The sequence below is a fragment of the Arvicola amphibius genome, chromosome 2, assembly GCF_903992535.2.
Source record: "Arvicola amphibius chromosome 2, mArvAmp1.2, whole genome shotgun sequence".
NCBI classification, from domain to species: Eukaryota; Metazoa; Chordata; class Mammalia; order Rodentia; family Cricetidae; genus Arvicola; species Arvicola amphibius.
The window spans coordinates 17631343-17703431 of NC_052048.2; the positions used below are offsets into that span (position 1 = coordinate 17631343).

Sequence of the window (72089 nt, forward strand, 5' to 3'; positions counted from 1 at the left end):
ATTCTGTACTGCAGTGGGTGAGGTTCAGGTCAGACAAGAGACCTCCATATTCCTAGACCACTCAAGACATTAGTTCATATATTCTATAAGAAATCAGTTTATGCAAAAGGTTTGGTTTGTGTATATAGCTTTTATATAAAACTTTATAAAATTTGACCAGTGTGCTCCAAAAATCACTGTTCAAACCAAAGAGCTTTGTAGTATATGTCAGGTGTTCATCTTAGTATAGTTTGATATGGAAGAATATTGACAAAGCATGATTGAGCATAAAAAATCTTTATAGTAAATATATTATGAAGTTTTGATTAGTTTTTTAAAATTTCACATAAATAAGTCTATGATATCATATATAATTTATATTTATAATATGCATGTGATTTAAGTACATTAAAAAAGAGGGTTTTATTTTGTTGGTCCTACAATTCTTCCTCAAGGCATTCTGTTTTCTCTAGCCCTCTCAGTTTTTTAAAAGAGGACCATTACTCAAAGATGTTGTACTAAAGTCTCAAAGGTTTGATATCAAATACAGGAAATGGTGTCATGGACACAGATGATCCACAAAATCTCATACAAATTGTTGAAGAACCAAGACCTACTAAACAAGTGTCTGGACTCTAACATACACTTGTGTATCTTTAAACCAAAATTGGATGCACTTGAGGAAAAATATACAAGCTAAATCAGAAACCCAAGTACTGTGATAATATAAAGAAACTCTCATGACTGCTTCTTATGCTTTACACACACACACACACACACACACACACGCACACACACACACACACATGCACACACACACAAACAATTAAAAGGAGTTGATTTTCACTTTTTCCTATGCAATTGCTACTGCTATTACTGTTGTTTAAAGTTTGGATAGATTTTGTACCTTACTGAAACATAGAGAGATAATGTCAGATCTGGTGATGCTGACTGCATGGGCAACTATGAGTTTATAACATTAATCTTGGGAATTGCAAGATGTATTATACAGACTTTATAAATAAAACTACTTTATACATATGAAAATTGAAGCTGATCTTTTAAAGTATTTGCTTTAATTAGTGTGTTTTTATTGATTTTTATTTTGATAATGCATTAGAAACTTATTGTCATAAAAATTTTCAATTAGTTAAATTGTTTTAGGTTTATCTACCACCAACTTCTTGCTTTCAAATTTATGATTTCATACTTTATTAATTATTGTTATATACATGCATATATGTACATATTTCTAAATATACACATACAACCTTCTCAGCTTCTGGATTCAACTCCTGTTCCCTGTTCATGAAAAAGACTATAATCTGTGAGTCTACCCCTAAATAAAGAACTCTTTATTATACTAAAGAAACAAAAGTTAAAAATAAAAAAGTAGAGTTTAAAATAAAGTCTGTTAAGGTGAAAAATACACAGAGAATCTGGATACTGTATGATATTGTGTTGTCTTTATATTGTTTTATGGCTAAGGAAGGAACAACAGCTGCTAAAAGACATTTGATAATAAATGCTGCTGGATTAATTGAACAAACATAATTTGAAAATGCCATGATTTCAAAATTTAAGTCAAAAGATATGTTACTTTGGAGAAGATGTTTTGCTTTTGTTTCCACAGGAAATGAGAGGCTGTAGAATCATTCTGGGTTAAGAAAAATCAGGTTTGATAAAAGAAGACCCCCCCCCCCTGGAAAAAATCTATGATAGGAACAGATTACCCAGATAATCTGAAATTTCAGAGGACTTCTATTGAAATTTCCTCTGAATTCTATCTATATCTATAACAGCCTCAAGACTAATGATTGAGATGATCAAGCCAAAATGAATATTACAGTCAGAACTTAACCATAATTCTAAATTTTCTTTACGTCTCGTAAAATTATCAGCATCCCCAGTCAGCAGGAAGTAGCCTAGAAAACTACAACCCATTCTCAAAAATATATTATGAATGTTTCTCTTTGTTTAAAATGTTGGTTACAAGATGCTATGGATAATGTTCAGGAAAAAACCTAAACAAATGAGATTAGATTCATAATTCTTCTTTGGTAAAGAAAAAAAGGAATGTGTTGTGGAACAATGATCTTATATCCTGTAAAGATTTGTCACTTGTATTGGTCAGTCTGCAGTCATCACCCAGACACAAAGGAAGCAAGATGAGAATGCCTCACTGATAAAAAGGAACCAAGCCACATGGCAAACACAGACAAGAATTATGGATTAATTTGAGATATAAGAGTTAGCTAAAAATATAATTAAGCTATTGGTCAACCAATTTATAATTAGTATAACCCCCTGTGTGCTTCTTTGGATTTGAACAGCTGTGGGACCAGGTGGGACAGAAAGCTCTGTCAAAAGCTCCCCCACCCCTGTATTTTGGCAATGATTCATTTACTTTTCTGATTACTACAGTTATTCCAGGATATGTACATCAGAAAAGCTGAAGCTAGGAGCCTTAGATGAGAAAGAAATGTGACATTTGTCTTTGTGAGTCTTAGCTACGTCAGTCAATGAGATACTTTCTAGTTCCATCCATTCACCTCTAAAGTTCTTTATTTCATTTTTATTTACAGATGAATAGCATTCCATTGAGTATGTACCATATTTTCCTTATCCACTTATCTGTTGGACATTTAGGTTGTTTCCATTTCCTAGACATTTAAATAGTAGAAGCAAACACAACTGTAGAAATATCTATAGAGTAGGATTTCAAGTCCTTTGTGCATATGCTGAGGAGTAGTAAAGATGTATGAAGCTTTTCCAAAATTATGTGTATGGGGGTGCAATTGCCTGGAGGTCCTATAGATACCAGAGGCATGGAATCCTGTGGAACTTCAGTTACAGTTAGTTGTGACTTACCCTACCTAGGTACAGGGTACAGAACTCAGGTCCTCTTTAAGAGTGCTATACTATGAACTGTTGGACCATTTTCCAGCCCTATACTCTTAATAAAGTTAATTTTTTATTAGTTTATAAAATAATGGGTTTTCATAATGTTTATTTACTCATTCTTAGCTTGGTTAAACCATTAGCTATGCTCTTTATCCACAATACCCTCTTAAATCTTTATTTCTTGGTACCCTTACTCCATTCTTTCTTAATTGTTGTGTTCAAGTATTCATTCCTATTAAATAATATAGGTTTATATGCATCAGTATTTTTCATATGTAGTTCATTTTCATTATCCCTTTCATTATTCTGTGGTTTCTGATCATTGTACTACATGTTTAAACTTCTTTACACTAGTATTTTCTCTCTGTGTTTTCATTTTACCTATATTGTATTACACCCCTTAATGCATTTCCCTCCCTTATGATGACCCATTTCATGCTCATTTGATTCCATACACCTGGTAGACACACAAAAATGTAATTGAAGCTAGGACACATAAATGAGGAACATGCAAAGTTTGTTTGGGAATGGGAGGAGCTTAAGTGAACTCAGTATACTTTTTCTAGTACCATCCATTTACCAGAACATTTCATGATTTCAATTTTCTTTGCAGATGTGCAATGAAATATTTGGTATATTAATCACATTTTCAGTATCCATTATTGATTCTTTTCTCCAAACATTGTGAATTGAGAATCTGTGAGCCAGGATTACAAGTGTCTCTGTGTAAGATGTAAGGCTCTTGCATATATATTCAGGAGTTGTTTATCTGTGTCATAACACAGTTCTATTTCTAGGGTTTCTTTTTAAAAGAAAAATTAAGATTGATTTCAAAATGGCAAAATCAGCTTGCATTCCCATCAACAATATATAAATGTTTCCCTTTTCCTGTATTCATATTTGTTGTCATCTGCACTCCTGACCATGGGCATTCTGACTAGGGTAAAAGTTAATCTAGAAGCATTTGTGAAAGCTAATCTTGGTTATTTATTTGACTATATCTGGAATAAACTAAACTTAAGACCCTCAGCACACCTTGAAGAATTTTTCTGGATTGGATCATTTGAAGTAGGAAGACCTGTCCTAAATTTGGGTCATCTGAGCTTGGAAGACCAATCCCAAACATGGACCACATTCTTGAGTCAGTCTACTTAAAAATTGATTATAAATGCTGCTGGGTTGACCTAACATATATATTTTAAACATGTTATGACTTCATATTTTAAGTCTAAAGATACGCTATTTTGGAGAAGAAATGAGAGGATGTGGATTCATTCTGGGTTAAGTAAGAAAAATAAGGTTTGATCAAGGAAAATCCCCTGAAAAATCTCTGATAGGACTGGGTAGCACAGGTGTCTGAATTCTACATCCAAAACCGCCTCAAGACTGCTGTCTGAGATGATCAAGCCTCACAAAATACTCCAGTCAGGACTTGACCATAATTCTCATTTTTCTTTAGGTATCCATAAGCAATCAGAAGAAAGTAACAGAAAACTATGCCCACTTTTCCCGCAGAAAGAATTACGATGGTTTTCTTTGTTCATATTGTTGGTTAGAGGTTGTTATGGATAATGGTCGGGAAAAAAAGCTAAACACAAAAGATTAGATTCCGAATTCTTGTTTTAAAACAAAAAAGGAAAAGTTCTGTGGGCCAATGTTCTTGTACCCTGTACCCAAGATTTGTTACTTGTACTTTAATAAAATGCTGATCAGCCATAGCCAGGCAGGAATTATAGGTGGGGTGACCATAACAGAAGAATTCTGGGAAGAGAAAAGTTTCAGTCTGCAGTCAAAACCCACACACAGGGGAAGCAAGCTGAGGCTGCCTCACTAATAAAAGGAACAAAGCCATATGGCTAACACAGAGAAAAATAACAGGTTAATTTGAGATGTAAGAATTAGTTGATAAGAAGCCTGAGCTATAGGCCAACCACTTTATGATTAATGAACACTTCTGTGTGATTTTGGGGGAATGACCAGCTGCAGGATAAGGCATGAGAGAAACCTCTGTAAACAGAACATGTTGGTTTGGAGGGTGCTTCTTGATGTGAGTGGTCTGACTCCTCCTCTAAGGGGCCTCATGAATATATGGTGTCAAAGTAGTAGAGAGGTTAACACTGGACTATTTCTGAGAATGCTTATTGTGGGTAGCTATTACTACCTCTGGAGAGGAGTTTTTATGACTGGCTAGTAGAATGGGGATGAGAGAAACAGAGGGAGTCACTCTTGGGCTGACCTCATGCTTTTGATCAAGAAAGTACATGCCCATCAGGCTCCCACATGTTTTCAAGAGAAATCCAGGTGGCCAACACCACAACATCATTCCAAAAAATCCTCCAAAATTCTATTCTTAACCTTAAGTCCACTGTTGACCAATATTAATTTCAATGCCCTCACCTGATGTTTCTTTCAGTGGGAGGGTAAGTTACCCATTCTCTTAATTGCAGTAGACACAGAGAAGGCAAGAACAGAGTCTAAATAGACAAATCAAGGCATAAATAAAACAGGAAATATGTTGAATGCAAGTGTCTTACACTTAGACCATAGATGCATGCCTATACAATGTTTCTGGATGAGAGCGGAAGGTTGTAGAGCACCATGGGGTTCTATCTCCAGGGGGTTATTCCTTATATGAATCCACCTGGTGAACCAAGAGCAGTAGTGGATGTCCCTTCCTAGTGCACAATGGGTAGCACACACACATGAGAGAGAGAGAGAGACAGAGAGTAGAGATAGAGATAGAGATAGAGATAGAGAGAGAAGAGCATCCCATGCTCACCTTTATGAGGACCAAGGATATAAAATATGGATGGGCCAACTCACCTGAAAAGCCAACAAGAAGAGTAAATTGTAATGCACTGCAGTCATGAAGAGAAGTCTAAAATCACAATGATAAAAAAGTAAATGTATACCAACCTAGGATCATTTGACATACTGCTAGCAACACAAAACAAGGATTCTGACACAAAATAGCCATGGCAATCCAAAAGATATTCTCTGATTCAAGTGGGGTCAAGATCAATGCCAACACAAAATCCATAAACCCCATATTGGGCACCAGATGTTGCACATGACCCTGCGTGGACAAATATTTAGGGAGGGAGGAAAAAAGTGCAGAGTCAATGACATAGATATTGGGAGTTGACTGAATCGTGAATCATGTAGCCATAGACACATTTATTGCATAAATCATGCTTCCCTATACCCCCCCATACACACACTGTGTCCCATGGTCTTCAGTCTGTGGAACTGGCCACCTTCTTTTGGTTCCATTTAACAGGCAACCCCACATCAGTAATCTTCAAGCATAATGAAGAACTCAAGGTTGGCCCTAGTGAAAGTTATTAGTGTGCATGCTCATGAAGGACAGTCTATGCAAAAGCAGCCATAACCCAGGCAGACTATTTTCCTTCTACAATGGAGCATGGATACAACTCAAGCAGAAACCAAGAGACTGATGATTATTTGATGCAAGTTGACTCTGGGGATGGAAACTTGAAGAGCCTTTGGAGAGACCACAGTAACTGTATTTATAGGATTCCTCCACTGTGTAAGCACAAGACATTAGGCATTTCTACGGTTATTTTTGGCTCTGGGGAGTAGAGGCAAAGAGCATCATGACATGAGCTAAGCTGCACTGGCATTTAGGTTTTGATCATGTGCAAAATGTTTACAGATCCAGGAGAAAAAGTCTCTAAACAGGTCACAATGTGTCTAATATGTACATAGGCTTAAGAAAAAAATGAAGGAGTTATGATAGACTAGCAGATAGAGTATCACTCCAGGGTGACAATTTGCACACTATCCAAATAATACCCAAAGATGAGTTGTTATCTTTAAAGGAGAAACTTCAGACCTTGGAATCACATGTGCAGAATGAGTACCAGAGTCTAGGTGCCTCAATGAAATCACTAGAAATATATACAGGCCAGGAGATTCAGACTTTACAAAATACAATAGTAAAAAAAATTAAATGATTGAGGAAATTATTGGAGCTGAAGAAAAGGGAAAGAAGGCACAAGGACAAGATTCAACATCACCAGTAGTTTTCAGAGATGATTTATCCAGGAGATTATTTTCCTACCTTATCTACTCTGACAAAGCATCAAGATCAAAAGGCTCAAAAGTATAGAAAGAAGGTAGATGGACAACTATAGGAATGAATGATCTAAGTGAAATTAGGAAGCTGTTATAATTTATATCTTGTACTCCCTGTTTTTTTAGAAAGATGATAAAGACATAGGATTCTAGCATCAAGGCAGAACCACATGACTGGCTTCTGATAGTTTCAGCAGTCTTGGATGATGGGCCATAGTTGATGTTTAGAAATTATTTCAAGGAAGAAGCTAAAATTCTAGAACCACAGAGAAAAGCAAAAGGACTTGAAATTTCCCAAGATCAAATTCTTGCTGAGAGCACTTATGCTGACCCACAAGTTCAAGTTGTTTATGATGACCAAATATTGTCCCTATGCCACAAAGCAGTCTTAAATGCTTGGTACAGGATTCAAGAACAAGGAAAACAAATTGAATCAGGGTTAAACAGGACCAGAGGGAACCCTTTAGTGACTTTTTACAAAGAATAACTAAGGCTGAACAAATAGGATTAACATACCCAGATGCTAGACTAGTACTTATTGAATCTTTGGCTTTTGAAAATTCCAACTTAGAATGCAATAAGAAACTTGGGCCTTAAAAGGTTAGATCAGCACCTATGGACCCTGCTTACAATGAACATTGACACATTTGATTATAACTCTGAATCTTGTATAGGAGAAGCAATTTCCAAAGGAATGAGGACACATCAAAATGTCAAATGTTGCCGGGCGATGGTGGCTCACGCCTTTAATCCCAGCACTCGGGAGGCAGAGGCAGGCGGATCTCTGAGTTCGAGACCAGCCTGGTCTACAGAACTAGTTCCAGGACAGGCTCCAAAGCCACAGAGAAACCCTGTCTCGAAAAACCAAAAAAAAAAAAAAAAGGTCAAATGTTTTAATTGTGGTAAAATAGGACACCTGAGAAGAGGTTGTAGGCAAGGAATTCCTAAGAATAATATCTCCTCTGTGAACTGCAGGAATAAAAGGACTCAGCCTTCAAGTATATGTAAAAGGTGTGTTAAAGCCCAACATTGGACCAATGAATGCAGATCAACAAAAGACAGACAAGGCAACTGGATATTATTGGGAAATTACTTGAAGGACTTTTCTCAGGCCTCCAAGCCAAAAATAGCCCAATCATTCCCACTTAATGTGGAAGACAAGTTCCTCCAGGAAAATTAAAAATCCAGAGACTTCTGTAAAACACCATATTGTTCTATATGATGACATAAACATGGAGGATAAATAAAAAATTCCAATAGGAAACAGAAAACAGACTTCTATAAATGATCAAAGACAAAATCTAAGAGTGTGTATAAATTACATTGTAATTATTGGTTTGAAAGACACAGGTGCAGATGTAAGTATCATTACTGCAGAATCAGTATCAAAATTGGTCTCTTCAAAAGGTAGATGTTTAAATGCTAGGAACTGGAACCATATCTCAAGCTAAACAAAACATGATATTGGTTGACTACATTTGGGACAGAGGTCAAAGAGGGAATCTGAGGCCATATGTGACTAATATTGCAGTAAATTATGAGGTCATGACCTGCTGCAGCAATGGAATATCCAAATTAACATTCCTGTAGTCATAGGAACTCATAATTCTGGAAAGTACATCGTAAGGTACTATACACAAAGGTCACCAGCCATTCAGGCTGTATGAAAACATAAAGAACTTAGCAAACCTGTATAAGTTCCAACAGTTAAAATGGTTAACTGAGAAACCAAGATGGGTTAAGTAGTGGGCTCTAGATGAAGAAAAGTTGCAAGTTTTAGAACAGCTGATACTAGAGCAAGTAGATGCTCAGCATATTGAAGAGTCAACCAGGACTTGGAATTCTCCTGTATTTGTTGCAATAAAAAAATCTGGTAAATGGAGAATGGTGACAAATCTAAGAACTGTCAATAATGTAATTCAACCTATGGGCCCTCTATAATCTGGAATTTCTCTGCCTTCTCTATTACCAAAAAATGGCCTCTTATAGTTATTGTTTTGAAAGATAGTTTCCTCACTATACTTTTACAAGGAAAGGATAGAGAAAAATTTGTCTTCACAGTGCTTACTTATAATAATTCTCAGCCTACTAGGAGATATCAATGGACTATCCTCCCACAAGGAATGCTCAATAGCCCCACTCTGCACCAATACTTTGTAATTCAGCCATTGGAAATAATACATAAGCCATTTCCTAAGTCTATAATTTAACATTGCATGGATGACTTTTTGCTGATTTTAACATAGATATTTTAAAAAGAATATTTGAAGAAATAAAAAAGGTTTTGCCAAAATGGGGATTCCAAATTGCTCCTAAAAATACAGAGAGGAGATTCTGTCAATTACTTAGGTTATTAAATATGTTTACAAAAACTTAGTACACAAAAGGCACAAAGTAGGACTCATTGTGGGCTCTTAATGACTTTCAAAGATTGTTAGGAGATATTTCAAGTCTATAACAAACTTTTGGGATAACACCTGATCTAATAATTCATTTAAACAAAACCTTAGATAGTGATAAAGGCTTGAATAGTCCCAGAGAATTAACAGCTGAAGCAGAAAAGGGATTAACAATAGTTCAGGAGAAATTACAGGAGGACATGTGGATAGGATGAATCCAAATCTTAATTATATTCTAGTCATATTGCCTTCCAGAATTTCTTCTATGGGAATTTTAATGCAGAGGGATGATATTAATTTATAATGAATCTTATTACCACATAAACCAACTAAAAATTTAAAAACTTATGTGGGAAAAGTCTCTGAATTAATAATAAGGGTAAATTGAGACTTCATCAACTATAGACCCAGCAGAGATTATAGTACCTTTCTTTTACTACTGATGAAATAGAAATGTTATGGAAAGACAATAAACAATGGTAAGGAGCTTGTGATAATATTTTGTGAGAAATTAATAGCAATTATTCCAAAAGCAATATACTTAACCTTATACAAGGAACTTCTTGGATTCTTCCTTGAATTGTATATGATACTCCAATAACTGTAGCCCGTACATTTTATACTGATGCAAATAAATCAGGGAAGGCAGGTTACAAATCAGAAGAATTAAGTAAGTTGGAAAAAAGCCCTTATACTTCTGTGCAGAAGGCAGAATTATATGCTATTTTCATGCTGCTAAAGTATATTAAAAAACATCGTAATATAATTACTGATTCACAATATTCAGAAAGAGTTGTCTTACATATTGAAACTGCTGAAATTATACCAGAGGATACAGAATTGAATTCATTATTTTTTTCAGATGCAAGACATAATCAGGAATCTACTTTGTTCCACATACATAACACACATCTGATCCCATATGGGTCTGCCACATCCTCTAGCACAAGGTGATACAGAAACTGATCAATTATTGATTGGAAGCATGTTGCACACCTCAGAATTTTATAAAAAAATCATGCCAATAGCAAAAGTTTAATGAAAGAGTTTTCTATTACATAGCAACAAGCTAAAGAGATGATAAAGAGATGTCCTACTTGCTTTTTCTATAACCAAACAGCACTACCTGCAGAGACTAACTTAAAGGAAACTCAAAGGAATTAAGTCAGGCAGATTTATGTGTTCTACTTTGCAGAATTTGGAAAATTAAAATATGTACACCACATCATTGATACTTATTCAGGTTTTCATTGAGCAACTGCTTAAAGCTCAGAAAAGCCTTATTCAGTGATTGAAAACAACCCTAAGACAACAGACTAGGATCAGGCTACAAGTTAGTATACAAATGTAATATGATTACAATTTGCAGTTGATAGCTAATTGCTTAATTTTATTGTGTAATCATAACCTCTCATTGATTACTGACAGTAACTGAAAACATTTCCTAAAAGTGAGAAGTGGCAGTGGTGTCACACATCTTTAATACCCAGCAGTCAGGAGGCAGAAGCTGGCAGATCTCTGTGAGTTCAAAGACAGCCTGATGTGGGATTCTCCTCTGTATGCTGTGATTACCATTAATGAATAAAGCAAGGTGTCTTGAGCCTATAGCAGGGCAAACACAACTAGGCAGGGAAAACAAAGCTAAATACTGGAAGAAAGGAGGCAGAGTAAGAGATAAGCCATGTAGCCCCACCAGAAACAGATGCTGGATTTTTACCCAGTAAGCTACAGCCAGATGGCAATACACAGATTAATAGAAATGGGTTAAATTAAGATATATGAGTTAGCTAGAAATATGCTGGGTTTTTAGGATTCCTCCACTCTGTAGACATAGGACACTTGGAGTTTTTATGGTTTTTTGTCCCTATGGCAGGACACATCCTTATTCAGTAAAAGCAATCTTTTGGCTCAAGGAATCAGAGTCTCTGATGGCAGTGGACAAAGTCATCTGGGACCCGTGTTAGGATGCTGCTATTAGCATGGGATGAGGGGCTGAGGATAAGGCTTGACTCATATTCCTATAAGGACATCACATACAGAAATGATGTAAAAAAGTGTACTTGCTTACAAAATTGTCAAAAACAAAAAATTAACAAAATAAATGAGAACATATGGACCCACAGGGAAAGACTATGCAGGACATATAGAAAGAAAGTATTCATCTTGACTAAACAGTGAAAGACATGGAGAAAAGACTGATGGAGCTTTTACAACTTGTCAGCATTGTAGTCTCCAAAACTTCTGTATCTACTGGCCTGGACTGTAAATTATTTTAGAAGTCATACTGAACTAATATTAGGACCAGGTTTTTCATTGTATATAAATTAAGAACTATTTGTATGTTTGTTATTGAATTTATAAGACCAGTGAATACTTAAAGGATTCCTCACACATCATTTACCTTGGAGCTTGTTGCAGTCCCACTCAAGACTGCACAGAGTCTCTTTTTAGTGATATTGTTTGCTCTGAGGTCTTCCAAATCCTCTGTTCATAGGTGATACTTTTCTTTAGTGATGCATTAATCTCTTCACACTTTGCCTACAGTAAAGAAGGTCAGGGAAATGGCACCAATTGTATGATGTGTAGTGGAATTAGTATAGGTCAAAGATGACTTTTCCCTGTATGTCACTCTCATACCAACTCATAGGAGAGCATGGCCTTCTTCTGCTCCTCTTATCTTACATGAAGGTTAACTATAATTAAGGATGTTGGTAACTCATATCATGGTATTCTGCCTATACAGGGTCTGCAGAATTAGGTAGTTATGGTAATTACCTGAGGGATCTTCCAGGACAAAACAACCATACCAAACAGCCAATCAAGCCAAAGGACATAAGCATATCAGATTTCCATATAGCTAGGGAGAGTTGTCACTCTGTCTGTAAAAACATATACTGAGAAAATCTTCCTGAATTCTTGGGAAAGGACAAATTACAAATAATGTAATGTATAATACAGGAAACAGTGATCTGCACTCAAGAAGGAGCTTGGCTTTGAATTTCCAACCCCTGGTCCAATTCCACTACTTATCTCAGCAAAATAATTCACAAAATTTAAAGTAATTTTGTACTATAATGAACACTAAAAAAGGGTTCATAGGAATGCAAGGTGAAAATAACAGTTGCATATGCTAATAAACATCTGTCTTAGGTAAGTTAGATTAACTTCCTATTGTCAGATAGGATGGAAAACATACACAGTTAAAAAGGAAAAAGCAAAGACAGCTGAATGGAAATGTGATGACATTTTGCTAACAAATTTTAAATACAAAATTGAGCAACATAATGAAGATAGAATTGATAATGATATGGAGTGTTTTATACCTTATCCTGTGAGGTTTGATAAAAATAATCTAGTTATACCATAAGAAAAGACACGGGGAAAATTGTTCTACAACCTTCTAATGGCAGAAGTTTGGATAAAGACAGGTTGGATACAAAATTTAATCAGCATGCTACAAAGAAAATAACTCTGTGGTAAAGATCACTTTAAGAAAACAAAATAGAATCTGACTATAAGTGAGAACAATAAACAACATATATTTACAGATGATAGCAAATTACTTAATTCTATTGTGTAATTATGGCCATTCATTGATTACTAACAGTGATTATAAACATTTCCTAAAAGTGAGAAGATATAAGCCCAGGTTCATGGAACATGCGGGAAGGGTACTTGACTGTGGAAATCTCAGAAACATGAAGCAGCATGTGCTTGTCAAAGAATTTGTATTTGTGTTAAAATTGTAGAAATTCATGGCACTTTTTGTAGATCTTTTGGTAACAGGGATAGAATATTTTAGAACAGGGCAGATGACTCATCTGCTAAAGGGCTTTCCTCCAGAGCTTGAGAAACAAAGTTGTGACCATCCTGAATCCAAGTATAAAGCCAAGTGAGAGGACATGTTTTTAAAATCCCAGAAATAAATGATCTGGAAGATGGAGATACCTTTATCTCTGGAGTTGCAAGCCAACTATCTTCTAAACATGATAGCTTCAGATGAATGAGATACCCCATTGTAAATACAAGGGGGAAAGAGACATTTGACTACCAACTGTCCATGATTTACCATGCATGTAACAAATGCAAACAATCACACAAAAACCACATCGTCACACATTCATTCAATACTTTGTATGTCATAAACATTCAATAAATATTCCTGTACTTAAAAAAGAAAAATACAGAATAATTTTGATGTTTAGAAACATATATTATCAACATTTCCAAAATAATCAATTTCATTTTCTTGGATTATTGATGTGTTTTCCCACATTAAGTTCCTTTAATATATTACACATCAGCACTTCATGCTCATATAATATTCACTTCCAAAGTTTAGGCAGGATATTTTAATGATTTTATTGAGATGTACATTTTTCTCTGTTCCCCTCTCTACTTCTCTCCTCTGTTTTTACCATCTCCCATGGTCCCCATGCTCACAATTTATTCAGGAGATCTTGTCTTTTTCTACTTCCCATGTAGATTAGATCCATGTATGTCTTTCTTAAGGTGTTCATTGTTGTCTGGGTTCTCTGCAATTGTGAATTGTAGGCTTTATGTTGAGGTCTTTCATCCATTTGGACTTGAGTTTTGAGTATGGTGATAGGTATGGATTTATTTTAATTCTTCTACATGTTGATATCCAGTTTTGTCAGCACCATCTGTTGCATATCCTTTCTTTTTTCATTTTATATTTTTTGCTTCTTTGTCAAAATTTAGGTGTTTGTAGTGTGTGAATTGATATCTGGGTCTTTGATTCAGTTCTATTGGTTCTCCTGTCTGTTTTTATACCAATAGTGGGCTGTTTTCAGTTCTGTAACTCTATAGTAGAGTTTGAAGTTAGAGATTGTGATGCCTTCAGAAGTTCTGTTATTGTCCATATTGTCCAGGATTGTTTTGGCTATCCTGTTTTGTTTTGTTTTTTTTTTTTTGCTTTTCCATATGAATTTGAGTACTGTTCTTTTGAGATCTGTAAAGAATGTTAAATTTTTTTTTTGTTTTTTTGGGATAGGGTTTTTCTATAGCTTTGGAGCCTGTCCTAGAAATAGCTCTTGTAGACCAGGCTGGCTTCCAACTCACAGAGATCCTCCTGCCTCTGCCTCCTGAGTGCTGGGATTATAGGCATGTGCCACCACTGTCTTGCAATTTTAAAAATTTTAATGGGCAATGTATTGAATCTGTAGATTGCTTTTGGTAAGATTGCCATTTTACTATGTTAATTCTACCTACCAAACAGAATGGGAAATCTCTCCATTTTCTGGCATTTTCAAGTTTTTATTCAAAGAGGAGAAGTTTTGTCATACAGGTCTTCCACTTGTTTAATTTGAGTTACTCCAAGTTATTCTACTTCTGGCTATTGTGAATGGTGATGTTTCTCTGATATCTTTTTCAGCCCATTTACCATTTGTGTAAAGGAGAACTCCGGATTTTTTTTTTAATTAACTTTGTAGTCTGCTACATTACTGAAAGTGTTTATGAAATGTAGAAGTTTCTTGATAGAATTTTGGAGATCACTTATGTAAACTACGTATGTTCAGCAAACAGAGAGAGTTGGACTTCTTTTCTGATTTTTATCCTCTTGGTCTCCTTTTGTTGTATTATTGCTGTAGTTAGAACCTTAAGAACTCTATTGAATAGATATGGAGAGAACCTTGTCTTGTTCCTGATTTCAGTGGGATTGCTGTGAGATTTTTTCCATTTTGTTTGATGTTGGCTATTGGCTTGCTGTATCTTGCTTTTATCTTTGTATCCCTGCTTTCTCTAAGACCTTTATCATGAACAGATGTTGTATGTTGTAGAAGGCTTTATCTCCATCTAATGAGATGATCACGTGGTTTTTATTTTTCAGTTTGTTCATATGGTTGATTACTTTTACAAATTTTTGTATGTTGAACCATCCCTGAATCTCTGGGATGAAGCCAACTTCATCATGGAAGATGATTTTCCTGATGTGTTCTTGGATTTGATTTTGTGGCATCATTTTTTATTTAAGCCTACATATATTCCATAGAGTAGATAACATGTTAGATGTTAGAGGATAGAATATTTTAAAGCTTATGATTTTTTTTCTGTCTAGGGCTCCCATTATAATTGAAAGTAAATACATGTGACTATATTTTAATGTGGCAAACCAGGTTCTTAGGAATCATTTAATTTCTGGAAAAGCCATTATTGCCTAATGGCAATATTATATTATATTGCCCTAACCCAGAGATGGTTAAACTGCATTTTCTTTTATTCCAACAAGTATGTAAGAACATGTGAGATAATTAGTTTAACACAGAGACAGACAGAAAAATAGGTAGATATATTAGATAGATAAATCACACACACACATACACACACACACACACACACACACACACACACACACACACCTCTCTTTAACACAGAGAGAAATTCCTGTGATATTCCAAGAGGCTTAGAGCATTTCTTTATACTATCTTGAATACAATAAAAACTAGAACTTCATTTAGAAAGATGTCAGATCTATCAGAATTTTAAAACATGTTGAATTATGGTTTTGAAGATGATTAAGCACAGTTGCTGCTATTGTAGAAGATACAGATTTTGTTCCTAGCACCCACACAGCAGTGCACAACTGCCTGTAACTCCAATTTCAGGGAACCTTTTGCATTCTTACGGCCTGTCCAGGCACTGAGTTCATGTGGTGCTCTTGTATATTCAGGCAAACACTTCCATGCATAAAACAACATAATCAGATATTTAACAAACATATGAGTTACAGAAATCATAACTCACCAAAAAGTAATACTCAAGTTATAAAATATTAAGGGGAAACAAATGAAGTTATAAAATGTTAAAATCTCCAGTTATATAAATTTTGAGAAGTCTAACTTTTGTACTTAAGGATTTAATGTAGAAAAATTTAAAGTATAAGACATTGTGTATATTAAATACACAATAAGCATCTTGGTTTTCAGTTCTGTAGTATTTTTCTTTTAATATAGACATATTTTGATTTTTTAGTTATTATGTATAATTTGTTCTGCCTAAATGTATGCCTGCATGTCAGAAGAGAGCACCAGATATCATTATAGATGGTTTTGAGCCACCATGTGCTTGCTGGGAATTGAACTCAGGACCTTTGGAAGAACAGCAATTACTCCTAGCCTCTAAGACATTTCTCTAGCCCAATAACATTCTTCCAAGAAAATATCACTATTTTAGCCAATATCTTCTTACATACAATATTTTCTGATGTTAAGAATCATCATTGTAACTGATGAATAAATCAACAAAAAATCTTATGAAGATAAATCACAAATGTAATTTCTCTGTCATAATCCCTCACTTATCTCATCATAGTAGCATATTTCTACAGTCTCACCACTACTAAGGTGGAAATAAACAGATGAGGGTTAAAAACATATGTGCCTTCCTAGAAACACCCTGTCATTAAAAAAGAGCAAAGGGAAATCTCCTTTATAAAAGTGTCTAGTGTTCTTATATCTATTTAGTTTCTTTCTTCTATTTTCCTCCTTCAAATAGTGGATCATTTATCTATTTAGCAGATATCCTATATTATTTTTCTTAAAATTAAATATTTCATAGCTTACATTCTCAAAAAGATAATTGATCTTTTTCTCATATACAGATTTTTCTTACTGTTTTTACTTTTAGTTTCTGTCTTAGTTTATTAACTGTATTTTGTGCAGAATGTGCTGACACATAAAATAAAATGTCAATGTGGCACAGGATTTTTTTGGTGTGCTGAAAAGACTCTGTGTTCTGTAGTAGTTTAAATACCAAAGGTGCTCAAAGGCTTATATATTTAAATGCTCAGTCGTTAGAGAATAATGGTACTTGAGTGGGATTAGGAGGTGTGGTCTTGTTGGAGTAGATGTGGACTTGTTGGAAGAAGTTTGTCACTGGTGATGGGGGTTTCAGAAGTTCAACCCAAGCTAAGCGGTTCTGTCTATTGCTGTTGATGCTGATTTGAATGTAGAACTCTCAGCTACCATTTCCTGATTCCAGATGGAAGACTTCCCATCCTTTTTTATTAAATTATATAATTTATGAAATTTTCACCTCCTCCCCCTCCCATTTTCTCCCCCTCCCACATACTCCCTCTCTCTTCCCCTCCCTCTCCAGGCCAAGGAGCAGTCAGGGTTCCCTGCCCTGTGGGAAGTCCAAGTTCCTCTTCCATCCATCTAGGAAGGTGAGGATCCAAACAGACCAGGTTCCCACAAAGCCAGTACATAGAGTAGAACCAACACCCAGTGCCATTGTCCTTGGCTTCTCAGTCAGCCCTCCTCGTCAGCCATGTGCAGAGAGTCCGGTTTGATGACATGCTCCATCAGTCCCAGTCCAGTTGGCCTGGGTGAGCTCCCATTAGATCAGTCCCATTGTCTCGGTGAACGGTTCTTCGAACAAGCACAAATAATTTGGAAAAATTCATGAGGATTAGATTTTGTTTCTGAAAAACAGGTTTTCTTTTTCATTCTAGCTTGTTCCAGGATGGTCTCATGATGGAAAGACACAATGCAGCATCATTCTCTAAAATGCCTTGGTGATTTCCCTGAGGTAGGCTGTCAGAAAACTGGAGCACATTGCAGTAACACAGCCACCTTGAAGAGTTCTCTTTGTATCAGGGGATCAATCTCTCAGGTGGAGACAGCAGTCCTCACTGCAAAATAGCCTCCCAGTGAACGCAAGTCATGTGACTCTTGAACATCTTAGCCAGTACACAATTTGTCTATCTTTCTTTTAATGGGAGGGTATAAATTTGAAATGTATGAAATTATTCACACCCTAGTCAATACTGGGTTGTGGGCACTTCTTCTCCAAGGAACCTTCAAGGACAGGTTGTTTTCTTGGTAAATCAGACTTTCTTAAGACCTCAAATTTATAAAAAATGTTTGCCTTTTTAATTGTTTTTCTTTTTATTATTTTTATTGTGCTATACATATTTCTCTGCGCCCCTCTCTTCCTCCCTTCTCCCTTGCACCCTCTTCCCTGATCTCCATGCTTCCAGTTTGCACAGGAGGTCTTGCCTGTATTTTCTTTCCATTTAGACTCATGTATGTTATAATATGTACTCACTTATAAGTGGTTTTAGACATAAAATAAAGAAAAACCAGACTAAAATTTACACCCAGGAGAACCTAGACAACTAAGAGGACCCTAAAAATTTGTTTGCTATCTGATAATTTTTTTCTGTAGATTCAGTTAAGTTAAAGAGTTAATCACATCCAATAGAGTACATAGAAATCTGTTCATTTTAGCTTCTGGCACATTTTTCAATTGGGAGAGCAGGGATAGAGCATGAATACAATTCAAGTAAAATCACTCAGAATAAATATTTCCTAGAAATTTTTTCTAGGACTGGGAAGTGAAAAAGCATTTCAAGAGACCCAAGGTACTGAATTTGAAGGATTCCTCCACTCTGTAGACATAGGACACTTAGAGTTTTTATGGTTTTTTTTTGTCCCTGGGGCAGAACACATCCTTATTCAGTGTAAGCAATCTTTTGGCTCCATGAATCACAGCCTCTGATGGCAATGGACAAAGTCATCTGGGACCTGTGTTAAGATGCTGCTATTAGCATGGGGTGAGGGGCTGAAGATAAGGCTTGACTCATATTCCTATAAGGACATCACCTACAGAAATGATGTAAAAAAGAGTACTTGCTTATGAAATTGTCAAAAAATAAAAAAATTAACAGAAGAAATAGAGAACATATGGACCCACAGAGAGACACTACTGCAGGACATACACAAAGAAACAATTCATCAAGACTAAACATTGAAAGACATGGAGAAAAGGCTGATGGAGATTTTACAACTTGTCAGCATTGTAGTTTCTAAAATTTCTGTATCTGTTGGCCTGGTCTGTAAATTATTTGAAAGTCATGCTGAACTAATATACAGACAAGCTGTTTCAGTGTATATAAATCAAAAGCAATTTGTATGCATGTTATTGAGTCTATAAGACCAGTGAATACCTAAGGGCTTCCTCACACATCATTTACCTTGGAGCTTGTTGCAGTCTCATTCAAGACTGCACAGTCTCTTTTTAGTGATATTGTTTGCTCTGAGGTCTTCCAAATCCTCTGTTCATAGGTGATATTTTTCTTTAGTGATGCATTAATCTCTTTCACACTTTGCCTACAGTGAAGAAGGTCAGGGAAATGGCACCAATTGTATGATGTGTAGTGGAATTAGTATAGTGTAAAGATGACTTTTCCCTGTATGTCACTCTCATACCAACTCACAGGTGAGCTTGGCCTCCTTCTGCTCCTCTTATCTTACATGAAGGTTAACTATAATTAAGGATGTTGGTAACTCCTATCTTGGTATTCTGCCTAAACAGGGTCTGCAGAATTAGAGGTAGTTATGGTAATTACCTTAGAGATCTTCCAGGACAAAACAACAATACCAAACAGCCAATCAAGCCAAAGGGCAGGGTCTTATCAGATTTCCATATAGCTAGGGAGAGTTGTCACTCTGTCTGTAAAAACACATATTGAGAAAATCTTCCTGAATTTTTGGGAAAGAACAAATTACAAATAATGTAATGTATAATACAGGAAACAGTGATCTGCACTCAAGAAAGAGCTTGGTTTGAATTTCCAACCCATGGCCCAACTGCATTACTTATCTCAGCAAAATAATTCACAAAATTTAAAGTAATTTTGTACTATAATGAACAATAAAAATAAGTGTTCGTAGGAATTTATTGTGAAAATAACAGTTGCATAGGCTAATAAACCTCTGTCTTAGGTGAACTAGATCAACTTCTTATTGTCAGATAGGAGAGAAAACATAAAGAGTTACAAAGGAAAAACCAAAGAGAGTTCAATGGAAATGTGACGCATGTTGCTAACAAATTTTAAATATAAAATTGAGCAACATAATGAAGAATAGAATGATAATGATATGGAGTGTTTTATACCTTATCCTGTGATGTTTGATAAAAATAATCTAGTTATACCATAAGAAAAGACACGGGGAAAATTGTTCTACAACCTTCTAAGAGCAGCAGTGTGGATAAAGACAGGTTGGATACAAAATTTAATCAGCATGCTACAAAGAAAATAACTCTGTGGTAAAGACCACTGTAAGAAAACAAATTAGAATCCAACTGGAAATGAGAACATAATTCTATTAATTCTATAATAGATTAAGTAATTGGCTATCATCTGAAAATTTCAGTTGTATTATAATCATGCCCATTCATTGGTTACTAGCAGTGATTGATAACATTTCCTAAAAGTGAGAAGATATAAGCCCAGGTTTATAGAACATGCTGGAAAAGGATTTGACTGTGGGAATCTCAGATACATGTGCTTGTCAAAGCATTTTGTATTTGTACTAAATGTTGTAGAAATCCGATGGCACTTTTTGTAGAACTTTTGTTAACAGGGATAGAATCGTTAAAAACTGGGCAGATGGCTCATTTGATAAAGGGCTTTCCTCCAGAGCTTGAGAAACAAAGTTGTGATTGCCCTGAATCCAAGTATAAAGCCAAATGAGAGGGCACATTTCTAAAATCCCAGCAATAATTATCTGGGAGATGGAGATACCTGTATCTCTGGAGTTGAAAGCCGACAGTCTTCTCAACATGATAGTTTCAGATCAATGAGATACATCATCATAAATATAAGGTAGAAAGAGACATTTGACTACCAACTGTTCATGATTTACCATACATGTAAAAAATGCAAACAATCACACAAAAATCACATCAATACACATCCATTCAAACACACATCTAAAGAACAGAACAATTTTAGTTGTGTAAATCTCGAAGTAGTCCCCATTTTGAAACAAAAAATTAGGAATTTTAGACAGTCTTTGTGGGATTGATTTAGATGAGGCTGCAGGAATTTCATTTTATCCAAAAAATAACCTCTTTATGATGAAATCATTATCTAGTTTATAGCCAATAGTTACAATATGATCAAGGGTCAATGGCTGAAAATAAGAGATAAAGGTATGAGGCATCTTTGTGTTTGCAAAAATATCAGTGACCATATTCACAATCATATATATACATATATATATATATGAAATTTGTGTAATTGCAAAACTCTAAAATAGGGATTGACATGATAATTATGCTTTATCAGCTGTTAGTACAAGTCACACTATCAATGCCTCATATTATAATACTTGGCAGAACTCCCAAAGAGGAGTCAAGGATGCAGTGTTTCCTACTTTGTAAAAGGTGAGGTCATTCAGGATGCAGATCAAAGGCATCATTCTTCTGCTCTGTCTTATAAAGGCAGAAAACCCACTACATGCAGCACAGACTTGGAAGAAACTCCAGAGACTCCAAGATGCTGGTTGTCCTGTTCGCAGCGGCCTTGCTGGCCCTGAGCTCTGTTCAGCGTGTCAGTGAAGGTAAGAAAGCATGGCTGCTTGTTCAGTGAATCTGCTTGTGGGTAACAGATCACATGTCACTCCAGAATGATGCAGGGAGAGCGAAGAAGACTAGCAGAAAGGCAGGACTGGAACATCAGTACCAAGGAAATGCATTTCAATCCTCATCCCGAAACAAGGAGAGGGATGCTGACATGTACAATAAAATCTTGGTTAAGTATTTGAAAAGAATGATGAAAAGGTAGGGATCAATGTCTAGATTCACCTTTCAGTGTTACAAAAAAAACAGGAAAGCTCACCAAAGGTAAAAAATCCAGCTGTGAATATCCTTTAATGAAGTAGTCAGTGGAAAACAGGCATCATGTCTCCGAGAATGTAGAACAGAAGAAAGGAAGAATGTAGGGCCATTTCTGGGTAAGATAGTCAAATTTGAAATTCCAATAATTTTATTTCTCTCTTGACCATGGAGACAACGCCTGTAAAACTAGTTGTCTGAGACTTCAAATACTAGCTCCAAGCATCAAGATAAGATGTTTGATACCATCAATACATGGATTAAGAAAAAATTTCTTTAAAAAGTAGGCGGGGGAGATTATGATGATGATTGGCAAACTGTTAAGAGGAACTATGTGATAGCCATTGAGTTGATAATTAAAGGAAAAAAGACATTTATCTCATCAAGGAATTTCTCTCTTTCTGTTATGTACCAATAAAGAACTTTAGTCTGCATCTCAAAACCTAATCACGGACCCTCTGTTTCAGCATTCCCCGAAGTTCCCTCTCCCAACCAAGGTTTTGGTCTTAAGCAAGGCCCACCCCAGCAAGGCTCACCCCAGCAAGGCCCAACCCAACAAGGAGGCCCACAGCAGAACCAAGGCCCTCAGCAAGGAAGACCCCAACAAGGAGGCCAAGGCCCTCAGCCTGGAAACCAGCAAGGCCCACCCCAACAAGGAGGCCAACAGCAGAACCAACGCCCACAGCAAGGAAACCAGCAAGGCCCACCCCAACAAGGAGGCCAACAGCAGAACCAACGCCCACAGCAAGGAAACCAGCAAGGTCCACCCCAACAAGGAGGCCAACAGCAGAACCAACACCCTCAGCAAGGAAGACCCCAACAAGGAGGCCAAGGCCCTCAGCCTGGAAACCAGCAAGGTCCACCCCAACAAGGAGGCCAACAGCAGAACCAACACCCTCAGCAAGGAAGACCCCAACAAGGAGGCCAAGGCCCTCAGCCTGGAAACCAGCAAGGCCCACCCCAACAAGGAGGCCAACAGCAGAATCAACGCCCTCAGCAAGGAGGACCCCAACAAGGAGGCCAAGGCCCTCAGCCTGGAAACCAGCAAGGCTCACCCCAACAAGCAGGCCAACAGCAGAACCAACGCCCTCAGCAAGGAAACCAGCAAGGCCAACCCCAACAAGGAGGCCAGCAGCAGAACCAACGCCCTCAGCAAGGAAACCAACAAGGCCCACCCCAACAAGGAGGCCAAAAACAGAACCAACGCCCTCAGCAAGGAAAGCAGCAAGGCCAACCCCAACAAGGAGGCCAGCAGCAGAACCAACGCCCTCAGCAAGGAAACCAACAAGGCCCACCCCAACAAGGAGGCAGACCACAAGGACCTTCCCAGGGCCAGCGTCCTGAGTAAGCAAAGGTACATTGTCAGGTAGGATTTGTCTTACTTTTGATGAAACATCATATGCCTACAGTTTTACATTTACAACATTCAGTAACTCAACTTTGAAAAATTTATATTACATGGTTTGGGTTCTCAGTACTACTTGGGTATTCTGCAGTGGTATTAGAAGATAATTTATACTTTGTATATTTCTCAAGTTTTGTGATTGTTAGGAGCAATATCTATAGATTTTTTACAACATGAGCATACATTGGTTTTGGAAAAAAGAGCTATGTTCTCCTTAAATTCTGCTGTCTCCTTGCTCATGTCAGCATCTCCACCTGCATTTCCACCTTGGTACATAGAATCTTAATGCAGTGCTGTTAAATGTTACCTGCATTTTTAGAATACATTCATATTAGTATATAACAAAAATAAGAAAAATTAACTAGAAATCAAGGCATCAAGTTAAATCTTATAAGTATATGTGATCATCTCTCCTCAGTACCCCCACCATCAATGTCTCTCACTAATTCATCAACACTCAGTAGAAACACATATACACAGATAGACAGTTTTTTGTTATTTTCATATCTGCACATTATACTTGTCAGTGAATTTTCAAGCTGGTTTAATGTTTCATTAGTGTAGGGTGTGTCTCCGTAACCATCTTTCTACATATGTCTTATAATTTTCATGATTTTTCTGAGACAGCATTAGTATAGGCCATGCTGGCTTCAAACTTGCTCCATGGCCATGTATACTCTAGAATTTCTGATCATATTCCTTCTTTCCCCAAGTACTCTGATTATAGGTATATGTCATAATCACCAGTTTAAGATGGAATGCTTTCAAGCTAAAGCAATATAAGCAATAAATATATTTTCCCATTTTTATCCACAATTTAGAATGCATTATAGCCTATGTGATTATTAGGAGTGAGTGAGGGGAGGCAGAAAGAGAAGAGTGAAAGGTAAAGAAATAGGAAATAAAATACACAGACTTCTATCTACATCATTTACAGTGCTAGGAAGGGACAAAGAAACTTCATCTTACTGTACTTTCCTATAACCTCCTTTGTTTGTTTCTTTCAGAAAATGGGTAAGAAGAGAATGACTTTGCTGCATTGTTCATCTGGAATAATGTGACCATAATTTATCTTCTTAGAACCAATAAAATCTCAATCATGCAATTTCTGACTCTTGTCTCTATTTATGTGTGCAGGCTAGGATAGACAGAAATTTTTGTCTCACCTAGTCCTTCAGTCATTCAGTCCCAAAGAAACACACAGAACCCAGTATTAGTTATAAATTAATTGTTTAGCCCATTATCTCAATCTTATTATTAACTTCCTCATACAACTTTAATTAACACATAATTATTGCCTATGTTTAGCCCTGTGTCTTGGTAACTTTAATCAGTTTAGCATTCTCATCTTGCTAACTCTGTGTATGGCTGGTGACTGAATCATTGCTTTTCCACTTCCCATGATATGGAGTTTCCCCTCTGTATGCTGCGACTACCATTGGTAAATAAAGAACTGCCTTGGCCTGTTGATAGGGTAGAACAGAGCTAGTCATGGGAAAGCTAAACTGAATGCTGGGAGAAGGAAGGCAGAGTCAGAGAGAAACCATGTAGCCCCGCTAGAGATAGATAATGAAACTTTGCCAGTAGGCCACAAACCTTGTGGTAAAATATAAAATACTGGAAATGGGTTAATAATAGATGTAAGAACTATTAGAAATATGCTTAAGCAATTGGCCAAGCAGTGATTTAATTAATACAGTTCATGTGTAATGATTTCAGGGCTGAGAGCTGGGAACAAACAAGTGGCCTCCTTACAACATTCCCAGAAAACCCGTAGTCAAGTTTCCCCACCTATGCTTACTACCTGGCAACTGGCCGATCTTCTTTTTATTAAACCAATTCAAATGGCAAATCTTTACAGGGTACAAAAGCGTTATCCCAAAGCATGTTAGTCTGAAATCTGAATACTTTAGACACAATTATAAGTACCCAGGACCCTATACCCTAGATGCTTCTACCATTCTCTCTTCCTGTGTCCATAATCCAGCTGACAGATGAAAACAATTCCATTATATCCACAATTGTCTATCTTCTAAGAAGAATACAATTTGTATATACATATGATATATACATATATGCATATGTATTTATGTAGGTACATATATGACATATGTGATACATATATTTCATAAATCTTCAATAAATATTCCTGTACTTAAAAAAGAGAAAATACAAAATAATTTTGAAGAGTGTTTAGAAACAGATTTTCTTATCATTGTGAAAATAATCAATTTCATTTTCTTGGATTATTGATGTGTTTTCACACATTATTTTCCTGTAATATATTATACTTTCCCAGTTCATGTTTAAATAATATTGACTTCCAAAGTTTAGGAAGAATTTTTTATTGATTTTATTGAGATATACATTTTTTCTCTGCTCACCTCTCTTCCTCTCTCCTCTGCTTCTTCCCCCTCCTATGGTCCCCATGCTCACAATTTACTCAGGAGATCTTGTCTTTTTCTACTTCTCATGTTGATTAAATTCATGTATGTCTCTTAGGGTACTCATTGTTGTCTAGGTTCTCTGGAATTGTGAATTGTAGGCTTTTTTGCTTTATGTCTAAAAGCTACTTATGAATGACTACATGTGATAATCTTCTTTCTGGGTCTGGGTTATCTCACTCAATCTGATATTTTCTAACTCCATCTATTTGCCCACAAATTTCAAGATATCATTTTTTTCTGCTGTGTAGTACTCTGTTGTATAAATGTACCATATTTTCCTTATCCATTTTTTGGTAGAGGAGCATTTAGATTGTTTCCAGTTTCTTGCAATGATAAACACTGCTTCTCTGAATTCATACCTTGTGGTATGATTGAGCTTTTTTTCAGTATATTCCCATACGTGGTATTGGTGTGTCTGAGGAAGGTTATTCTGTAATTTTCTAAGAAATTTCCATACTGATATCCAAAGGGCAATACCAGTTTTATTCCCACCAGCAATGTAGGAGTGTTTCCTTTACCCCACATCCTCTCCAGAATACGTTTTCATGAGTATTTTTCACCCCTGCCATTCTTACAGGTATAAGATGTGATCTCAGAGTTGTTTTGATTTGCATTTCTGATGGCTAAGGATGTTGAATATTTCCTTAAGTGCCTTTCAGCCATTTCATATTCCTCTGTTGAGAGCTCTCTGTTTAGGGCTGTACCCCATTTTGTATTGGATTATTTGTTCTGTTGAAGGCCAATTTCCTGAGTTCTTTGTATATTTTGAAGATCAGTCCTCTGTATAATGTGCGGTTGATGAAGATCTTCTCCCATTCTGTAGGCTGCTGTTTTGTCTTGTTGACCACATCCATTACTTTACAAAAGCTTCTCAGTTTCAGGAGGTCCAATTTATTAATTGCATCCCTCAGTGTCTGTGCTGCTGGGGTTATATTTAGAAAGTCATTTCCTGTGCCAATGCATTCATGTGTACTTCCCACATTCTCTTCAATGAGATTCAGTGTGGTTGGCTTTATGTTGAGGTCTTTGAGCCATTTGGGCATGGAGATAAATGTGGATCTATTTTATTTCTTCTACGTGTTGATATCCATTATGCCAGCCCCCGTCTATTGAATATTCTTTCTTTTTTCATTTTATATTTTTTGCTTCTTTGTTAAAAAACAGGTGTTTGTTTTGTGTGAATTAATAACTGGGTCTTTGATTCAGGTTCATTGGTTCTCCTGTCTGTTTTTATGCCAATAGTAGGCTGTTTTCAGTATTGTAACCCTATAGTAGAGTTTCAAGTCAGAGACTGTGATCCCTCCAGAAGTTCTGTTATTTTCCAGGATTATTTTGGCAATCTTGGGTGTTGTTTTTTTTTTTTTTCTTTTCCATATGAATTTGAGTATTGTTCTTTTGAGATCTGTAAAGAATGTTAAATATTTTTCTTTGGTTTTTTGAGACAGGGTTTCTCTTTAGCTTAGAAGCTACAGTGAACTGGAACTATCTCTTGTAGACCAGGCTGGCCTTAAACTCACAGAGATCTGTCTGCCTCTGCCTCCTGAGTGCTAGGATAAGGGCATGTGCCACCACTGTCTTACAATGTTAAAAAAATTTAATGGGCATTACATTTAATCTTTAGATTCCTTTTGGTATGATTGACATTTTTTACTTTTTTTATATTTTAACTCTACCTGCCAAACAACAAGAGAAATCTTTCCATTTTCTGGCATCTTCAATTTTTTTCTTCAAAGATGTAAAGTTCTTGTCACATAGGTGTTCCACTTGTTTAAATTGAGCTACTTCAAGATATTTTATGTTATTTTTGACTTCTTTTCTGATTTGTATCCCCTTGGTCTCCTTTTTTTCTATTATTACACTAGTTAGAACCTTAAGAACTCTATTGAAGAGATATGGAGAGAACCTTGTCTTATTCCTGATTTCTGTGGGATTGCTGTTAGTTTTTCTCCATTTAGTTTGATGTTGGTTTTTAGCTTGCTGTATATTGGTTTTATGTGTGTATCCCTGATCTCTCTAAGACCTTTATCATGAATGGATGTTGTATATTGTTGAAGGCTTTTTCATCATCTAATGAGAAGATCACGTGGTTTTTATTTTTCAGTTTGTTTATATGCTAGATTTCTTTGACAAATTTTTGTATGTTGGACCATCCCAGCATCTCTAGGATGGAGCCAACTTGATCATGGTAGATGATTTTTCTGATGTATTCTTGGATTTGATTTTGTGGCATCATTTTTTATTAAAGCCTACATATATTCCATAGAGTAGATAACATGTTAGATGTTAGAGCATAAAATATTTTAAAACCTATGATTTTTTTTCCTGCTTAGGACTCCCAATATAATTGAAAGTAAATACATGTGATAATAGTATAATGTGGCAAACCAGGTCCTGAGGAATGATACAATTTCTGGAAAAGCCATTATTGCCTAATGGCAATATTATATTATATTGCCCTAACCCAGAGATGGTTAAACTGCATTTCCTTTTATTCCAGCAAGTATGACAGCACATATAACATAATTAGTTTAACCCACAGACAGACAGATAGAGAGATAGATAGGTAGGCAGATAAATAGGTTTGATATATTAGATAGATAGATCACACACACACACACACACACATACACACACACACATCTTTTTAACACAGAGAGAAATTCCTGTGATATTCCAAGAGCCTTAGGGCATTTTTCCATACTACCTTGAGTAAAATAACTATTAGAACTTCATTTAGAAAGATGTCAAGGCTATCAGAATTTTAAAACACGTTGAATTATGGTTTTGAAGATGACTAAGCACAGTTGCTGCTGTTGCAGAGGATAAAGCTTTGTGTTTGGTTCCAAGCACCCACACAGCAGTGGACATCTGTCTGTAACTCCAATTTCAGGGAATCTTTTATCCTCTTATAGCCTGTCCAGCCACTGAGTGCATGTGTTGGTCATATATATTCAGGCAAACACTTCCATGCATAAAATAACATAAACAGATATTTAACAAACACATGAGTTACAAAAATTATAACTCACCACAAAGTAAAGTCATAAAATATTAAGAGGAAACACATGAAGTTATAAAATGTTGAAATATCCAGTTATATCAATTTTGTTCTGCCTCCATGTATGCCTGTTTGCCAGAAGAGAGCACCAGAATTCATTAAGATGGTTATGAGCCACCATGTGTTTGTTGAGAATTGAACTCAGGACCTCTGGAAGAACAGCCATTACTCTTAGCCTCTGAGCCATTTCTCTAGCCCAATGATATTCTTCCAAGAAAATATCACTATTTTAGTCAATATCTTCTTGAATACAATACTTTATGATGTTAAGAATCATCATTGTAACTGATGAATATATCAACAAAAATCTTATGAAGAGTAATTACAAATGTAATTTCTCTGTCATAATTCCTTGGTTTTCTTATCATAGTAGCATATTTCTACAGTCACCAAAGAGGAAAAATCTCCTTTATAAACCTGTCTAGGGTTCATATATCTATTTAGTTTCTTCTATTTTTCTCCTTCAAATAGTGGAATATTTATCTATTTAGCAGACAATCTATTTTGTTTTTCTGAACAAGAAATATTTCATAGCTTACCTCCTCAAAAAGATAACCGAGGTTTTTATAGACACAGCTTTTTCTTACTGTTTTTACTTTTAGTTTCTGTGTATTAGTTTCAAGTTTTAGCTTATTAACTGTCTTTTGTGAAAAATGTGCTGACACATAAAATAAAATGTCAATGTGGTACAGAATTTTTTTTAGTGCACTGAGAAGACTCTGGGTTCTGTAGTGGTTTAAATACCAATGGTGCTCAAAGGCTTACATATTTAAATACTCAATCATTAAAGAGTAGTGGTACTTGAGTGGGATTATGAGGTGTGTTCTTATTAGAGTAGATGTGGACTTGTTGGACGAAGTTTGTCACTGGTGTTGGGGTTTCAAAAGTTCAACCCAAGCTCAGTGGTTCTGTCTATTGCTGTTGGCTGCAGATTTGAATGTAATACTCTCAGCTACCATTCCAGCACCATGTCTGCTTGAATGTTGCCATGCTTTTGGCCAAGATGATAATAAAATAAATCTCTGAAGCTGCAATCCCCCAATTAAATGCTTTCTTTTTAAGATCTGCTGTAGTCAAAGGCTTTTTTGCATCTAATGAAATGATCATGTGTTTTTTTTTCCTTCAGTTTATTTATATGGTGGATTACTTTGACAGCTTTTCATACATTGGACCATTCCTACATCTCTGCAAATAAGCCCAATTGATTGTGGTGGATTAACTTTTTGATGTGTTCTTGGATTGGGTTTGCTATTATTTTATTCATTATTTTTGCATAAATGATCTTAAGGAAAATTGTTCTGCAATTCTCTTTCATTGTTGTGTCTTTGTGTGGTTTTGGTACCATGGAAATTGTGGCCTCATAAAAAGATTTTGACAGTGTTCCTTCTGTTTCTATTTTGTGGAATAATTTGAGCAATATTAGTATTACCTCTTCTTTGAAAATCTGGTAGAATTTTGTTTTGAGATCATCTGGCCCTGGGCATTTTTGGGGGGATGAGAGACATTTAAAGACTACGTCTCTTTCCTTAGGTGTTATTGGTGTATATAAATTGTTTTTCTGATCTTGGTTTAATTTTAATATGTGGTATCTATCAAGAAATTTGTTTGCTTCTTTTAGATTTTTCACTTTTATGGACTACAGAATTTTTACAAATGACCTAGTGATTGTCTGGATTTCCTCTGTGCTTGTTGTTATGTCTTCCTTTACATTTCTGATTTTGTTAATTTGGATATTCCCTTTCTATCTTTCAGTTATTTTGTCTGTCTTCTTAATTTTATCAAAGAAGTAACTCCTTCTTTCATTGATTCTTTAAATTGTTCTCTTTATTTCTCTTTTATTGGTTTCAGCTCTCAGTTTATTTTCTGCACTATATTCCTACTGTATGTGTTTCATTTTTTTACTAGAACGTTCAGGTATACTGTTAAGCTTCTAGTGTAACTGGAGGCTTCTCTCACACTCATCAGCTACCAAATAACCACTCTGAATCTAAATATTAATTAAAACTTTTTGGCCTATTAACTCAGGCTTATTAACTAGTTCTTATGTCTTAAATTTCTATTAGTGTATATTTTACTTTGTGACTCATGGCTTGTTACCTTGAATTTTGTTTTCCTGATGACTGCTGCCAAACACCTCACTCAACCTTCTTCATTCCTATATCTGTATTTGGCTTTCCCATCTAGCTATATTCTTCCCTGCCATAGGCCAAAGTAGCCCATTTATTAACCAATGGTAATAGCACATATTTACAAGTATACAGAGAGGTATCCCAAGTCCTTTTTACTTTGCTCTCTAATTAAAACAGAAGGTTTTAACTTTAACATTACATTTAAAATTACATTTATAAAGCAGGTACTAAGCAAAAATTACAATGATAATATTTTGTCTATTTGAATTTGGCAAAACTAAAAAAATACTCTATTAATATCTCATCTTTATGAGAATAAATTTTCATGTTTAATCTATTTTTATAACCTAGGACAACTATAATTATAACTATCTACTCTTCAACTCCATCAAAGACCCCAGAAGTGCTATGGGAGCACATTCCACTTTTTCAGACAATAGCTTTTAAGATACCAACCCACTTGGGTGTGGTGTCAGTTACTCTAAAAGCAGTTGTAAAGTGTGTGCATGCTCTCTTCCTTCTAGCTGCTAGACTCTGTTCCTGCTCACACAGAGGACTTTTATCTAGGACAGTGATGTGTAAGTTTTCCCCTTAAATGAAAAACCCTTTTATTATTCATAATTCTGAGCTGGTGTGGAATTATTTTGTGACATCCATCATCATCTGGCATGCACCATTTGGTTTTAGAAACCCCAGCTCTGCTGCAAGCAGCCAGACTTAGAGCATGCCTGGCTTAGCCCACCTCAGCCACAATCTGTGCTCGGAGGCAGCAGTTCATGTAGAATTCTCACACAGTGGCTTTTCTTGCTATGTACCATCTGCCATTCTTTATGTTATCTTATTACATGTCTCTGAGCAGCTTCAAGTCCCCACATGTTTATGTTGGTGAGTATAACCTTCCATTGCACACCTCACAGAAATATTTTGTTATCCCTGTTCTCCTGCTGTTACTGACAGATTAGGGCCTACTGTGGTGCACATAATCTATGATTTCTATTTAAAAAACTATTTTTAATCTGATGGAGGAGAGTTATCTGTCAATGTTCCTTTCATTGGATAATAAAGAAACTGCCTCAGCCCTTTAATAGAACAGAAAATTAGGTAGGTGGAGTGGACAGAACAGAATTGTGGGAGAAAGGAAGCAGAGTTGGGGAGACACTTCAGGCAGTCGCCATAGTGAGTCACCATGCCTCTCCTCTCCGAGATGGACACAGATTAAGATCTCCCCTGGTAAGCGACCACCTCGTGGTGCTACATGGATTACTAAATATGGGTTAATTAGCCAATAAGAGGCTGAAACTAATGGGCCAGGCAGTGTTTAAAAGAATACAGTTTCCATGTAATTATTTTGTATGTAAAGCTAGCCAGGTGGCAGGATGCAGCCCCACTGCTCCTTCTACAGATTGGCGCTCCAATGTGGTGACTAAATCCACTTAAACACCTGAGAGGGCTTTAAATAAAGGAGAGAGAGAGAGACAGACAGACAGAGAGAGAGAGAGAGAGAGAGAGAGAGAGAGAGAGAGAGAAAGAGAGACAGAGTTTAATACAGCTTTTTGCTATTTGCTAGGACATGCCTAAGAGATTTCCTGTTTCAGCAATGGCAGCAGAGAAAAAGCTGAGTCATTTTAAAATGTGGCTTCCTCGGGCTGTGCCGCCAGTGTGAACTCTGGCTTTAAATCATTTCAATGGCTTTTATGGGACTGGATATTTGTGTTCCCGCTCAGGATTGGAAGGAGAGTGCTCTGAGACCATGCCAATGGCTCAGCACTCTCCACCTGCATCTGGGCAGAAGGCAGAATCAGGCTTAGGCAGGCGGAAGAGCATGGCGGATTCCTGACGTCATACAGAGAGATGTTTTCAGACTGCGCGGTACTCTGCATGTCAGATTTTATTGTAATTTGGATGAAAAGAATTTCTGTGCTGCATTCTCAGTCTCAGAGTTAAAGTGCTGAGTGTGGGTCCTACCTGGCAGCCCCAGAGCTAGCAGAAAATGGTATGTCCTCCATTTTGAAATTGGAGAGAGGTGGAGCCAACATCCAGAACAGCACGTGGCTCTGCAGCCCAGATCTGCAACTGATTTAGTCACAAGTGGCTCCACCATGTTGGTCTGGGCGTGACAAGCTCACAGTACCTGTTTTAGACCCAGGAATGTCACAGCTTAGATTTTTAAGTACTGAGTGATTAAAAGGTGCAAATCAAAAGTGCTCCTGGATAGTAAAAAAATTACAGATTCACAATAGGACAGATTCAGATATAAAAGATATTTAAATGGATCACAATGTTGGATGAATGTACATAGGCTTGAGAGAGAGAAGTAAAAATATAGAGAATAAAGTTAATGCCTTTAAAAAAAGGGTAAAGTTTTTAAAGAGACAGAATCAAGTAAACTGATAGAGTAAATATAAGCCACGTAAACATGGAAAATTCACAGAGAGTCTGGATTCTTTGTATTATTGTGTTTTCTTTAAAGTTTTTGACTGTAAAGGAGCTAAGTACAGAGAGACATTTCATTATATGGGCTGCCAAGCTAAACCAGAATGGATATTATAACTGTATGACTTCAGAATTTGGATCTAAGAACATGATGCTTTGGAAAAGTGGGTCTTCTTTTGTTTTCACAGATGATGACACCCTGTGGATTGCTTATATCCCAATATGGTATGACAGACCGCGCCATCCTGAATGGATGCTGTCAACACCCTCAAAAAATTACTTTGCTCAGCTGCCTACTGAGATGAACCTGGGAGACAGGTTATTCCATGAAAGACCTAATTAACAGTGCCCCCATACAGCAGGAAGCAGTTTGGAGAGAAAAAAACTGCACCTATTTTCCCAAATATTGTTTATAAATGTTCTTTTACATTTAAAAGGGGATATGATATGGAGATGAATAATTTGCATTGGTATGGATTTTAAGGTCAATTTTGTTATATGTATATGTATTTCTGATCTTGATTAAGCTATTGTGATTGTGTAGTTCATTTTAAAATGTAATGTATAATTAGGAAATATAGGTTGTTAATGGATAATCATCAATAATAGTCAAGCTTGTAGTCATGTTAGATTTTCTAGATATATAGAGATATATTTCAGTTAGATAGACATTCTTCATATCTTTCAAAGACTGCAGAATATGGCATTTAATGTTTTAATAACTTAGGCTTTTCATGACAATGAGACACGTCTGTTCCTTGCAGCACCAATCTACTTCAAGAGAAAGATGGGCATTGAAGAGGTTCCTTATGGAGTTTGATAGCCATTTGGGCAAGAAACTGCTCTTGCCTGGACTGATGCATAAACTGGACACAAAGAACCCACAGAGAGAGGACTGCTGAACTTGCCTAAAGGTGAGATGGTCTTTTGGGGTTCCTGATTCGTGAAAGAGCCTGCAAGATGTTCTGCAGGACACAGCAGAAAGTGACTGAACAGTCTTTGGAATTTCCTGCTTCCTGTGAATGTCTGCTGGACACTATGGGCCTGAAGGCCGAAGATGAATGCCCCAATGGTACAAAGGAACTTTGGGTGACTGTACAGGCAGCGAGTTGTCTCTCTCATTTATAGAGTTTGAAAGTTGCATATTTCTTGTTTACTTAGGTAGTATTATATCCTTCTGGAGTTTTTGATGGAGTTGAAGAACAAATAGGTAGTTATAGTTTTCCTCAGTTATTATAAAAGATAAAGTAGATATAAATATTGTAACTGTAATTCTTGCTGGATAACTTATGCTATATGTAATTTTACTATGTTAAAATGAAAGCCTTCCTTTTTTGTTTAAACAGAAAAAGGGGAAATGATGGAGGAGTGCTTTCTGTCTATGTTCCTTTCATTGGATAATAAAGAAACTGCCTCGGCCCTTTAATAGAACAGAAAATTAGGTAGGCGGAGTGGACAGAACAGAATTGTGGGAGAAAGGAAGCAGAGTCGGGGAGACACTTCAGGCAGTCACCATAGTGAGTAGCCATGCCTCTCCTCTCCGAGATGGACACAGATTAAGATCTCCCCTGGTAAGCGACCACCTCGTGGTGCTACATGGATTACTAAATATGGGTTAATTGGCCAATAAGAGGCTGAAACTAATGGGCCAGGCAGTGTTTAAAAGAATACAATTTCTGTGTAATTATTTCATATGTAAAGCTAGCCAGGTGACAGAACACAGCCCCGCTGCTCCTTCTACATTGATCTAAGAATATCTTTCAGCACTTCACTCTAAAATCACATTCAGAATAGTCACGTGACTTCAAGTGCACCACTAGGCCCAGCTGGGTTCATTTCATAGGTGGCCATGAAAACTACTGGCAGGTAATAGTTATTGCACTACTCCAGCTCAAAATCAACTATAGGTAAGATTTATATCTTGAAACACTTAAAACCCATTGAATGACAGTATGTACTGAAACATTATTTGAGATAATTTGTACTGTTGAATGTATTAATTGCACTCTCTCAAAGGGTTATGACATGTTGACTGATAGAATGTCACTCCAGGAATGTAATATGCATGCTATGAAGATTATGTCCAAGTATGAGACATTATCTCTACTGGACAGACTTTATAACTTAGAATCCTCAATGAGGGCATTAGAGCAGAACACAGGACAGAAGATCCAGACTTTATGAAAGGCATTCGTAAATAGATTTAAAAAGATTGAGTAACTTATCAAATTTGATGACCAGGAACAAAAGGTACAAAAGCAAAATATAACCACATCAGTACGTAAAAGTCTCTGAGATAGTCCCACAGTGTTCTGCCTGCCTTTCCAGTAAGAACATCAAGAAGACAGCTGGGCGGTGGTGGGGCACGCCTTTAATCCCAGCACTCGGGAGGCAGAGGCAGGCGGATCTCTGAGTTCGAGGCCAGCCTGGTCCACAAGAGCTAGTTCCAGGACAGGCTCTAGAAACTACAGGGAAACCCTGTCTCGAAAAACCAAAAAAAAAAAAAAAATAAAAAAAAAAAAATAAATAAAAAATTAAGAACATCAAGAAGAGTATATGGCCCCATGTACCCTAAGATTGTCAAAGAATATTCATGGGAGCTTATATGTATGACTGATCTAAAGGAAATTAAACAAGCAATTGTAGCTTACAGACTACATTCATCCTTTGTTAGGGAAATGGTCAAAATGTGGTGTTCCAGTAACAAAGCAATGCAATAAGACTAGATTCAGTTAATCTCAGCAGTCCTTGAAAATGGACTGCAGTACTTTGGGGGTGCTTTTTAAAGGCAGAGGCTAGAATTTTAGAGCAATGGGAAAAAGCAGAAGATTTCCCTAGAGCAAATTCTAGGAGAGGGACTTTAATCTGATCCTAAGGATCAAGTTCTTTATGATGAACACACCTTGTCCTTATGTACCACAGCAGCTTTAAAAGCTTGGGACAGGATTCAGGAACTAGGAAACAGAATTGAATCATATATCAGAGTAAAACAGAGTTAGTTAGTGACTTTTTACAAAGGCTAACTAGGGCTGTACAAATTCGAGTAACTGACTCAAGAGTCAGATGTATAATAATTTAACCTTTGGCTTATGAGAATGACAACATGGAATATAAAAGGATCTTTGGGCCTTTAAAGATTAGATTAGCACCCATGGATGAATGGGTCTTGCATACAATTAATGTTGAGACACGACTATGGTACTAAAGTTTGGGTATGAGAAGCAATTTCTACTAGTAATACAAGACATCAAAACACTAAATGTTTTAATTGTGGTAGAATGGGACATCTGAAAAAGGATTATAGACAAGGTATTCCTAGGAATAATGTCTCCTCTGGGGATGGCAGGAATAGGAGGTCTTCCAGCATTTGTAGGAGGTATGGCAAAGGCTGATATTAGAACAGTGAATGTAGGTCAACAAATGATAGACAAGGCCACCCAATACCATCAGGAAATGTACTGTGGGTTCTCTTTCAGGCCCCCCAGCCAAAAGTGGCCAAGTCATTCCCAGTTACTATGGAGAATGTGTTTCACCAGGAAAATTAAAAAAAAATCCAATGCCTGCTGTTAAAAACAATACTAGCCTGAATAAAGGATTAAATATGGAGGATGAGTCAAAAAGTCCAATAGGACACAGAAAATATATTTTCTGGTATATTTCTATAAATGATCAAAGACAGAAACTAAGAGTGCATAAGAATGACATTGTAACGGTTGGTTTGATAGACACAGGTCTGAATATATGATTACTCCTGAATCTTAGCATACAAATTGGACTCTTCAACAGGTTCAGTTCTTGGGAATTAGTAGTGAGGAGTGGTGGGCAGGCCTGCTTTTCGTCCCTCCTAGTTCCCGCATGGCTAGCTTTACACCTGAAATAACAACACACAAATTTTCATTTAAACACTGCCTGGCCCATTAGTTTCAACCTCTTATTGGCTAATTCTCACATCTTGCTATTACCCATATTTAGTAATCTGTGTAGCACCATGAGGTGGTGGTTTATGGGGAAAGATCTTAACCTGCATCCATCTCAAAGAAGAGAGCTATGATATCTGCCTCACTTCCTTTCTTCCCAGCATTCTGTTCTGTCTACTCCACCCACCTATGTTCTGACCTATCAGGACAAGCAGTTTTCTTTATTAATTAACCAATGAAAGCAACAGATAGATAGAAGATACTCCCACATCAGGAATTGGAACTCTATCTTGGATAGAACAAGGCATGAGATGGGTTAAATGCATAGGGACAGAAGGGCAAATAGGAAGACTAAGGCCATATATAGCCAATATTGCAGTGAATTTGTGGGGTTGTGACCTATTGCAGTAATAAAATACCCAGATTAACATTCCTGCAGTCCCAAAAACTTATGATTTTGAGGAAAATATTAAAAGATATAGACGATGAACATCAGCTATCAGGCTGTACAAGAACACAAAGCAATTGATAAAGTTTCAGAAGTACCAACAGCCTTACATTTAAAATGGTTATCTGAGAAATCAATATAGGTTAAGCAATGGTCTCTATCTGAGGAAAAGTTGCAGGCTTTAGAACAGTTGGTACAAGAGCAACTAGAAGCTTTACATATTGAAGAATGTACCAGCTGTTGGAATTCTCCTGTATTTGTTGTCAAAAAGAAATGTGGAAAATGGACAATGGTGACAAATCTTAGAGCTGTCAACAAGGTTATCCAACCTACAGGCACTCTACAATCTTGAATTCTCTGCCTTCTCTGTTAACAAAGGGATGGCGTCTCATAGTTATTGATTTAAAGGATTGTTTCTTCACTATACCTTTACAAGAAAAGAACAGAGAAAAGTTTGCCTTCACAGAGCTTACTTATAATAATTCTCAGCCTACTAGGAGATATCAATGGACTATCCTCCCATGGGAAATGCTCAATAGCCCCACCCTGTGCCAATACTTTGTCAGCCAGCCATTGGAAATAATGCATAAGCAATTTCCTATGTTTATAATCAACCAATACGTGGATGACATTTTGTTATCTGATTCAAATACAGATTCTTTAGAAAGAATGTTTGAAGAAATGAAGAATGTCTTTCTTAAATGGGAATTACAAATTACTCCTGAAAAGATTAAAGAGGAGATTCTGTTTGTTACCTATGTTATGGAATAGGTTTACAGAAAATTAGAATGCAAAAGGCACAAATTAGGAGACACTGGTTGTGAATAATTAATGACTTTCAAAGATTATTGGGAAACATATCTAGTCTACAACCAGGTGTTGGGATATTATCTGATGTAATAATTTATTAAAACAAAACCTTAGATGGTGATAAAGACTTGAATAGTCCCATAGAATTAATAGCTGAAAAGGTATTGACGATTATTGAGGAGAAATTACAGGAGGCACATGTGGATAGGGTGAATCCAAATCTTAATTGTATTCTAGTCATAATGTCTTACAGAAGTTATCCTACAGGAATTTTCATGCAAAGGGATGATGTTATCTTTGAACGTATCTTTTTACTACATAATCCAAGTAAAACATTAAAAACTTATATGAAAAATGTCTCTGAATTAATTATAAAAGATAAATTGAGACTTTGTCCATTATCATTTATAAACCCAGCAGAGATTATAGTGCCTTTTATGCTGAAGAAATAAAAAAATATGGGAAGAAAATAATCCTGGCAAAGGGCTTGTGCTAATTTTTTGTGCAAAATTAATAGCAATTATACCAAAAGTGATTGGCTTAACCTAATAAAGAGAATTTCTTTGATTCTGCCTAAATTATATGTCATGCACCAATAACTGGAGCCTGTACACTTTATACCAATGCAAACAAATCTGGAAAGTCAGGTTACAAATCAGAAGAATTAAGTAAGGTGGAACAAAGCCCTTATAAATCTGTCCACAAGGCAGAATTATATGCTATTCTTATGGTACTAAGGAATTTAAAGAACCTCTCAATATAGACACTGATTCACAATATGCAGAAAGAGTTGTCTTGCATACTGAAACTGCACAATTTATAACAGATGATATGGAGTTGACTTCATTATTCATCAAAGGTGCAAGACATAATCAGGAATAGGCTTTGTCATATATGTCTATATCTATCTATATATCACATCCAATCCCATACAGGTCTCCAGGTCCTCTAGCACATGGTAATACAGAAATTGATCAATTATTGATTAGAAGTGTGTTGCAGGCTCTGAATTTCATAAAAGACATCATGTCAATAGCAAAGGTTTAAAGAAAGTTTTCTACTACATGGCAACAAGCTAAAGAGAATATAAAGAGGTATCCTACTTGCTCTTTCTACAATAAAACATTGTTGCCTGCAAGGAGTAATTCTAAATGTACTCAAAGGAATGAAATATGGGAGATTGATGTGATCCACTTTATGGAATTTGGTATACCCACACCATAGAGACGTATTAAGTGTTTCAATGGGTAGCTGCCTTGATCTGAGAAAAGGCTGATTCATTAATCACATATTTACTAAAAGTTATGGCCACCATGGGCATTCCTATAGAATTAAAGACAGACAACGGTCCAGCATATATATGTAAGAAAACGAAATGGATTTTTTTTTTGCTTATTATAATATAAATCACATTACTGGTATACCAAATAATCATACAGGTCAGGCAGTTATAGGAAGAGCAAATCATACTATAAAGGATATGCTGAACAAACATAAAGGGATGGAAAGTATCTCCAGGAATAGATTGCATATTGCCTTATTAACCTTGAATTTTCTTAACACTAATGAGAAAAAGCAACAGCAGCAGAGAGACATTGGATAATGGAAAAAGCTTTTGAATTGAATAAATCAGTATATTTCATGGTTGTGTTGACCTCACAATGTAAACCAGGAGATGTACTACATTGTGGAAGGTGTTTCACTGTTGTTTCCACAGTAAAAGAAAAATTGTGGATACCATCAAAATTAATAAAGTTTTGCTTTGAAAGGTAGAAACCTCTTAAAAAGAGAAATGACAGCTCATCCACAATGGTGACAACCACACAAGTGGTAAGGAAAGCCATATAGGGTTGGGGTAGGGTTCTGCACTTATTTTTGCAGGAAAATATCACGTCGGCAAAAACTCAAGAGACCCTGGATGTTTTAATGCTGACAGAATGAAAAATAACTATTTACTAAGGATCATCTAGAAAACATATTATGGAGTAGAATCAAGGTACTGCTTATACTTACATTTACACACACACACACACACACACACACACACACAAAATCAGCTGGTTTGGGAGTTAGACAATGATTCTGTACTTGTCTAAATTCAAACATGTGGTTAAAAGGGACATTCAGAGTTTCTGTGTCATCAGGAGCCATCTGGTATGGGACAGAAGAAAGACTAGGAAAAATTTTACTTTCTTCATGCCTATTTTGTCTATATCATATTCTTCATTGAATGTATGTTTATATGAATGATGCTTAAGTTTTCCACAATGAACAATAGATTTTCCTACAGATCCGTTTCCTGTAGTAATTGTTGAAATTTCCAGGAAGAAGATGGGGCCCCACAGCAACAACTCCCCCTAGTAGATGACATCATGATGCTGACACTGCTACTATAAGACTGCTTTGTTGGGTACCAGCTGCTGAAATGGTGCACCTTCTTATGATGTTCTGGCCAGAACTTAAAAACAAGATAAGAACTTAAAAACAAAACAAACAAACAAAAAACCTATTGACTGCTCAGAAATTATTTGCAAATATACTAGATAATAACTTTGAAACTTAACCATCACTTTATTTTTGCAGGATCCCATTAAGAGAACATCACCCCCATGAGAGCAGGAAGCAATTCTAGAGGACAATGCCCCCATCACAAAAACTTTGTCATTAGTTTTGGGAACACTGTTTAGGGGGTTTTGGTTATTACTTGTACTAGATAGAGGGTTGGGGTGAAAACTATGTTTGCTCAAGAAAAAGTGAATAGCAATAATGGGTAATAGAGTGAATACTTGTGACTATTATTCATGGATAATTTACATTGGTATAGTTTTTAATATACTGATATGAGTTCAAATTATATTTGTTATTTTTGTTTACATTATTTGTACACATATGCAAAGTTATTCTGTCATATTGTATATATGCATGTTTTTACCTCTGTTTAGACATTTTGTATATTGACACAACTTTTAGGATATATTTTCATATTGCATTATATATTACTCCTACCTCTGATCAAGATATGTATACATTGTTTACATTTTAAGGTCATTGTCCTCATTTGTTTCATATTGTTTACAGATTATTTAATATTCTGACATGAAGTTTTAGTCTTTAAGTTATACAGGTATTAAATATTATAGGTCAATAGTTGTTCATGCTTGTACATGTAGTAAGATTAATTAGGTTCTTTAGATACATAGAAATTGTATTCTGTCTAGATAGGTAATCTTCAACCACTTCAAGGATCTGTGGAACATGGCATTTAAATAACTTGGGGTTCTTTTGACATGAGACATGATTGTTTCTAGCAGTACCAATTTATTCCCAAGAGAATGTTGAATACCAAAGACACTCCACTTTGAGCTTGTTTTCTTCTTGGGAAAACTGGCTTTTGCTCAAGGAACTGACAATGCCTCAACCACTGACAATGTACATGGTATCAGGAAATGGATAAGCTGAACTGTCAAATCTTTCTAAAACAGGGTAAGATGATTTTCAAAAATTTCCTGCCTCTGAAAATGATCTTTCAGTTTCACTAGGCCTTAGTCAAAAGTTGGTTGCTTCAACATTGCAAAATGAGACTTTGGGTGATTGCTCAGGTGACTAATTGTCTACATCATATATTGCTCACTTTGGAAGCTACTTGATTGTACTTTCTTTCTGCCTGCTCAACTAATATTATCTCTCATCTCAGGCCTTCGATGGGTTTGAAGATTAGATAGTTGTAGTTACCATACTATTATGATCTAGCCAAGACATTTCCTTTACAAAACTTAGACTCCATAGGATAAAATGTTTATTAAAACATTTAGCATATGTTCTTTGTTTAATATTGATTATGCTGATTGATATACTTGATATCTGTTCCTAATGTATATAGATTTGTATTGGGTTTTGAACTCTCTTATTTAAACAAAAGTGGGAGGTACTGTGGAAGCACATTTGCTCCTTCAGCCAATAGCCTTTAAGATATCAGCCCACTTGGGTGTCATTTCTTATACTGTAAAAGCAGCGGTAAATGTGTGCCCACTCTCTTGCTTCCAGCTTCCACTTCTGGCTGCTAGACCCTGTTCCTGTTCATGCAGAAGACTGTTTTCTAGGACAGTGAGGGGTAAGTTTCCCCCTTAAATTAATAACCCTTTTATTATTCACAATTCTAAACTGGTGTGGGATTGTTTTATGACTTATGTCATCATAACACATATACAGAAGGACATCCTACATCAGTATTTGAAGGTCTATATTTTAATCACATTTTAAAGTTTATTTTTGTTCATCTTATTTATTTTATTTTTTATTTATTTATTTATTTATTTTTTTGGTTTTTCGAGACAGGGTTTCTCTGTGGCTTTGGAGCCTGTCCTGGAACTAGCTCTTGTAGACCAGGCTGGTCTCGAACTCACAGAGATCCGCCTGCCTCTGCCTCCCGAGTGCTGGGATTAAAGGCGTGCACCACCACCGCCCGGCTTCTTTTGTTAATCTTATTGATTGTTTAAAGCATCATTTTACTATGTAACAGAGACTGGTGTTGAACTTATCATCATCTTGACCCAGAATCCCAAGTGGTGAAATAATTAGCATACAACACTATGGTTAACTATAATTATCTCTTTATGCTACAGATTAATGCTATTTATTGAAATACAACAGCAAATGATACATGTTCTTTTAATTTTTAATTCTTTTAAATGATAAATGTTCTTTTAATTTTATTTTTTAGAATATCATTCATCAGTCTCCTTTTTTTCATGATATCAAACAATATATTTTCCGTTTTACTTTCTAGTACATTGTACCAGCAGATAAAAACAATACAAAAACAACTATGGAGGTTTTCAGTTATTTTAAGAATACAATTAGTTCTGAGACCAAAATGTTGGAGAAATCCTTTGTCTTGTTTCTCAGACTTCTCCAGACACAGGCCAGCCTTACTACTTTCTCAGCTCTTCCAGCCTAACGTTTTAGACACTTCACTTCAGAGGTTCTGAACCTGCAGATTGTGATCCTCTTGGGGTCACACAACAGAAAACCTGTATAACATAATGATCCATAACAGTACCAAAATTACAGTTATAAAGTAGCAATGAAATAATTTCATGTTATGGGGTCACCACAACATGAGAAATTTTATAGAAGTGTTGCAGCATTAGAAAGGTTGAGAACCACTGCTTTATATGTTTAATATTTCCTCCTCCTGATCTTCTTGCCCCTCACAAATCCACTCAGACATTTATTTCATTTAGTTCTTTGTTAAGTTTCCTGAAATGTAGGCCTCCTCTGAGGACAGGACACCAAATCATAAGCCCCATAACTCACTCTCACAAAGTAGATGGAAAAAACAATTATTTTGGAGAAATAGTACATATGACATTCAGGTTATCCTCCTGCTCTCCTGTTCTCTTGTTTTTTTTTTCTTATTTTTTTATTAAAAATTTCCATCTCCTCCCCTCCTCCTCCCCCTTTTCTCCCCTCCGTTCCACCCATACCCCCACTGCACCCCTCTCCAAGACAAAGAACCATCAGGGTTCCCTTCACTATGTTAAGTCCAAGGTCCTCCCAGCTCCCCCTAAGTCCAGGAAGGTGAGCAACCAAACTGACAAGGCTCACAGTGAGCCCGTCCATGCTGTAGAGTTCATTCTCATCACCGTTGTCCTTGGTTTCTCAGTCCTCCTCCACCGTCAGCCACATTCAGAGAGTCCGGTTTGGTCCCCTGTTCCATCAGTCCCATTCCAACTGGACTTGGTGGTCTCCCATTAGATCTGTCCCACCGTCTCGATGGCTAAACGCACACCTCACGGTCCTGACTTCCTTGCTCATGATATCCCTCCTTTTGCTCCTCATCAGGACCTTTGGAGCTCAATCCGGTGCTTCTATGTGGGGCTCTGTCATTTTCTCCATCCAGTGCCAGGTGAAGGTTCTATGATGATATGCAAGATATTCATGAGTATGGCAATAGGATCTGGACATTTCTGGCACCCTCTCCTCAGCTGCCCAAGGAACTAGCTGGGGGTGTCTTCCTGGACACCTGGGAACCCCTCTAGAGTCAAGTCTCTTCCAACCCTAGAATGGCTCCCTTAATTAAGATATATAATTCCTTGTTCCCATATCCACCCTTCCTATATCCCAACCATCCTATTCCCCCAAGCTCTTCCCATACTCTGCTTCACTTTTCTCTCCCCATACCCCATCCCCCATCCCACCCCACCCCCAAGTTCCCATTTTTTTCCAGCAATCTTGTCTACTTCCAATATCCAGGAGGATAACTATATGTTTTTCTTTGGTTCACCTTCTTATATATCTTCTCTAGGATTTTTTTTACGAATTATAGGCTCGATGTCCTTTATTTATGGCTAGAAACCAATTATGAGGGAGTACATCCCATTTTCATCTTTTTGGGCCTGGGTTACCTCATTCAGGGTGGTGTTTTCTATTTCCATCCATTTGCATGCAAAATTCAAGATGTCATTGTTTTTTACCACCGAGTAGTACTCTAAAATGTATATATTCTACACTTTCTTCATCCATTCTTCCACTGAAGATTCCATCTAGGTTGTTTCCAGGATCTTGCTATTACAAATAATGCTGCTATAAACATAGATGAACAAATGCTTTTGTAATATGATTGGGCATCTCTTGGGTAAATTCCTAACAGTGGGATTGTTGGGTCCTGGGGTAGGTTGATCCCAAATTTCCTGAGAAACCTCCACACTGCATTCCAAAGCAGTTGAACAAGTTTGCATTCCCACCAGCAATGGATGAGTGTACCCCTTACTCAACATCCTCTCCAGCAAAGGCTGTCATTGGTGTTTTTGATTTTAGCCAATCTGACAGGTGTAAGATGGTATCTCAATGTTGTTTTGATTTTCATTTCCCTGATTGCTAAGGAGGTTGAGCATGACCTTAAGTGTCTTTTGGCCATTCGAACTTCTTTTGTTGAGAATTCTCTGTTCAGTTCAGTGCCCCATTTTTTTAATTGGGTTAATTAGCATTTGAAAGTCTAGTCTCTTGAGTTCCTTATATATTTTGGAGATCAGACCTTTGTCTGTTGCGGGGTTGGTGAAGATCTTTTCCCAGTCAGTAGGCTGCCTTTTTGTCTTAGTGACAGTGTCCTTTGCTTTACAGAAGCTGCTCAGCTTCAGGAGGTCCCATTTATTCAATGTTGTCCTTAATGTCTCTGCTGCTGGGGCTATACGTAGGAAGTGGTCTCCTGTGCCCATTTGTTGTAGAGTACTTCCCACTTTCTCCTCTAACAGGTTCAGTGTGTTCAGATTGATATTGAGGTCTTTAATCCATTTGGACTTGAGTTTTGTGCATGGTGATAGACATGGATCTACTTTCATTCTTCTACGGGTTAACATCCAGTTATGCCAGCACCATTTGTTGAAGATGCTTTCTTTCTTCCATTGTGTGCTTTTAGCTCCTTTATCAAAAGTCAGGTGTTCATAGGTTTGTGGGTTAAGATCTGGGTCTTCTACAACCTACTCTTTGGGAATATAATATTTGTAAACTATACTAAAAATGAAAGGAATGGACCCATGCTTTCCATAATGAAAATAAATTCCAAAAACACATATAGCAATGAACAGAGGTGATAATATTGGAAATAGCTAACTTTGCAGAAGAGCAAGAAAATTAAGGTGTTTGATGCAGTGGCACAGAGAGAAACCTTGAGAAATGAGAACAGAGGAAGAAATGAGAGATCTGGTTATTTAATACTTCAAAGGCATTGGAAGAAACTGTCACTTTTGTGTGTGACATTTAAAGACTTTAAAAGCTGTTGAGAAGAAAAGTGCCACAATCAAATATTTTTAATGAAGGTTTTTATTTTATGTATATGAGTGTTTGCCTAAATACATGTTTACCAAGCACATTCATGTAGTGCCTGTAATTGACGCTGAAAGAGGACATTGTTTCCTCTGGGTCTAGTGTTAAAAATGGTTGTGAGCTTCCCTGATGTTGTTGGCAGTTGAACCTTGATTTTCTGTAAAAACATCACATGATCTTAATCTCTGTGCTATCTCACCACTCACTAAAGTCTAATTTTAATTAAAATGACTCTTTTTGAGACCATAGAACATACCCTTTGCTATTCTCTTAACTATTGTTAATATGTTTGCATTTTTTGGTTAATTGTGGTCAGAAAGAAAGATGCACACTGTGGGTAGTAGATAAAATGTTGAAAGTGTGTGGTTCCTAGGCATAGTATGCATCACTGGGTGGTAAGAGGCATAGAAGAGAAAGCCTGGGATTTTGTACATGAGTTTCTTGCAGCTCAAATGTTGGAAAATTGGGGTTACAACTCATTATGAACCTAAGGCCTCACAGAGTGCTACAGAGCACTCCTCTTGTGGTTTATAAGTTACCGGTAGTGATGTTGATAGACTGAAAATATATCACTGAGCTAAATTTTGGATAAATCATTGAATCATATTGTTTTAATCTTTGCCCCTCATAACTTAAGCTGCAATAATCAAATTTTCTCCAACAGAGACAATGCAAAGCAATGAAAGAGTGAAAGATGATATAAATTTGTTTGCATGTTAGCAAACGACACCTGGATGTCCTTCATGGTTTTCTGTGACATACTTCACACTGTAGAAGGATATAAATATCTTATACCTCATTGAGAACAGAGAAAAGGATTTCACAAGAACACATGCAGAATCATTAACAAAGCTTCAATACTCTCATTGACACTAGGTCAGTCATTACAAATGAAGCAAGAATTGAATGCTTAGTTGTGAGTGAGAATGCACAAGCTGTTTCGTCTTTGCAGATAGCCAGCAGTGAATCTGTTTTGTCTGGACATGGAAAGTACCCTGTTCAGCATCTTCACTATAGTCATCGTTGCAGAGTTTGTTTTTGGAAATCTGAGCAATGGATTCATTGTGCTGACAACCTGCATTGAGTGGGTCAGGAAGAGAATGCTTTCCTCCATTGGTTGGATCCTGCTTTTCTTGGCCGTTTCCAGAGTGGTTTTGATCTGGGAAATGTTACTAACATGGCTAACATATATGCAGTATTCATTTGCATTTGTGGCTGGAACAGAATTAAGAGTTATTATGTTGTCCTGGGTAGTTTCCAATCACTTCAGTCTCTGGCTTGCCACCATCCTCAGCATCTTTTATTTGCTCAAAATAGCCAGTTTCTCCAGGCCTGTTTTTCTTTATCTGAAGTGGAGAATAAAGAAAGTGCTTCTGACCATCCTTCTGGGAAATGTGATCTTCTTGGTTTTCAACGTAATGCAAGTATACAAACATACAGAAGAGTGGAGGCATCAATATGAGAGAAACACAACCTGGAATTTTAGAACAAGTTGGTTTTCAAGGGTTTCAAAGCTAATCGCATTCAAGATGATTATGTTCTCTTTAACACCAATCATGGTGTCCCTGGTCTCTTTCATCCTGTTAATCCTCTCCCTGTGGAAACATCTCCAGAAGATGCAGCTAAATTTCAGAGGGGAAAAAGACTCCAGCACAAAAGCCCACATGAATGCCATGAAAATTATGGTCTCCTTCCTTTTACTCTATGCCTCTTATTTCATATCCTTTTTTATATCATTTATTCCTATGGCACACCAAAAAGGACTAGATCACTTGCTTAGCCTGACAGTTGGGCTTTTCTACCCTTCATGCCATTCATTTATCTTGATTTTGGGACATGCTAATTTAAGGCAGGCCTGTATTTTGGTGCTGAGGCAGCTGAGATGTGAGAAAAACCATTAGAAGTTCACTGTTAAAAAAGGTAGTCCAACAACATATTAGGCATATAGAGCTCACTCAGTGGTAGAGCCCTAGGCAAGCATAAGTATTGAAAAACATATAATTTCTCAATTCTTCTATATATGGAAGATGATATAATAAATTCCTCAAACATTTAGAACAACACTAAAACAGTGTGCTCTTGTATATAGATCTAAGAATCAGATTTTATGAATGCATGCTTTTTACCCTAGGCATGATAGTATAATCATGTAAACTAAAATGTAAGTAGGCTGATCCAGGCTGAAATGCATAGTGAGACCTGGGATGAATCTTCATCCATTTGATAATTATCTGAAATCAATATCATTATAGGCATAAGCAAAATTTTGACACTCTGAAACAATTTATCATACCTTATCATATTGTTTTGGGAGTAAATTAGAAAATTTAAATAAAGTTAATATCTATCAAAACTAAAGAAGTTACACTCTCTCACACACACATACACACACACACAAACACACACAGGAAGACTAAAACCTATACTCTAGGATGTGGGAGGTGGCTCAGTAAAGTTCTTTCTTTGCAAGCATCAGGATCTGACTCTCAATCCCCAGATTCAACAAAAAGCCTGGCTTCAAATTTCAATGCAAAATATGTGTGTAAAATATAGCCCATACCAAGAACACCAAGAAAACATTTTCTTTCTTGAAAATTATTAGTTGATATCCTTTTTAAAGCATGTATAGATTTTACTATTTAAATAATATTTCACTTGGAACATGCTCCCTGAACTTTCTGAATACCAGAAGAAATAAATCCATCCACATCTCAGGTTTGGGTACACTTGCTTGTAATCCTGAAGTTGAACTATGCCAGTCAGTGATGAAGGAAGGCAGAGATAGTCCATAATCAAAATACCCACTGTGCCAGAAACTTTCCTGATGATGGCTTCAGTTATAGAATTAATAATAAGGATATTGGAAATGAACTCATCATGCTGATGAACAAACCTGACTGGGCCAGGAGCTGGATGATTTCTCTGGACTTTGTTCTCTCCTGTGTGTGTGTTTCTTTAAGATATGCTTTTGTGAACAAAAATTTTGTACATCTATTTTGATGTAAGCTGTAAGAAATAATTTCAGTTTAAGAAGTTCTTCATTTTGAAATACTCTGGACATGATCCGAATATTTCTACACAGCTTGCAACACCTGCTTCAGTGTCTTCTATTCCCTTAAAATAGGCAACTTCTTCAAAACCCTATTTTTTGTGGATGAGACAAGGAAATACCAAAGTACCTCTGTGACTGATGGAGTAACAAAACTCTATTGATCAGTCTTTCTGATTTTTCATGGAATCATTAAATTTATTCAAGAATGGTCCAAAATGGAAAAAAAAACTTAATTGATTTTATAGAGACTCTAGCTGATTTTTAGCATATTATGTTACTTTAGATTCCTATCATAATTTTCTAGTGTGTTTGATTTTGCTTTTCCTTCTAATAATTTTGTTATGGAGTCACACCAGAAGAATGAAACTACAAGGCATTTATGCTAGAGATTTGAGCAGTATGGTCCATATGAAATCTGTGAAAACTATTGTCTTATTTCTACTCTTATTTGTTAAGTATTCCATAAACAACATTCTGATGATCTTGTCCTACAAGCACCTGTCTACTTTGTAGAGAGTGTGTTGGGGAAGACTTTACCTTACATACTGGCATTTTAAAATTCATTGAGGCATCATTTTCTTCTGATTTCATGGAACAAAGAAAATTGAATCAGGACTTTTTTTGCATGCTGAAGATGTTGAAGTGTGTCAAGGGGTAGGCTTTCTCTTGGTACTGTGATCAGGGCCAGTATGACTGGTGAAGTTCTCCGGGAAAAGAGGAAGAAGAATAAACACTTTACATCTACCCTCCACACTCCCCCATTCTTGAAATAAAATCTGTCTATATAGACTTGGATTTCCTGTAACCCACTTTGTAGACCCGACTGACTTCAAACTCAAAGAGATATACCAACCTCTGACCCTGAGTGCCAGAATTAAAGACATGTGCCACCACACTGGTTACATACATCCCTTTTACCTTATCCTTTTTCTTTCATTCTGTCATATTCCGCATTATTTAAAATATTTTACTTTATTATATAAAAGGAAAGTATTTCTATGTTATTTGAATTCAATATGAAAATTTTGATTTACAAGTAATTTTAAATCAATAAATATTTGTTTTACCAAATGCACCACAAAACAGAATAATTCTTTTTAAAATTGCACTGATAATTTGAATAAATATTTGATGAGAGAGAATTAAAATATGTGAAAGATTATGGTATGGATTCTGTGCATTCCTATATGAATGACCAATCCTACAATTTAAAACTTAGAAAGTTAATTGTTTACCTTCCTGAGACAAAATGTACATAACTTCTCTGTGACTGTTCTTTTATTTTTTTACAACTGGCATGTATTTGTTCTTTGTAGTGTTTGAAAAATATTCATTGTGTATATAAGATTCATTTCCTTTATACACATCACTGGTGATAAATATTTGGGTTGGTTGTAAAACTTACATATTGTGAAGTTTGCAATGGATCTTAATGTGCACACATCTCTGTTAAATTTTGAGAGATGTTAGTGGACATGGTAAAACTAGGTTATATGGTTGATTTATTTTATTTTTATTTTGAAGGTACCACCATACTGACTTACATCGTGGTTGGGGTAATCTGAATTACAACCAGCATTGTATAAATGTTCCTTTTGTCTCACATATTGCCTTAGAAAATTAAGATTACAGGCATGGGCTACCTTGCCCACTTGGGTTCTTAGTATGCTTTATTTTGATTTTTGTCCCTGGTTGTATTTTTATGATGCATACAGTTTTAGATTTCTCTGACTTTGGTATCAAGATATTTCCAACATATGCTATGTGGGAGCCCATGTGTGATTCATTTTCTATCTGGAATCATTTCTGATTTAAAGAAGTCATTTGAGTTCAAACTTGCCTGCTCTGCTTCTTCCAGTAAACTTGAGGGTGATGACCAACATCTGTGTTAGCCCATAGAAAGAGAACTTTTGCCCAGTTCAAAGAGAACATTTCTATTAAGATTTGGGCTGGTGTATGCCAGCCAGAGGAACTCCTTGTTGAAGATCAAAAACTGCTTATCTGCTCCACCGTCAGCCACATTCAGAGAGTCCGGTTTGGTCCCCTGTTCCATCAGTCCCATTCCAACTGGACTTGGTGGTCTCCAGTTAGATCTGTCCCACCGTCTCAATGGCTAAACGCACTCCTCGCGGTCGTGGCTTCCTTGCTCATGATATCCCTCCTTTTGCTCCTCATCAGGACCTTGAGAGCTCAGTCTGGTGCTCCTATGTGGGGCTCTGTCATTTTCTCCATCCAATGCCAGGTGAAGGTTCTATGGGGATATGCAAGATATTCATGAGTATGACAATAGGATCTGGACATTTCTGGCACCCTCTCCTCAGCTGCCCAAGGAACTAGCTGGGGGTGTCTTCCTGGACACCTGGGAACCCCTCTAGAGTCAAGTCTCTTCCAACCCTAGAATGGCTCCCTTAACTAAGATATATAATTCCTTGTTCCCATATCCACCCTTCCTATATCCCAACCATCCTATTCCCCCAAGCTCTTCCCATCCTCCACTTCACACTTTTCTCTCCCCATCCCCCTATCCCCCCATCCCACCCCACCCCATGTTCCCATATTTTGTCCGGCAATCTTGTCTACTTCCAATATCCAGGAGGAGGATTGAGAAACCAAGGACAATGGCAATGAACATGAACTCTACAGCATGGACGGGCTCACTGTGAGCCTTGTCAGTTTGGTTGCTCACCTTCCTGGACATAGGGGGAGCTGGGAGGACCTTGGACTTAACATAGTGAAGGGAACCCTGATGGCTCTTTGTCTTAGGAGAGGGGTGGAGTGGGGGTATGGGTGGAAGGGAGGGGAGGGAAGGGGGAGGAGGAGGGGAGGAGATGGAAATCTTGAATAAAAAAAAAAAGAACAGTAACTGGTGGAAGCTACCAGAATGATTGATAGATACCTATTTATGCCAAATTTCTGTATTTTTATAGTGTTTTTCTTTTGCAATAATGGTCATTGTTGTAGTATCTTTTAATTTTTCTGCTCTAAGATTTTTACATTTGGTTTTGAGATTTTTTAAAAGCTTAATGCAAAAGTTGAATTATAATCATCCACAATACTAAAATCCTCAATTAATCACTAGGAAGATTTGGATATATTTCCCTCTATGTTACATAAATGACCATAAACAGAACCATATCAAATATACAATGTTATAGTTGCTTGTCATTGATTTTTGTTATCTATATGTACCTTAACTTAAATTTTTCTTGAATATAACTTTCATATATGTAAAAAAAAAAAATTCTACTGATGAGATTTCCCCACCATGCTGTAACCTGCTCACTCGAGAGTCCCCATCAGTATGCTTAATCAATGCATTATTTATGAATTTCTTTTGTCCTGTGACTATGAGAGTTCAACGCAAACTCTTCCACAATAGAACTTGTCATTCAGAGTAACCCGAATGCATATTCCTTCACCACTGTCATTTGAATTTGACTCAGAATAAACTGTCTTTTGTGTCTTTTGTTCTCTCTGAAAAAAAAAAAAAAACCTGCTTATCTGGATAAGTAATGCACCTGTCTGAGCTTCCTCCCAAGGACAGCGCAGGGAGGTGGTTAGCTGAGTGTACTGCCCTTTGTTCTGCCTTTTGACTTTAATTAGTATATATGCTGCCTGAGAAATAAACTTGGTGCTGTTTGGTATTGACCTTCAGTCCTCTGATCTATCCTATGTTTCTGTCTTCATAATCTAATATTTCCTCAGCCTCATCGCCCCCTCCCAGGGAACCCCCACCAGATTTCTGCCTGAGCGGGCTCTGATATTTAAGTCATTAAATGCTAGACATTTAAGGAACAATTCGTGAATCTCACTACCCAGGATGATGAGGGAAGAGAACCTCTGTAAGTTCATGACAGGCATGAATGCATAGTGAGTCACGATTTTAAAACATTCACACACACACACACACACACACACACACACACACACACACACACAAGGAACATAGAATAAATTGGTATTGAACTCCTAGAAAAATATGTGTAAATTTACAACTTTTACACTTCAATTATTTTATTGAAATACAATTTCCTTGGAATATAGAGAGTCAATAAAGAGTTTAAAATTTAGTAACAATACAATATTTTTAATACTTCAGTCTTTTCTTATGCCTACATTTTTACAAATAATCTCTGTCTTCTTTACTATTCTGTTGCTACAATGACCACAGTAACTTATAAAGGTAGAATTAAATTTCAGGGTTGTTTACAGTTTTAGAGGGTTGTTCCATGGTAATCATGGTGGAAAGCAGTCTGGCATAACACTATAGCCATAGCTGAGAGCTTTATATCCTGATCCACAGGTAGAAGGCAGAGAGAGAAACTAGAGACTAGGCCTCCATGTGTGTTTGAAACCCCAGAGCCTATTACCTTCTCCAACACAGACACACCTGCTAATCCTTCCCAAACATCTCATCAATTGGGAACTAAACAGGCAACTATGTGAGCCTATGGAGGCCATTCTCATTCAAACCATAACAATCTGTTTAAAAAAAAAAACAAACAAATCACAAAAAATCCAACCTGATATTTTAAATTCTCTAACACCACCTCTCTACAATCCCATTATATTTAGCACTTGATAATATCATTTAAATACATGACTATAACATGCCTCTATATACTAGCTTATGTATTTTAAATCCAATCTTGATATTATCTCTAAACTTTAAATTCAATTGTAATCAACCCAGGTGGTGGTGGTGCGTACTTTTAGTCATAGCACTTGGGAAGCAGAGATAGGCAGATCTCTAAGTTCAAGGCTTGCCTGGTCTACAGAGCAAGTTCCAGGATAGCCACAACTGCAGAGAGAAACCTGTCTTGAAAAGTAGTAAGAGTAACAACTAGAAGTAGGTTCGTGTAATCAACCATCACTTCTATGTCCCCAGCTGCATGTAGAAGTTACATCTTACAGTTGACATACTTTAGGCAACACATTCTGACCAAGACGTGCAACAGCTACTGCTTTTTGTTCCATTACTGTCATCTCATGGAAAATAAACTTCACACATCCAGAAACAAAAGAACACAGCCTGGAAATTATCCTTGTCCCCTCTGTTTTTCTCATGAACTACATCAAATCCATCAGCAATTTTTCTTAACCATCGACAAATGTATCTATAATCTACTCAGTTCTCATAGCACAACCATGTCACACCATCATGCCATAGTTAATTCATGTACTTTTAAATTATTCTTTAATTTTTTGAAATTATAATATAACATTTCTCCCATCATTTCACCCCTCCCATATACTCATGTTTACATTTTTTAAAATTCATGGCTTCTTTAGTATTAATTGTTGTTCTGTTTATACATATTACAAATATATGAATACAACTGCTTAGTCTGTATAAGTTAATTGTATGTGTGTTTTCAGGGCTGACCATACGGTATAGTATACACAACTGGTGTATGGTCTCTCTGTCTCTCTCTGTTTCTCTCTCTCTCTCTCTCTCTCTCTCTCTCTCTCTCTCTCTCTCTCTCTCTATCTTAACTACATCCTATTCTAGCTTCACTTTCTTCCTAGCTTCTTATTGGCTTTATCATTGCATTTTTATTCTCTGGCTCCCCAGAATTGATTCCCAATGAAAGTAACTTAAAATATAAATTATGTTGTATCAATTTCCTCTAAACTATCCAAAATATTTACATCTTACTCAATACAAAGCCAAATTCTTTTAATATCTCTGATTTGTCATAGATTTTGATCTCTTACCCACTGCTGTATCTGGTCTTATCTCTGTATGAATCATCCTGGTTTCCTGTTTTATCCTCACTCATGGTAGCTATTTCCAATGTTGGTGTCTTGCTACCTCTTTTTCCATAGGGTTGAAACGTATTGTTCCTGGATAAAGTATAGCATTTTCCGTATGTATTGTAGGTCTTTGCTGATAATTGTCCTAGTGGACTGATTTTCTGGTCACGGTATTAAAATTTCTTGTTCCCTCCTCATACACTTGTTCTCTCTTGGCATCTTTTAATATTTCTCTTTGTACTAGAATTTAATCTCATGACAATATTTATAATTTTTTTGAGACACGGTTCTCTTTGTAACAATCCTGATTGTCCTAGAACTCACTCTGTAGACCAGGAGTCCTTGACCTTATAGAGGTTCACCTGACTCTGCCTCCTGAGTGCTGGGTTTAAAGGAATACCACCACTTCCCTCATGACAATATTTTAAAAAGTTAACAAAGTTTTCCTCAGGGATTTATCTGAGCTCCAATACATTTGGAACAATGGAAATATTTAATAGTAAATTTCTGGTCTGAGTAAATAAAATACCCTCTTTTCAATTCTTTTACTTTGAATTTCTTTTCAAATATTTCAGTTTGTGTTTATCTAGTATAATTAGATGTACCTTTGGTGAAAAATACTTTAGTGAATTATTCATTTTTTGGGTTATGGAGCATATGTTTCTATTTTTCTCTCTCCCAAGCTTATGTACATTTTTAAACATGCCATGACCTGTTTAGAGGTTTATTTATGTCTAAATCTGTCTTATTTGTATATCTGTAATCATTTTTATCAGGAGTGCTTTTAAAATGGTAAGCAACTTGGTTGCATCAGCTCTGGATGCTGGCTCTGCCTCTTTTGGCCTTTCAGTATGGAGCTACCTTAATGCCAGCACTGGGACCACTGAGTGGGAACTGTGTTCACTAGCTCAACTCTGGTAAACAGTTGGCCCATGCTGCCACCAACTAACTTGTATCACCTTGCCCACACACCCCATTCAAGTTCTTCTGAAAGAGCCAGAGAGTTCATGTTGGCAGCATGAACCAGGATGCCAATGAGCACGATGTTTTGCTGCTAATGCTGAACCAGGAAGATCTCTTTTAAAAGAGTCACGGCACCCTCATTTGCCACCAACAGAGCCATCCGATAAAAAATTGGCAGCTACCCAGAAGCTGCTGAGCTTAATTTTTTGTTGTTGTTGTTGTTGTTGTTTTTGTCTCCAAACACTCTCACGTTTTACATTGATATAGTCAGCACACATTGTCATGCCAATCTTTTGACAGAGGCTGTTTTCTGGTCACCCAGACCCAAAATCATCACACAGAAACTATATTAATTGCAATACTGTTTGGTCAATAACCTATGTATATTTCTAGATAGCTCTTACATCTTAAATTACCCCTTTCTATAAATCTGTTTATCCCACATGATTTTGGCCTTCCTATGGCATCTTTCATCTGTCTCCTGCAGAGGCTACAAGGCTTCTCATTGACTTTGTCTACACTTTCCTCTTCTATCTTCTTGGAATTCCCATCTTGCCTTATTCTGTGCTGCAACAGGACTAAAGCAGCTTCTTCAATGCCCCTCTAGCAACAAAGGGTGAAGATCAGGAACCCCCAAAACAGTCACAGCAATAAAAAATACACCCAAGTAGGGTTGAGGCCCATGTTAGCATGGGGACCAAAAGTGCTATGTCTAAGGGCAAAATATTGCACACAACTCTGCTCACACACCCCTTGAGGGAGGGGTTGAGAAGGCACAAGGTCAATGATGCAGACAATGGGAGGTGGGTGAGTAGCAGAGCATGCTGCAGACTCATTTATAACAGAAATTTGGCCTGCCTATATAACCCCTTCCCAAAATCACATTGGCTCAGGAAGCCGAATCTGCTGCATTATCCTCTCCTCATTGGCATCTCTGGTCAGGCATCTGTCTCTGGGTGTAGAGCAGGCCTTATGATGGCTCAGGGAAGAAGTGCCTGCCATGCATGCTCATGCAGTCTGGTTGAGCAGGGCAACTGTGGTTTGAGTAGGCTAGTACATGTGCAAAACAGAGTACCAGTAATCCATCTGAGTCAAATGGTTTGCGTTTAATAGTAAAAGATATATGTCACTTCCTCTCTGCTCTCATAACCACATTTAGCTACATAGAGTTTGAAATGACAAAATAGATGGATAAATACAGATATTCCACAGAACAGATGAGCGCTTAGATATTAGGCACAACTGAGTAAATGGCAGAATGAATGACATTTAACAAAGCAGGTTATCACTGAAAGCTTGCTTGGAGTACCATATCTCATTAGAAACTTTTAAATAAAGCTAAAATAAATGTAATACAGAAATTAAAGTCTTCTAAAATTCATGAAAATGTACAAGTAGGCATTAATTCAGAGACTGAATATAGCCAGCGTAGAATTAGGCAGAGACTAGTGGGAACTGTTTATCAGTATACATTTTAGGATGTTCTTTATGTTGTGCTGAAGATAAATCTGTGACAAGAAAACTATATGAATCAGAAATTTAAGAAAATGCAAAGGAGACACAAAGAACCAGTCTAAAATTAAGTCCAAACTGCAAATTTATTTATTTTTTAAATATTTATTTATTTATTCTGTATACAATATTCTGTCTGTGTGAATACCTGCAGGCCAGACAAGGGCATCAGACCTTATTACAGATGGTTGTGTAGCCACCATATGGTTGCCGGGAATTGAACTCAGGACCTTTCGAAGAGCAGGCAATGCTCTTAACCACTGAGCCATCTCTCCAGCCCCCAAAATGCAATTTTATAGGAAGAAATGAGAAGCCTCATGTGAACATTCCATTTTTGTTTCTGTGAACACTCTTGCTTTGATAGCCCCAATGATGCTAGCAAGAACAAATGTTTTGTAGAAAAGAATTTGCTTTTATGAAAGTAGTGCTTCTGCCAGTGCAAATGTACCAAACTCATACTCAATCTTTCTTGACCTGAGAAGGCTGTGGACTCACAGTGTGAAGATCTAATCTGTCAGAGTTGAGCAGAGACACAGATCATCATTGAAAGAGTATATAATAGCCAATGGCAAAGGTACATTTTTGGATAGAAATCAACACTGACAGACATAGGGAAATGTGTGCACTCACTGCTCTCTCCCACACATATACTTGACAAAGAATGAAATGTCTTGAGTCACAGTCTCGTTAATTAAATTCTCATAATGTAGGAACATAGGTTTTAGTATCTGTGACAGTTGCTTAGATGATTTTTCTTTCCAAACCTTGTCCAAATTATATGTGGTACCAATCACACTGTATAAGTAGTCACCTCCTCTCTGTACCTCCAGATTATGATGTCAAACTCTCAAAGAGAGATCTGGAAAGAATACATTGTAGTGTGTACAGTGGGAGTTCACCTAATACAAAGTACAGAGGTCTTTATGTTTGATCCTTACTCAATAAATAAAGGGAGCTGTTATGTAGATGTGTAAGAAATCCCAAAGCCTCCTTCGAGATGTTTGTTCCCTCATTGCCCATTCTAAAATTTTGGAAAAAATATCATGTAAATGTAACTTAAAGCACCTATCTCAGGAGTGGGATCCAGAGGGAAAGGCAAGCCTCAAAACTAGATGACACTTTCCAGAGTAAGATAATTATAATGAGCATTTTGATGCTCATTAAATTTAACATCCATTAAAATTTAATGAATATTTTGACAAAAAGTAATTTCTGTCATGTATGATAATTTACTCTGCATATTTAAAAAATGGCATTTATTTTTTTCAAGTTTAGTTACTAGTTAGCTTCCCTCTTAATAGTATCCTCTGATATATTTTACAAATTCTTATTATTTAATTATAAAGTCAGTTATTATACAAATAACAATAATTTATTCCCAGAAACAAGATTGCAATTACAGTGGTGAAGTTTGTCTGATAAGAATGTGAAAGACAAATGCCAATTAAGGCAAGAGAAAGCAAAGCTGGTCAGAACATACCAATGCTGGCTCACAAACTTTACCAGGATGATCAAAATGGGGTTGGTACAATATTAATCTCTTGAAATGGCATACCATTTGAAAACTTTTCAAAGCTCAATTCTGTCTTCTCTTTCCATTGGTTAGGGTTTACCCAATTCAAAGGCATTACCTTTCTGCCACAGATGATTCATCCTTGATGACCATTTAGAAAATAAGACATAATATGACATTTCTCACAGAGATGTGAGCAGATGGAGATTAATGCCAGAAGACACCAATGACTAATGAAAAAACAATTCCACCTGAATTGAACTTAGCAAACTTTCATTTCTTGTGTTTATTGACAGGAGCCTGTTTGAAGGGAGACTATCAGGAACATGGGTGAAGTAATGGTAGTTGCATAATGAGAAGTCCATCCAGCATTGGTAAGCCACTTACAAACAACCAGCTAATAGCTCAACCAACTAATTTAGCCCTGAAATAATTACACAGAAAGTCTGCATTAATTATAAACTGATTGGCCCAATAGCTCAGGCTTCTTATTAGTTCTTGTAGCTTATATTAACCCATTATTCTGATCTATGTTAGCCATATGGCTCAGCATGTTTTTCGGCAGGGCAGGTCACATCCTGCTTCTTCCATGTCTGGACAGGACTGCGGGATGAGCTTCCTTCTTCTCAGAATACTTCTGTTCTCATTGTCCCACCTCTACTTCCTGTCTGGTTTTCCTGCCTATACTTCCTACATAGCTACCAGACAATCAGCATTTATTTAAAATATAATTGACAGAATATAGAATTGTCCTGCACTAAGAGGAGGAGGGGAAAGAGTCCATTTGGGCAACAGGAAGTAGGAGGGATCATTTACTTGTAAATGAACACTCAGGAAAGTAGTAGTTAGCTCCAGATATCCTTATCTTTGCTACTTTTGTCTTCTCTGAAGCCTGCCAAAAATGTCACAACCCAGGCAGGACACCTATGACAAGAAAGAACTTAATGGAGAAGATATAATTTTAATGCTGGTCACAGCTACTGAGGTGTTGTAATGAGAAGAGCTGGGCTCCGTACCACCACCCGGCTAGCTTAACCCCTGAAATAACCACACACAAATTGTATTAATTTAAATACTGTCTGGCACATTAGTTCTAGCCTCTTATTGGCTAACACTCACATCTTGATTCAATCCATTTCTAATAATCTGTATGTCACCATGAGCTTGTGGCTAACCAGGAAAGATTCAGCATGTCTGACCTGGCAGCTTCATGGTGGGCCCTCTCTGGCTCTGCCTCTGCCTCTTCCTCCTTTCTCCCAGCATTCTGTTCTGTCTACTCTGCCTATCTAAGCTGCTGTCCTATCAAAAGGCCAAGGCAGTCTCTTTAACCAATGAAAGCAATACATAGAAAGAAGACCCTCCTACACCATTTCCCCTAATGGTGCCCATGCGGGTAACTGCATCCACAGAAAGCCTGAGAAAGCATGGGAAAGAATAGAGTAAAGCATGTTTTCTTGGTAGCAGCAATTTCTTGGGTCTGTTCTGCTTGCTAGAGGCAAGAAAGCACTCTCATTTAAGAGAGGCTTCCTCATTCAGCTTTAGCTGCAAAACCCTGCTGCTCTTTAAGAGGTCCTGCCATGAAACACTCAAATGTTGATGAAAAGCTGACTGCATGCTTTTCAGTTTTCAACCTTAGCAGGAAAAAAACTGCGCCATTTTAAAACGCTGGCTTTCTGGGCCATCCTGCCAGGACAAACTCTGACTCTTTGAGGCAGGAGGACAGCTACAGAGAGAACATTTGACTCTTGCAGCTTGCTTGCTGACAAGAACCTTAAAATGCCACAGAGTTGAGGCAATAAACATGGTGACAGCTGGTACCTCCACTATGAGGCTGGAATCACAAAAAGCCAAGGAATGGGCTGGATCCAGCTGTCAAAGCCACAGCTTTAATCCTACCCAGGTGGCTTGGTAAATTAAAGACTTGTGGGGAGAGAGAGAGAGAGAGAGAGAGAGAGAGAGAGAGAGAGAGAGAGAGACTAAAGAGATTTAAAAAACCTCTAAATGGTTTACAGTTTGTTAAAAAATATATACAGGCTTTAAAAAGGGGTTAAAGTACTTAAAATAAAAAAAGAGAGTAGTTTGGGTGTGGTGGTACAACCTTTAATCCCAACACTTGGGAGGCAGAGGTAGATTGACCTCTTTGACTTCAAGGTATGGTAGCACATGCCTTTAATCCCAAAGTTTGAGGGGCAGAGGCAGGTAGACCTCTGTGAACTCAAGGTGTGGTGGCAGACACCTTTAATCCCAACACTTGAGAGGCAGAGGCAAGTGGATCTCTGTGAGTTCAAGGACAGCCTGGTCTACAGAGTTATTCTAAGACAAAGATATACAGAGAACCTGTCTCAAAAAGTAAAAGTAAAAATAAAAGAATTAGAGGTTAAAGTAAAGCCACACAAAGATGGAAAATACACAGAGAATCTTGATACTGTATGCTGTTATGCTCTATTTGAATTGTTTGAATGCTCAGGAAGGAGCAACAGCTGCTAAAAGACTTTTGTTTATAAATGCTGCTGAACTAACCCAAGAAAGGTATTTTGAAAATACCTTGACTTCAAAATTGAAGTCAAATATATGTTACTTTGGAGAAGAGATTTTGCTTTTTTTCCATAGGAAATGAAAAGTTGTGGATTTATTCTGAGTTAAGAAAAATCAGGTTCAGTCAAGGAAGACCACCTGAGAAATCTCCAGTAGGAACAGATGGCCCAGATGTCAGAGTTCTACATCCAGAACAGATTCAAGATGCTGCTTGAGATGAACAAGACTCACAGGATAGTACAATCAGGACTTGATCATAATTCTAAATTTTCTTTAGGTTGCCATAAGACTATTGGCACCCCCAACCAGTCAGAAGTAGCCTGGAATACTGCACCCACATTCCCCCAAAATGGACTATGTATATTTTCCTTGGTTTAAAAAAGAGGGGGAAGTGGTGCGGGAGAATTGTCTGTATTCTGTCAATCATGCTTTAAATAAACGATGATTGGCCAGGCAGGAAGTATAGGCGGATCAACCAGACAGGAAGTAGAGGCAGGGTGATGAGAACAGAAGAATGCTAGGAAGGAGAAAGCCCATTTCTCTGATTCTTACCCAGATCACAGGAGAAGCAAGATGTAACAACCCGGCTGAGTAAGGTACCGGACCATGTGGCTAACATAGATAAGAATAATGGGCTAATATAAGTTATAAGAGCTAATAAGAATCCTGAGCTAATGGGCCAATCAGTTTATAACCTAATGTAGGCTTCTGTGTGAATTTCTTTGAAACTTGCCAGCTGTGGGAACTGGGCAGGACAGAAACCCCAATAAGCATACCCTCATGTTACACTGAGTAGCTCATCATAAAACTGCCAAAGGAATCAAGTGATTCTTTAACCATAGGCCTCAAGTTACAAGTTTCCCTGATGCTAACTTCTCAGGAAAGCAACCCCTCAGTGTCCAAGCTAAAACCCTATCCACCTCTGCTGGATATCCTGCCTACTATTAATGAGATGTCCCGGAACACTCTTCAGGAATGGTGTTGCTGTAATAACTTGAGTACAGATGGCAAGAAAGTTGAAGTCTACTTGAGACTCCAGAAAAATTTATAGGCAAAACAAGAATAATATATTACCCAAAATCTCACGAGGCCAAAATGAAGCAGGTTCCCAAGAAACTCTAGACAGTCACCAAAGGACCCATGCCTCAAAACTTTAAGAGGAAGTGAGAGAAGGATGGTATAGTTGAAGCTATAGCTTCAGAAAGGGAGTCTGCTTTTGCAGCCTGGGGAAGAATTGCCATGAGAGTTGTTCAGCCTGGGACTGTGAATTTCCACCCTTTTCTCTCAAATGTCAAAGCCTTTTCTGCCACTAGCCACTTGATGCAGGTGGTGCTTCGTCTATGCCAGACAGCTCCCTGCAGATAAGACAGGCTAGATTTGCCTAAAGATACATGCTGGTCATACCTGTGTTATAGACAGTCCCCAAAGAATGAGACCTCTCTTCCTATTACCAGCCTGTGTTTTTCTATCCCCAGGAGTGGAAGATAATATTCTGTGTCCCGAATGCATCCAAAGCAAAAAGAAGATGATGAGAAATTTTGAAAGGAAATACAAAATCCTACATCCAAATTTGCCACTTTAGACTGATGTCAAGGTTTTCTGGGGTGAATGGATGAGCCTTATTTTGGCTAAGGAACTGAACATCCATCCCTGAGTTGGATTTTCTCAGTGCTCTTTTATTCACAGAGTCAAGAGAATAATATTGTTTGCAGAATCTAGAGAAGAGTGTTGTTCACAGAATCCAGAGAATAATTGGAGTGAAAAGATGTCTTATAACAAAATAAAATAACTGTCTACAAGCAATAAAAAAAAACTCACAAGGATTAGTATTTTGTAATGAAACCTTTTTTGTCAGAAAGAATGCAGGATCTCTAAATGCCACTGTAGTTCCAAGTGAGCACTAGTTTGTCTTGGAGAGCAGAGAAGAAACTAAAAGAAATTCAGACATGGACCAAAGAACAAAATACAATCTCAACCCCTGTATTAACTGCATTGCAGAAAAACGTGAGAATCTAGAACATTAGGGTAATCAAAATGAACTAGATTCAGAAAACAAATGTTGTTTGTTGTCTTAATACAGATGTATTAAGATTTAAGATTTGAGATTTAATTTAGACTGTGCATGTGCATGTGTGTATGTATTTGTGTGTTTGTGTGTGTGTGTCTGTCTGCATCTTAAAACTACAATGACCGGCTCTAGAAACTACAGGGAAACCCTGTCTCAAAAAAAAAAAAAAAAACTACAGTGACCATTAAAAGGGAAGGGAAGGTGTTAATTAAAGGAGATGGAAGATAATTGAGTTTGTGATACTTGTAACATGGAGATGGAATTGGAGACTTTGTGGGGGTAGGAAGAAAATGGGCAGAACAGTGGAGATGAGAGACAAATAAGAACAAACTTAATGGCATATACTGAGAAAATACACTGACTCATATTAATTTTTATAAGAATTCTAAAAAAGAATAAAAATGGAAGAACTGTTTAAGAATAACATTCCAACTTGATAGTTGCATAGAATTCAATGATTGAATATTTTACTGCCTACACTAGAACTTTTCATCAATGACTTTGTCAACACATGTCTCTTATTTCCACAATTTATACAAGATTCTAAGAAACCAGATCCTCAAGAAATTTCCTATGTTTGACATATATAGTTAATAGGTGTTGTTTTGGTAAATAAAGGAAAAATGAATTGTGTACAATTATTTATGTATTATTTTACAATGATACTATTTTTATATTATGGAAAGTAAGATTCTTTTTGTTTAAAGTTTAAAATAAATTTCAGAATGTAAAATGAAGTACTGATAGACAATTTATCACCCTTACAGGTTTTAAAATGAGAAAAACAAAAGCAGTAGCCTGAAATAAATAAGTTATGTGTTTTTAACTTCATAACACATCATTTTTAAATTTAAAGGTTTTTGGAAATATCTTTTATTGCTGTTATACAAATTACCTCTTTTCAAACTTTATATTTATTCATACTAATATGATATTATCTATACAGTTCACTGTATATATTCACTAAATTTACTCTATTTTGTTATTACTTTATTCTAGTTGTTTTTATCTTATAATAAGTTTTTTTAATTACTCTATAGTAAAAATGAGAATTCTTTTCACTCATTGGTATAAACTAATAAGAAAATTTAAATAAATACTGTTGTAAATATGCACTTTTGCTCTATAATTTAGAATTCGATATTCTTGCCATCTACAAATGGTGGAAGCATCACAGTCTGAACTCACTTTGCATCATGGCAATGAACAGTGTAGTGGAATCACATATCCCTTTGTTACCAATTGTAAGTAAACCAAACAGAGAAAAAAAGAGAATAATATACACAGCTTCACAGTTATTAACTTTTTTCTATATTCTTTATACCCAGGTTGTGTGTAAGGAAGCAGTGATTAAGGAAATGCTCTTTTCAATCTTTCTTGTTTGTATGTTCTCACCAAAATGTATCTATGTATCTTATCTAGCAGGTTTAAGGAAGATACTTTCCTGAGGATGACTTTACAAATTCTTTAATAACATATATTCTGAAAATAGTAGTTCTATTTAGCTAGAAGATACCATAACTTTGTTATTTATATAGAGACATGAGGGTTCTTCTTTTTTTTTCAGTCAGCATCTCACCTGCTTCAGAAACAACTGAAGTGCCTGTTTCAATTTCTGGTTTCCCCAGATCAAGATAAAAGAATGACCTGTTGGGTAGATGGCACCAATTGTTATGGAAAACAAAAAGACTGGTGCATTATGTAAACTCCAACCTGCTATAACCACACAGAATGAGTATGTAGCATATAACAAGAGAAAGGAGACCACAGTTTTCAAAGCCTTTATGTGGACTGTAGTGCTGGTATCTTGACATCCTTTGCCATGGTATTTCATATTCCTGAGATGTTTGCCTAGGGAATAGATTAAGAGCAGAACACATGTCAGTGATATACAAAGTGGTATGATATTTATCATGCCAAAGAGATGTAAGTTTGCAAGGTTTGTGATGTCCTTCAGTTTTTTCTTCAAAGTTGCATTTCCTTCATAATCACTCACCCAAGCAATCTTGTTGATGTTTATCACCCCAACATATGAAACCAAAAACAGGAAGGTCCCCAAAAATATCTTGAGGAGAACTTTCTCAGTTTTTCTTTTTAGGTGAAGAAATAGAGGGTTGGAAAAATTAGCTATCTTGAACAAATAAAACATGCTGAGTATAGTCCCAAACCAATTGCTAAAATGATTGTTTACCTCCCAGATAATGCGACACCAAACTCTTTTCTGTACACTGTATATATCTGCAGTAAACACAGTTGAATGCCAGTTCATTAACATTGCCCAGAGTATACCAGTTCTGGAGACAGCAAGAGCAGTTATGATTCTGTCAGCAGAGGAGACCTTTCTTCTCTTGATACAGTCCATGGCATTCACAAGAATTATGAAGATATTGACACAGTTCCCTAAGAGAAATTCTGTCATTATTATAATGGTGACAATCCATTCCAGTAAATTCATCATGTCTGACCAAAAATATAGGCAAGATTAATTTCACTGCTTATGGTTCTTTTTATACAAAGATATAATTATATTTGCTCTTCTTGCTTCTTTTAAAATATGTGTCAAATAGAACCCCAGTGTGGTGTCATAATGGATGAATTCAAACTCATGTTTATGGAAATTTATTTTACCATAATGTCTCTAATGACATACTTTTGTGCCTCTGCCATAGAGTAGTATATTTCAAAGCTGCTGTTGGAAAAACACCAATTCCCATTTGCTAGCAGGCAAATAAATACAAATTTTGTTCCATTGTTTAAAATTTTGTTCCTTCTTTAATCATACATCAACTGTCATAGTCAGCTTGGTTTGTTAGTAAAATTTTAGAACTCAGTTTGTAAAGAATGTAGTGGGTGCCAGTCATTTGAAAGTTGGTTCGTCTAAAGTAATCAACCTCTATGAAATTATTTATTTTAATAATAATAAAATTCATAAGCAAAGAGTCTCAAATTTACATATCATAAGATCCAAAGATTTCTGGGAACATCAAAAAGTGAACATTCCTTGAAAACTGCTCTCTGATAACAAATATCTTTGTTTAATTTGATTCTTTGTCAACTCATAAGAATGCATATTTATATACACAACATATATATGGAAGCATGCACATATAGTATACTTCATAGATGGAAGAATTATTGTCTTATGATTTTCAAAATGTAAAGTGTATATCAAGTATGGCACCTAGGATTATAAATCTCTTTCTCCACTTTGATTTCAAGCCCATTCCTAATGTTTTAAAACTTTTATGTAGAGCTTCACAGAGTTACTCTTGAATTCACACAATTTTAAGTATTATTTGATTAAAATTATTTGAAAGTTCATAATAATTCTTATACAATTAAAGAATATGTTTTCCATCTTTAGTCATCTATATAATGAAAACCAAAACTACATTGAGATACTGTCTCATTCTAGTCAAAGATGTTTGTAATATTAAAAACAGAAATCAACTTGAACATGATTCCCACTGTGTTCCCAATACTAGGGAGAATGAGGGGAGGACAGTGAAAGTATAAGAAAAGACTTACACATTCATATCTCATCTCATAAAAAACTGAGGATACCTGAGCTTATGGGAGCTCATGGCCACTGGGATAACAGTCAGGAAACTTGCACAGGACCAACCGAGGCCCTCTGCATGTGTGTAACTAACAATCTTATAGCTTGGTCTATTAGTAAGGCTGCTTAAACAGTGAGAGCAGGACCTCTTCCTGGCACTTAGTTGGCTTTTGGTAACCTGTTCCCCATGCTGGATTACTTTGCCAAGCCATGACTCAAGGGTAGGTCCTCAGTCCTGCCTCAACTTAATGTGCCATGCTTTCTGCAAATTCATGGAAGGCATGTCCCTTTCTTAAGGGAGATAAATGAGAAGTGGATGGGGAGTGGGGAAGATGGGAAAGGGAAGGAGGTGGGAGGAAAAAAGTGAGGGGAAACAGTTTGTAATGAAAAAAAGTTATTTAAATTAAAAGCTGAGGGTAGTTGCTGGAGAAATAGCTCATGAAATATAAGTCAGCTCCTAGTAGTAACGAAATCACTCTGGCTCAAAACCACCTGTGACTCCAGCTTCAGGGTATCTGAAACTCTGACCTCTGGTGGTTAGTGGCATTGTAGTTATACTCCATACTCTTGCTTTAAATGGGCTAATAACACTACAAATTGGTGTCTGGAATAATGAATGTATAAGAAACTGGTTTTACAGTTTCATAACAAGGAACATTAACATTACTCATTTATACTGTGCCTTAACCTAGACTATTTCTCTAAAATTAATAATAATGAATAAAATACAAAATATAGATTATTTTATATCAAATACACATAACATACTATTTCACAAGGAAGACTAGTCTACATGTTTTTTAATTACTCAGAATCAGGAGCACACTGTGCTCCAATGATGCCATCTAGGTTAACAGATTCAGATTCATGAGTTCTTCATGTGTATTTATAATTCACAGGAATAAGTGATTTACATAATAGTAGGAATACATGCACGTATTAATTGTTGGTTGTCAAATACATAAAACTATATTATATTTGCAGATGTTTCTATTATGTATATATACTTTAAATATAAAAACTTCAATTGGTGATAACCTTTTAATTGAATATATTTAGGTAAATGACATGTTTTCAATATTTTATTTCACCATATGCCAATATTTTTTAGTATGGAATGAAGCCAATTTATAGTAGAAACTGAAAACATTATAATTTGAGTAATAGACACTGAATACACACTTGTGGGCTTAAGTGTATTTAATACTAACATTGAGTAGCAGAATAAAAGTTAATGAAGTGTGAAAATTTTTAAGCACGTTAGCTTCTAAAAGTAAAACAGAGGAGCAACACATAACCTATGGATATTGTTGACAAATTTTCAATAAGTTAGATCTTTGTTTGTTTGTGGAAATGAAAATGTCTTTGTTCATAGATAAATTTGTTATAAACACCCATTAAACTTGACTTGGAAGAGATTTTCTTGGTTTTAGCATTCTGAATTAATCCACATATTTGTAAGAAAATATATGTTCCACATTTTATCTCTTTTTTAGGGATATTTTAATAAAAGAAAGATTTTGAAAAGTGGACAACTGTAATAACCATTTTAAAATGAATATTCTATCCTGAACATGCAGTTCAGTGGTAGAATATTAAATAACATGCACAAGAAGTTTGAACCACCTCAAAGGAACCTGAGAGGTCTTTGTGATACTTATATGGTAGATATCTGTATTTTTAGTAAACTCTTACCATACACATATATGTAGAGCAATTATTTCCCTGCAAAGCAATTAGGTTCTGAATTTTTAAGAATTATATTGAATAACATGTGCAGATCTCAGCAAAGTTAAAGCAGTTACCCTCAGAATAGGGAGACACTGTCTTTGATTCAGATGAAACATCAACAGCAAAAGAATGCATGGAGAGCAAAATCCAGGGAACAACAAAAAATGAGAAAAAAAGAAATTTGGTTTTTTATATTAAAAGTTGTCATTTCTATTACTTTTGTGCCTGATTTATAGGTGTAAAAAAGATACATAGCTCATATTTTTTCTTGATTTCTGATTTAAAAAGTCAGCATCATTACTAAAGGATCAAAAATCTTTATATTTTTAGCTGGACAGTGGTAGCACACACCTTTAATCCCAGCACTCAGGAGGCAAAGGCAGGCAGATCTCTGTGAGTTCAAGACTACAAGAGATTGTTTCAGGACAAGCTCCAAAGCCACAAAGAAACCCTACCTTTAAAAAACTTTATATTTTTAGCTTCTATTCATGTTTTCTTTTTGTGCAGATAGAAACAAAATAGCTTTTGTCTTTAAGTATGTACTTGTCTTACTTTTGTCTTCATAATAAGATAATCTAAAAATATTCAAATATTAACTAATTGTGATGATAATTTGCATTTTGTTAATGTTAATGTAGAATGCTCTAGTATTTCAACAATAAGGTCAAGACTGACTTTATCTTTGAGATTAGTCCTTTTTATTATAATTTTATTATTGTTATGAAATTAATTTACTTTACATATTCACCACAGTTTTCCACCCTCCTCTCCACCATTCCCTCCCTTCCACTTTCCCCATTATCTTCTTGATATTTTTTTCTAGATCTATTGCATATATTTCTTTAAACAATCATTGAAAAATACCTATAGTTGGAGACTTATGTGAGTTTTAAGATGCTATACTTTAATGTATCCATCACCAAAGTCAGAAACCACAACAGAAACTCTCACCTCATCCCATTTCCTGCAAATACATACCTTCTTTCTCACTGTAGATGGGTTTTCTAGGAAGTCACATCAAAGTAACTAGAAGTACTGACAGAGTCCTTTCCCTCACTCTGTAATCTTACTCAAATGCCAGGATTGAGAGATGCTGAAATTTACAAGTGGTATTAGCTCATGCAAAAATACAACAAAATAAAACTCATAAAAATTTAAATGAGCATAACAAAACTTATTTTCTTTGGAGTAATGCGCTCACAAATAGATATTGCAATATAGGAAGGAGTAAGATTAACAAATAAAATGTTTTATACAAATGCTGAACATGATATTAACATATAACTACCAGCAACAGCTAATCAGAATATGACATTTGCAATTACACATTTCTACAGTAATGAAAAATTATAATAGCTAGAAGGTTCTTTTTTTGTTTTGTTTTTTAGAGACAGGGTTTCTCTGCAGCTTTAGAGCCTGTCCTGGAGCTAGCTCTTGTAGACCAGGCTGGTCTCGAAATCACAGAGATCCGCCTGCCTCTGCTTCCCGAGTGCTCGGATTAAAGGCATGCGCCACCACCGCCCGGCTCTAGAAGGTTTATTTTAACAAGTATTACACACCATATTTTGTTGACACATTTACATCGAAAAACAAAAATATATAAATCAATAGGTGGGCATCATGGCTCTTGCCTGTAACTCCTGCAGTTGGGTTGTGAAGAAAGGAGGACTAGGAGTTCAAGGTCCTTATCCTCTGCTCTATAGTAGGTTCAAGATCAGTCTGAGCTGCATAGCACATTGCACTGCCTCAATAAACAAACAAGAAAAAATAATCTGAACAAAAATAAATATATACTGTGAACTGCAGTAGACAGTATAAACTTCCTAAGGAAGCTTTTGTATATTCATGCTTGCTTACAAGCAATTCTAATGACAGTCATGGGGGACTTTGTTATTGGGCATTTTTTCAGAATGTTATTAATAAATGATAATTAAATACTAAATAGAGAATGGTGCCTGATAAGTATGGTTAAGAAACCAGTTCTGCTAGGACCTCTGAATGTGGGTGATAGTTCTGTGGCTTGGGCAGTCTGTGAGACAACTAGCAGTAAGATCCCGAGTGTTGGTATTAAAGGTGTGCGCCACCACTGCGCAGCAGATAGTTTTGTTTATAGTATTTTTATCCGTCTGCTTACTCATTTTTTATTGTTATTTTGTGTTTTATTTTAATTTCATGGAAAACCGAATTGAACCAAGTGTCTCCCTTTGTCCTGAGGAAGGTGACTGATGATGCTCTAGAGGGGAAAGTCAAGGAAGATTCAAAGTTCTTCACACCTATGCTTTGAATCTAGCTTCTATGTTATCACTAGGTCCTGTGATATGTTATTTGATATTAACTAAATTAAATAAAAAGAAAAAGAATTAATAATAAAGATTATGTATTCTATAGTGAAATTATATTGCCAATATAATTCTGTTGCGGTTCTATAAAAAGTAATATAGCTAATTTAATTTTAAAATTTCATTGAAATATTTGATAAATATTAAGGTTGAAATATGTGAATTGCAATCAGAACTAATTACATGTGTGTCTATGTCTAAGAAAGCTAAATATATAAACAGTAATGTAATTCTTAAAATAATCTTTAAAATAGTCACCTACATTGAAAACTAGAAGCTAAATTAAAGTGATTTGTAGAATACGTGATTTAACCAAACTTTATCCAGGAATTTAATAGTCTTTTGAAAGGTACACCTAACTGAAAGTTAGCAAAGATGCAATTATTACAAATGCAGGTCACATTCTGTGTTTTTAGTAAAAATAAAATCACAATACTTAACCTCTAGCATCCAACTCTTTAGAGAAACATAAAACCTACAATACCTGCTCTTTGAAAAGTGCAGCTTCATCTTGTGAGTATCGCTCCATGGTGAAAGCTTTCCCAGTGTGAAGCCCTAGGTTTG

At 36.4% G+C, this 72089-nt stretch overlaps 2 protein-coding genes across 2 annotated transcripts; one reads left to right on the plus strand and one right to left on the minus strand.

Annotated features, from left to right (window-relative positions):
* Positions 1–47479: 47479 nt before the first annotated feature.
* On the plus strand, positions 47480–48397 carry Tas2r13 (taste 2 receptor member 13). The gene has a single exon (XM_038317914.1). The coding sequence runs from the start codon at positions 47480–47482 to the stop codon at positions 48395–48397; it is 918 nt and encodes a 305-aa protein (XP_038173842.1).
* Positions 48398–65463: 17066 nt separating this feature from the next.
* On the minus strand, positions 65464–66354 carry LOC119806283 (taste receptor type 2 member 120-like). Its single transcript, XM_038317908.1, has one exon. It carries the CDS (start codon positions 66352–66354, stop codon positions 65464–65466), a length of 891 nt encoding a protein of 296 aa, XP_038173836.1.
* Between the last annotated feature and the right edge of the window lie 5735 nt (positions 66355–72089).

Coding starts and splice junctions, on each gene's coding strand:
- LOC119806283 (XM_038317908.1), bottom strand. CDS start 66,354: ATGATGAATTTACTGGAATGGATTGTCACCATTATAATAATGACAGAA.
- Tas2r13 (XM_038317914.1), top strand. CDS start 47,480: ATGGAAAGTACCCTGTTCAGCATCTTCACTATAGTCATCGTTGCAGAG.